General features: G+C 40.0%; 1 protein-coding gene across 1 annotated transcript; it reads right to left on the bottom strand.

Annotated features, from left to right (window-relative positions):
• Positions 1 to 5,211: 5,211 nt before the first annotated feature.
• On the bottom strand, positions 5,212 to 56,370 carry LOC142664181 (alpha-2-macroglobulin-like protein 1). The gene is made up of 36 exons (XM_075843206.1): positions 56,303 to 56,370; positions 54,202 to 54,385; positions 52,611 to 52,773; positions 52,142 to 52,194; positions 51,602 to 51,622; positions 49,663 to 49,816; positions 48,905 to 48,989; positions 47,591 to 47,711; positions 46,035 to 46,149; positions 45,041 to 45,159; positions 41,330 to 41,497; positions 39,548 to 39,778; positions 38,339 to 38,402; positions 37,243 to 37,388; positions 34,725 to 34,874; positions 33,581 to 33,754; positions 32,886 to 32,997; positions 30,656 to 30,803; positions 30,353 to 30,578; positions 29,467 to 29,593; positions 28,208 to 28,329; positions 24,239 to 24,290; positions 21,243 to 21,326; positions 20,161 to 20,337; positions 19,887 to 19,968; positions 19,643 to 19,799; positions 18,474 to 18,548; positions 16,184 to 16,346; positions 14,940 to 15,154; positions 14,616 to 14,834; positions 14,349 to 14,473; positions 13,019 to 13,109; positions 8,655 to 8,723; positions 8,458 to 8,560; positions 7,476 to 7,517; positions 5,212 to 5,429 (listed from the first exon to the last, which is right to left on the bottom strand). The coding sequence occupies exons 1-35, from the start codon at positions 56,368 to 56,370 to the stop codon at positions 7,477 to 7,479; spliced, it is 4,404 nt and encodes a 1,467-aa protein (XP_075699321.1). The 3' UTR covers positions 5,212 to 5,429; position 7,476.
• Between the last annotated feature and the right edge of the window lie 3,414 nt (positions 56,371 to 59,784).

Raw genomic sequence — 59,784 nt, 5'->3', positions numbered from 1 at the left:
TGCTGTCCCAAAATGGCTGCAGCGCTTCTTAGACTACGAGTCTGACACACTCGCACTGTTCTCGGATTGGCCAGAGCTGCTCACATGAGCAGTTCCGTCCAATCCGGGAACAGAGGGATTGTGTCAGACACTTTATATTTGGTGGGTTTGTTTTGTATTTGTGTTACAGGGTAAATATGTAGAGTAAAAATAACTATAACATAATACGTATTTGTTTCCCAAACAAAAAGATAAAAATATAAAGCAAAGAGTAATAATAATTAAATAAAAATACATATGAAAAACCCTCCCTCTCCCAACCGATGTTGTAGCCCCGGTATAATTCCCTCGTTCACACAGAGTTCACACAGAGTTTTTTGCAGGAGGAAAATTCTGCCTCAAAATTCCGTTTCGGATTTTGAGGCAGATTTTGTCCTTCCTGCACGTCGTTTGCCGCGATTTTCACCGCGTTTTTCGCTCACGCCCATTGAGTGCTACAGACAAAAAACTCAGCGAAATACGCTTTCTCTGCCTCCCATTTATGTCAATGGGAGGTCAGAGGCGTAAATGCGCGAATATAGGGCATGTCCCTTCTTTCTCCCGCGAGGCGGTTTTACCGCTCACGGGAGAAAACCACCCCCGCCTCCCATTGAAATCAATGGGAGGCATTTTCGGCCGGTTTTTGACGAGTTTTACGGAGCGATTTCCGCTCCAAAAAGCTTGTCAAAATACTCTGTACAGGGCCTAACTATGTTGCGTATATGTTTCTATATATATGAAATGGTAGGTTATAGTGGACATAAACTCTATTTTAAGGTTCCTCTGTATTATAATAAAAAGAAATTAAATTGTACTTAAAAATTAATATTTTTAAAACTATTTTCATGCAATAAAAACTCATAAATCTAAAGAAAAGATATTAAAGTGACACTTTCCTAAGCCAAAGGCTGTACATATACAGTGCCCACCAAAAGTTCCGGAATACCCTCATAACTTTTGAACGGCTCGAGGTAGAGGGTTGAAATTTGGTGGGATTTAATGGGGTCATAAAATCTACCAGTTAACCCCAAAGAAAAAACACCCCCACCGCCTTGGGGGTGGTGGGGTGGGCGGGGGCAGCAAAATCTTAAATGGCATGGGGGTTGAGTGGGGGAAATGTCTACCGAAATGCGTACACATGAAATCATGTTACAATCGTAGACAAGGTCCATTTTGTATCACCGAGGCCGATTGTAATAATACGTACTTTAAAGTCACCTTGATATGACATTCCCAAGCTCACGCACTTGCGCCCACACACATTTAGGATTTTACCCGCGCGGTACATTTTGGGTAATGCTAACACCAGCGGTGAAGATGATAACATTAACGTTAAATATCTCAGCGAAAAAAAATCCTATCTCAAAATCGTTTGCAGCATTGTTTTTGTATTGAAAAGATCTTTCAAATGAGCCCCCTCTCGACACCCCGTGCCATATAAGATTTTGCTGCCCCATCCCACCCCACCGCCCCCAAGCGGGTGGGGGTGTTTTTTTCTGTGTTAACAGGTAGATTTTATGACCCCATTAAATCCCACCAAATTTTAACCCTCTACCTCGAGCCGTTCAAAAGTTATGACGGTGTTCCGGAACTTTTGGTGGGCACTGTATAGAGAAATGCAACCAAAAAAGAAAAAATTTGCAAAAACATGCCATAAAAATATATGTTTATTATGGTCATAAATACATATACCAAAACACACAGGATTAAAAAATGAGACACACGACTACAGTACAAAAAAGAGCAATATCCAGAGGTATACAGAAAGAAATAACAAATGGTAACGGGTAACAGACACAATGGAAGTAAATAGTCTAAAGAAATACATAAACGTACCTCCCAACTTTCAAGTATCACAAAGAGGGACAACCGATGTGGTGCAACAATTTTTTTCCTTTTAAGCAACATCTCCAATACCGCCCAATCCCCGCCCATTCACCCCCGTTTCAGCCCACACAGTATCATGTTTCTATAGTGCCTCCCACACAGTATCATGTTTCTATAGTGCCTCCCACACAGTATAATGCCAAATAGCTGCCCCCAGACAGTATAATGCCCCCATAGCTGCCACCATACAGTATAATGCCACCATAGCTGACACCATACAGTATAATGCACACACAGATGCTCCCATGCAGTATAATGCACACACAGATGCCTGGGGGCTACGCTTAGAGTATAAAATGGCGGTGATTCTGCCAAACCAGGTTCAGTGTTGAGAGGAAGTTGGCATAACCTAAGCTCTACATATAAAAACAAAAAAAAAGAGGTGTTAATGCAGGAGGGAAAATGGTAAAAGCTGCTGAAGGAGTGGAACGAGAGAGACCGACTGTGAAGAGCTGGAACTGAAGATTCTGTGTTGGACTGGTGAGGACCGTACTGCGTTAGTATTTGTCATTGGGCCTGGGGTGGCCACAGATCCTGAAGAGCGAGCAGAGGTGTGGCAGATCAATATTACTGTATAGATGACTGAACAAGTGGCGGTGAAGGGCGCGTGAGAGTAAGACGTGGCCCAAGTCTGTCAAAGAGGTATACCGGTCAGTGGCCAGAAATAGTGAAAGACTAGGGGTTGAGTGTTGGTCCATTTTAAGGCTTACCGAGCCTTTTAGATAGCAGTCACCATCTCGTAGCAGTCACCATCTCGTAGCAGTCACCATCTCGTAGCAGTCACCATCTCGTAGCAGTCACCATCTCGTGGGTCTCTAGGCCTTATGTAACATAGTGAGCAGCTACTATTTTGAGACCTACTGGGCCCAAAGAAGATAGCCCTTGTATCAAGGAGGGATGCCCTTGACTCTGTGTCTGCCGGTCATATAGAACAAGCCAGCTATCTTGTCAGCTTGACCCATAACTTCCTCCCAAAGTGGGAATTGTATATAATTTAAAGTGAAATTAAAGTTTTGTCACCTACACTATAGCTCCTGCTTCATTTAATATTTCTAAGCATTATCCCTGTGGGATGTCCATCATCTTGCCCTACCTTCACTCTATCCATACAGGTATATACAGGTCGAGAAGGCAGAAACCCAACATGCAGCATCACAATTCTCCGTGCAGCCTGTATTCTGCAGCGACATTTATTCATGGTGCTGCAGAATAAAGCCCAAACAACAATACATCTTTCTTATTACACCGGATGATTCATCCAGGTTGCCACCTCCCCGGGTTTACATTCAATCCCGTATAATAGCTACTTCGATCATTTAAAGAAATATCCAGATTTTTGACTTTTGAATATTAAGTGTGCGCATCCTCCAGAGCGGCGATGACGTCATGAAAACACCACGCTGCAGAATAGGGACTTCATGGAGAATCGCGCAGCTGTATGTTGGGTTTCTGCCTGGTCTACTTCTGTATACATACGCTGTACTATTGATTCTGAATGATCGTGTGGATAGCAGTCGTTTTACAGCTGATGGGTCTACGGGTCTATTCACACTGCGTTCGGAGTGTACGTTCAGCTTATGCACTGGGAATGCTCTCGGCATATACACCAAATGTTTCCATAGGTGCCCCATTGCCCTGACATGCCAAAAGAGTGTCCTTTTGGCATACATTGGGGAGGTATGTGTCAGCATACCTTTTTTTTTTAACTGTATGGAAAAACATATTAGACTGCGCTATACCCTACAAAGATATTCAGTAAAAAAGTATGGGTTTTTTAAAACTGGGACCTTATAGGCGAAGTATGTCACTCCCGATGTATACCTCCGATGTATACTCAAACACAGTGTGATTAGAGCCATACTACTGTCAATTATCAGGGCTGTTTTTTTTCACCCCATAATGACCAAACACTATTAATTTGTTTGTGGTGCTAGTTTATCAGATATAACTTTGTGATTAACATAACGATCAAGTAGTTGCATGAAGGACGTTTCTGTATTTTTTTAATATAAAATCAAAATATTAAAATAAAAATCAAAATGTTATTTCTTTATTTAAAAAAACAAACAAATAGTTTGAATTCATCATTCAGTAGTAAGACAAAATGGGTACGACACCAGATATATAATAGTATTATATAAGAATAACCAGACAGGGGGCTTCCAGTCCAACATATGGGTTAAGAGAACAAGTGATGAAGACATCATTGAGCAACCTAAGGGCCAGTTCATGTGAGTGTCCGAGTAACTATAGGCTCAGGTAGTATAGAAGCACATATGCCTATAAATGCAAACAATATGAACGTAAACATTATAAATGTAAATAACTTTAGTGTTTAGGTGTTTCTAATATCTGTTCTAAAAGTTGGTTTTCCATGTTTTTTTTTTTTCTTACCCGGTAGTCACCACCCTCCTTGTTGTAGAACTTTTAGACAGTAGTAAATGTATAATTATTTTATGACAGGGCTTGTTTATATTGGTCATGAAGTGAAATCAGTTCCCTCCTCCAGACTGGATTGGAGTGATATGTATAATGGAAGCCAAGATGCTGTGACTTTAATGGGGACCTTTGGTTTCGCCAGTGTTTGGGTATTTTTTAAATCAAGATTAAAGATGCGGACTACGCTATTCTTGCTGTCAAATGTAATGAAAACGATGATGTAACCACCAATGGTGGCTCTGAACATGTGAACTGAGTTTAAGATTATTGTGTTGATCCAGAGAAAGACAAAAAAAAACTGTGAGTTTATTGCCAATTGCTTCATATTAGGGAAAAATATATATATAGTGGGGAGCTGCATGAACTGGGGACCTAACTACAGGTAAGGTGGTAAGGTGGCCAGTCAGCCCCGTGTTGAGAACTGTACATGTGTGGAGAGGATGGAGGTGAAGTAAAATGGGTGACTATGTCTTATACATAGAAGGGGAATGACATGGGGCAAATAAATTAATGATCATATTAATTCGACAGCTGTCATGTTTAACTTTTGGGATCAAAGGTGGTCTGAAACCGGTGCCTTGGTTGTCATTAGAGCTTATCCTGCCCTTCAGGTTTTCACACTCTCTCTACTTTACTTTCCATTACTCTTTCTTATTGGTTCAAATAGGACCACATAGACACTTTTACTATGTATCGGGAAAGATGGCGGCCACATTGGAAAGATGGCGCCCTGATTAAGTGGTAAGTAATAGGTGTGGAATTGCATGGATTATGTTATTTAGGCCAATAGCGCTTCCTCAATATAAAATTAACAGAAAACATGACATTATGAAAACAAAGAACATGACAATCACATTATGGCTTCTTTATTAGATGGATTATCCATTTTACACATAAATGTTTAATATTGGTTACAAATAATATATGTACAATATGCCACAGAATGCTGTTACATTAGTATAGGGTTAGAGAGCTTTAGGATTTCCTGCCAATGCTCTCCTTGTTTTCTTCATACACTGTATCTCATATAAATATGTACAATGGAGAAAGATCGACTCTTCTTTGTCTTACCATTTATTATCCACCTGCAGAGAGAGAAGTTTTTTTTTATCTAATGAATTTCTACCTGTAACCAGCCAAGTGCCTGGCGGCAGCAATAGACAATCTGGGATTCTATTGTTTCATTTTATGCAAGTACAGCAAAACTTAAGCTAGTTTGGATTTATCAAGAGCTGATAGGTGCCGAATTATCAAATAGATATGAATATCCTTAGGTTCAACCCAAAATAAATAGGTAAGATAAAATATGATACAATATCTAATCAGAGGAACCTCTTTATCTCTGCTCAGTCTTCTGTTTCTGGTTTTGTGAGATTCCTATCTAGAAGTTTCATGCTATAATAAAGCACTGGACTATCAGAGCCTGAATAATCAAATACCAGATTAAAGGATTTATGGTGTACCACTATGGGAATACAGCAGCACTTCCACATCACTGCTTTATTAGGCTACATTCCCATGTAGCGGAATTGCTGCAGCTTTCTGTCTGGATATGCAGTGGGAAAATTCAAAGCAGAATACAGTAGAAGCGAAGTCTTACTCAGGCGCTGCGAATATTGTCCTTCAGTCAGGATCTTTAAATACATTTTTGCTGCAGAATGGTTGCGGATTTTCCCTATTGAGTTCAATGGGGAAGTCAAAATCCGCAAACAAATGCCAGTTTTTACGGATTACCTGCGGATCCACAACAAAGTCCACACGTTAAAACACCCCTAACTGTTTCTGAAGGTTTAAAAGAAAAAAAATACTATACTCACCTTCCCTGGCGCTCCCATAGCAACACGTCCATGTTCCCCCGGCTGTACTACTGCAGCCAATCACAGGCTGCATCGGTCACATCTGACAAAACGTCATTACAGGAGGCCGGCTGTACAGAGATCAGTAGGAACGCGTTGCTATAGGAGCTTCCAGGGGAGGTATACTTTTTGTTTTTGTTCTACTCTTGGCTGTTTTCCGCAGCAGAAAATCCGCACAATTTGGTGCAGATTTTCTGGCAGTTTTTTTTGCAGATTCTGGAAGCGACATGTGTGGACGCACCCTTAGGCCCCATGCACACAGCCGTAAGGATTTTTACTGTCCGCAAATATGGATCCAATGCCTACGGATACACATCCATAGCCGTCCACAATTGCGGAAACGCCCATAGACTTCTATGGCCGGGTCCGTGCTACAATTGCGGACAAGAATAGGTCATGTTCTATATTTTGCAGATTATTTCTACAACACGGACACAGTCCGCAATTTCAGCCATAATTACGGATCTGTAATTATGGATAAAAACGACAGTCGTGTGCATGGGGCTTTAGTGTGTAGTTATCTACATACTTGCCTAGGATATAACCTTAGGAGGGACACAGGTTTATTGCTGGGGCTAATCTGTGTGTGGAAATCTGCAATCTTTTCCAGGCACAATCTGCATCAATAAGTGACGTGTCACTTATTTGTTTTTCATTAAGCAGATTTAGGCGTAGTTCACACAATGTTTTATGCAGGCAAAAAAATCTGCATCAAAAATCCTTCAGGAATTTTAAGGGAAATTTTGAACTGCCAGCGTTGTTCTTAGCCTTTTGTTCCCGCGGTTTTTTTTTGTGGCGTCTTTTGTCCTCTGCTGTTGAATCCAATGCAAGAACCGCAGGCTAAAAAAATCACAAAAAAATGCTCAGAAACTAGCGCCTTCGTTTTTTTATGCCTCCCCTTGATTTCAATGGGAGGTCCAAGGTGGAAATCACTCGAAGAAATGCCGCTTTTTTTTTCTGCGAGCAGACAACAGCCGCCCGGGAAAAAAACACTTCTGCCTCTTATCGCAGTCAATGGGGCGATATGCACAGAAATGCGGATTTCCTACTGAAGTCAGTAGGACACAGATTTCATGTGAATTTCATGCAGATTTCACCACAGAATTCGCATGAAATACATAATGTGTGAGGACTTGTGGGACTTTCAAATGTATCTTTATTCTAAATTGTATAAAAATCCTCTACTGTTTGGGATGGGGACAAAAGATACAACAAAGTTATTAAATGATATTCAATCACATTACAAAGATACATTTTAGCCTCATATCTACCCACCTTATGAATTGGGTATATCATATATCAAATAGTTTTCTTCTCCTGTGCAAAAAAAACCACAAAGTAACACATAAAAAGTTGCAGAATGTCATCACTTTGTTTTAATGTTACAGAGGCATATGTAAAATGTCCATTCCCGATTTGGGCCTCCACAAATCAGATATTGAAGACATATTGATATAACATCAATGTTAGTTGTCAATGTACCCCTTTAATATTCATCCATTATCACACAAGTATGATCCGTGATTAATTTGTAACAGAAATATGAGAAAGTCTGAAATCCTTTCCAGGTCTCAGTGTGACAGTGGCCCGAACTACTGCAGGGCTGGTTTTATATAAATGTGGCCCTGGGCAACAAGAAAAGTAGGCACTCCTGCTCGCCATTTGTAGGCCATGATCACACACAGTTTTGATGCAGTTTTTGCCTTTTTTTAATCAAACACAGAAGTGGACACAAAAGAAAAGAGATGCAACAGTCTTTTCTTTATACCCTTCCTTCCTGTTGGATACACTTTTGGCCTTAGCTAAAAAGTCTGACCCAAAAACTGCATCAAAACTGTGTGTAATTCTGGCCAACAGATTTGTTATAAATGTCAGGCTACATAATATTGCTATATAGTGCCAAGATAATACTTGCATATACAGCCCGTGATATGGCTACCAAATAGTTGCATTATTCAAATAATACTCCCGTAAAGAGCCCACATAATACTGCCATTTAGTACCCACATAATACTACAATTCAATTCCCAAATAGTAGCGCCATACAGTACAAAATATTACTGGGTTGTTTTAATTTAATTTTCTCCTAGGGTTCCCGTCATTGCATTTAAAGTTGCCTAGTTTGCTACATCCTGAAACCGGCCCTGTCATATATATATATATAAATTGATCTCATCCATCCAAGTCTTTGGGTTATTTAAGGAATCAATTCGATATGGCAGATTTATTAGGCTACAGCAAACCATATTGAAATTACCTGTCTCATAATAGTCATACACCTTTATGGAGCACGGCTTCAGATCCTTCACTATAAATTGTCGTTCAACGGAAAACATGAACGTCTCTGTGGTTTTACGCAACTGACAAAAAACACAAAAGTGTAAAACTTTAGGTGAATTACAAATAAATGATTACAAAAAACAAGACAAAGAAACAAAACCGGTTATATCTTACCTCCTGGATATACAGAATAATTTTTTGGTCTGGTGTTTCAGTTCTTTTCACCAACTTGTTTGTCTTCAACTGATGAAAGGATAAAATATGTAAGTGATTATAATAAGAGTTCTGTTTAGCTTTACTACATTATTGTGCACTTATCATGATATTACACATGTGAAAAGCTACGGTACACTACTGACCCACATGCAGAATGTGCACCCAGCAATGCCACCCTATGGGGGCCTGAACTTGAATGGAGATAAGCTGCAGTACCAGGCATAGCGGCATGTATGGAGGTGCCACTTTGCCTGGAAAAGCTTTGCTGGGGCTGCAGAGCACCAGCTTAACAGGCACTTTATTTCTGCTGATCCTGTGGTCCTGGTGTCCTGAGGGAGCTGCAATGAGCGTGGTATTATTTCTGCTGATCCTGTGGTCCTGGTGTCCTGAGGGAGCTGCAATACGCGTGGTATTATTTCTGCAGTGCTATCGGTTGACCAGGTTGTCTAACATTTTCTCTATCTATTACATTGAGATTTTTTTTACGATTACTCTAGCTGGTTGCACATTTTTTGCATTCCACTTTGTTTATTCATCTATTGCACTATGAACTTTAGTCTCCCTTCCTGGAGTCTAGAGGCTACTGTGTGGTGAAAGACTTTTTGTTGGTATTATATATGGCTATGCCTTCTTTGTGATGTGTTGTATATAGGATCATTATTTTCTACTTGATGTGTTATGTATGGGATCATTATTTTCTACTTGATGTGTTGTGTATAGGATCATTATTTTCTACTTGTGTTATATATGGGATCATTATTTTTTACTTGTGTTATATGTGGGATCATTATTTTTTACTTGTGTTGTATATGGGATCATTATTTTCTACTTGATGTATTGTGTATGGGATCATTATTTTCTACTTGATGTATTGTGTATGGGATCATTATTTTCTACTTGATGTATTGTGTATGGAATCATTATTTTCTACATGTGTTATATATGGGATCATTATTTTCTACTTGATGTGTTGTATATGGGATCATTATTTTCTACTATATGGGATCATTATTTTCTACTTGATGTGTTGTATATGGAATCATTATTTTCTACTATATAGGATCATTATTTTCTACTTGATGTATTGTATATAGGATCATTATTTTTTACTTGATGTATTGTATATGGGATCATTATTTTCTACTTACTTCTTCATTTCTTGTCTTCTCTGCCTTATTTTGTGAATGTACTGTGTGGCTGCCTCTAGATTAGAGAGGGCCCAAGATTATAGTCTGTTCTAATCAATAAAGGTTTCTTTCTTAACACGTTGGGAGTTCACAATTAGTTTTATGCGTCATCTCTTTCTTCTCTAAGTGATACTTATTGTTGGACTCGACAGCAAAAAATTACAATAAGTAAAATGTTGCGACTGCCTTTGTGATTAAATGACATTGTAAGACTGTTCACACCTGCATCTTTTTTTCTATTTACTGTAAAACATGTCAGATCCGTTGTAAGGCAGATACCACCGGTGCCGCATAATTTTGATTGGAAGAATAACACTGCACGCATATATGACGGAATCTGTGACAGAGCGTCTAACGTGGATATAAACAGAGTCCAAATGTGACACCATGAAGATCAATAGGACACTACAATACAAACCATTGTCTCATCCCATAGCACAGGCCATCCTATAAATCATATTTTACAATATACTTGTTCCTTCCGGGCTGGCTCTGATATTCCCATTACATAAAAGTAGGTTAGCGGACTTCCTCGTGGCAACCATCAGGAGACACTTGTTTGTTGTGTCTATATGTAAATTACATCAGCAATAAAAGTTTACTTTTTCATTTCAGTTCTGATAAATAATCTTCTAGATAATGAATCCTATACCATGCCTGTGCGTGACACAATCTCCATGACTATCTACTGTTATACTTGGTCAGTAATGAGATGAATTATGTCCTGGGGTTGTTATTTGACACCTGTAAAATATATTTGTTTAATTGCCAATGAATCGAACGCACACTTTGTTATCACTTAATGTAGAATAGATTAGTTGTAACATATGAGGAGTAAAGCGGGAGTTGTGTATTTTTTTTGTGTCATTTGCCTTTGTGGGATTGTATCTTGGTTATAAGTAAAAGTGCAATTAAACTGTTAGGCACTTGTACAGTGGTAAATCCGGAAACTGTCTTTACAATGAGGGAAGAAGATATGCAAAGAGCGAGGAGAAGAGTGTGGTTAATCTGGCCACCGAAGACATTGTGTACATATTGCGTCCTGTTGCATTGACTGTTTCGAGCAGGTAAGGCAAAGGTGCTTGGCTTGTTGCGTGATCTAAATTGAGGGCGATGGGATGTACGGCCAGGACACTATTTTAGGGATGAGTGCTCTTGGCCTTCTATCTGCTTGACATTATAGAAACAAGCCAGTCATTTTACCTGCCTGAACCATACCTAATCTCTTATCCCATTGGGAAGATTGTAGATGTTAATTTTAGCTGTGTTCCTTGGTAGTTATTCGCTTGTGATTAAACAAACAGTTCAAGTTTTGCCACTCTAACTCCAGTTTCCATTAGATCTGCCACATCTCTACAGGGTATCCACCATCTTGCCCCACCCTCCCCCACTTTACACCCTTAACATGGAAAAAAGTATATTTCCCTGCCGCGCCACCACAAGGGAAATGGAGCATTACATGGTGTTTATTGAAATCAATGGGGTGGCTGTGTACAGCACACATTTTTTGGGTCTTCCAGGGAGAGAGATGCCTTTTGTAGGTGCTTTACATTCACGCTAAACGATAGATATTTCTAAATGAGGACTCAGGATTCTCAAATAGAGTACTTGAGAATGGATTTTCTAATCCACACAACACCTATAAAGGGATTGTCCCACAAAACATATGTATCCACTATCCACTGGTTAAGGGATACATGTGGGATCGCTGGGTGTCCGACTGCTGAGACCACCAGCAATAAGGAGAACGGGGGACCGAAAGTCCCCCATGAGAAGCCGGACACAGACCCCGGAAGTTCCATGCTTCTTATGGAGCACTTCGGGGGACATTCAGTCCCCCATTTTCCTTATCGATGAAGGTCCCAGCGGTCAGACCCCCAGCGATCACACATATATCCCCTGTCCTGTGTATAGCGGATACAAGTGTTTTGTGTAACAACCCCTTTAAGACTAATTTTTAGGCTCATATGTACTAACAATTACTCTCACTAGACCTGTTCTGCTAGGTGTTAATATGCATATCCTGTCCTTCCTCCTGCACTGTATCCACAAATTCCCAGTAAATCAAATATTTAATGTAATCCAGTAAAATTAAGCTGACTATTAAGCTGCTATTTACAACGTCCCTCCAGGCGCTGAGAACTGATGAGTCAGTTTTGGCTTGAGAAGTGAGAAAAACTCATTACAATAAACCCTAATATATCACTTTCCCTGCTCCATGTCACACATACAGAAGTGGGGATATCGGGATGTGTTGCGCAGGGTCCTCACACTGGAGAGCTAGTGCCCACCAATGATTTTTTTTCCTCCTGACCAACAAAGTCATGCATGTTTTTAGTTAACCAGTCACTATCAGCTCTCCAGTATGAGGAACCTATGAATGGGAGGAAGAGGACGCGGGGATATTCCTTTTCCGACGTTTGTCGTTCATGTACGTCATAGTCGGGAGGGGTGGAGCACGGAGTGGGCTCATGAGCAGAGCCTGCTCCATACAGAGCGCTTGTTGGCTGTATATTATAGCTGACACCTCGCCTTATGGCCGGGATTGAAGATAACTCTGATCCCGTCCATTTAAGTGGCTAAATGCAGTGGTTAATAGTGACCACGACAACTAAGCTGCTGGACAGGGGGTCCATTCTGTCACCCATTAGCCGCTCACGACGCGATCTCGGGGTGTCGATGGGTTGTCATGGCAGCTGGGGCCCTAATGAAGACCCCAAAGTTTGCCATGTTGGTCCTACTATTAAGCCTTACCAGAGGTAGGAGGACAGAAAATGCACAATACGCTGCAATACATAACTACATGAGCAGTGAAGACACGTACTGAATTATTGTATTTAGCTTCCCTGGGAACAACCTGGCAGCAAGGTATTCTGGGCAATATAGTTGAGTGATAACATCATCCAGGAAAGACGTTTTTACATGTACGAGTCTCCGCATTTCACATAAAATCAATGGCGTGTGCAGTAAGTGTCCAGTGCATTAGAAGAAAGTGGTGGGACAAAGGGATAACTATAGCACATATATAACATGTATTTTATTGTAGAGCCTATGACAAAACCCAGAAAGTGTTTCTGTGGAAGTCTACTAATACAAATGATGTCAATACATATGTGTCAGTTATACTTCACTTACCGTTTTCAGAGAGTCTAGGTTTGCTCTGAAGCCAGAAGGCAGCTCTGTCTCTATGAGCACCATGTTTGTTTCACTACGTGGTCCTATGTACCTGCAATATGCAACCGATACAAATATCTAGTCACCCATAGTTTGTAGATAAAAGTGCTATATCATGTTAAAGGGAATGTAAAATCAGAAAATGACATTTATATCAGATTTTTATTTTAACCATTTGTTTTTATTTGTTGTGGTGTTTTGTTTTGTTTTTATGTTATTATCAATATAAAAAAAATCCTGAAATATTCCAGGTTTCACGCCATTAACCCCAAAGGGTGATATTTTTTGTTTTCTCACTTGACAACTTTGCTGTTTAGATTGGGGTATGTCCGCAAAGTCATCTCATTATTATTACAGGGAGGGAATTGAATTACAACTCTTTTGTACTACTGGAGTCCTATATAAGGCAGGATAGTAACACTATATACATAGATAAGGCTCTGTATACAACGTTCCCCCACTACCTGGTCTCTGGGGGATGGGCTGTAGTCCATCACTTCCTGAAGATTTCTATTTCCTCCTATTAGTCTTACACTTACACTTTTTAATCCATTAACTCCCATTCATTGCAGCAGCCATAAAGCGCACACCCTGCTGTACTGTCTATACAGACAATACAGAAAGGATGTGTGTGACTCCAATATGGCAGCCTCCATAACATTTTTTAAAAACAAATACCTACAACATAAATTTACTTTTTTAAAGTAATGAAATTAAAGCTGTGTCATTTCAATATGCTGCCCTAGTTAAGGTATTTTCTCCTATTAGCCAAAATTGGGTAATAGGAGTAATTAAAGAATACATCGAACTCATATTTATGAGTCTGGTATATTCTTGAGAAGAGCCCTCCCCCGGCCCCTCTCAGCTACTGTGTGGAGAGTGAGGGGAGCACTCTCCTTATGAATACACTGAACTTATAACTATGAGTCCGGTGTATTCTTTGCTCCCTCCTTTTAGCCAAACGGCACAACATTATTTGTCCCATTGTGGCTAATAGGAAAACGGACCTGTTCCTGTAATATACTGGAAAAAGTATTCTCCAGCACATAGGATAAAAAAATACATCTTTATTGGATTCCTTTAAAATTTGATTCTAAAGTTAAGTTGCAAGAAAATAGAGACACCCCCTAAACCTTACCTAGGGCAGCATATTCAGCTGACGGATCCGCTTTAAGCATTAAATTGGCCCAAACCACAAAACTCAGGATCTGAGAAGTCACAACTAAATTTTGGCTGAAATTCTGGAGATCATGCTACTGTATATTAATGATACGGCATCAGTTCAACTCACCGCACAGAAATAGCATAGTGCAAAGTAAATTTTGATGTTTCCATGCTATCTCCTGCAGTCATGTTCATTTGGATTTGGAAGAATGTACTGACTTTATTAGGATATATGTTGTACTTCAGTGTTGTCTGTTGAGAGAATTAAGAAATAATTGGCGAGTAACATATTTACAATTACATACAAAATATTGGATAACCATAAATAGAATATATAAAGTAGACTATAGTAAATTTAAAAGCACATCTAAACCTGAAATGACATTGTCCTTACCTTCAAGAAGACACATCCTTCACCCTCGACCTGCACATTGTAATCTCCGGGCAACTTTTGAAGTTGTTTCTTCTGAAGAAGGAACCGAGTTTTTTCATCTACATGGAAACGGTACAAAGTTTTCTCTCCATCCGGACTGAACATAACCTCCAATCCTCCATGCTTGCTATATGTTATCTTGGAAAACAGAGAGAGAGCCTGGAGACCTACCACAGTATCCTGCCCAATTTAAGAAAAGCAAGTTAGGGAATTCTGTTGAAATAGCAAAAAAACATATACCGTTTATTACTCTATTGTCCAAGGCCAAACATATAAATTCACTACCTGTGTACTTGCAAAACCTCCATATGGATTCTGTTGTTTTACTATCCATTGAGCAATACTAGAAGCCTTGTTAATGTCTGTCTTTGTTGGGTTATCCAAAGAAAGATGAGCTAGAAGTACATAGGATGCCAACTCCACCTCATCTGAATTGGGTTGAGACCAAGAAAGGTCTTTGGCAAGATTATTTGGGTTTGTTGGCCAGTAGGTATCGCCACCTATAAGAAACATCAACGTAACTGTCCACATATATTGAGATATAATAATTTTTATGTGGCCAATTAATAGCCCATTTCTTGATAATGATCCAAATAGTTAAGAAAAATAATAATTGACAATGAGGCAGTTGGTGTAAGAAGATGAGCAATGACAGTCCCTACCTGCGTCTGTATGGACTAGAGTGGTGGAATTAGCTGTACCGGGGTGCAGATGATTCAGGCTGGTGCATGATTTGTATAGTATCTGTGAAGGTCTACATTGATCCAGGTCATGGTAGATCTAGACATTTATCTTGTAGCAGTAAGTCAAAATTTAAACTGCGTAAAGTTAAACTCAGGACACCACCTGGATAAGTTTAACATTTCTCTAAAAGCTAAAATGTGGTCTTAAATAAGGAACGGTTAAGGAAACCCCGTGTCATCAGCACGTCTCAGGCAATAGACTTCAGACTACCCTTGACGACTTTATGAACTAAAGATTTAGTGCTGGTTTTGGCTTCAGTCTTTCGGTCTTAATCATCACCACTCACATCATTGTCCAAATCTAAGTTCACTTGAAAAGCAGCTGTGAGTATGTGGACATTGATGTGAACTGAGATTTGTAAACCAAATAGTGCACAGATGAGAGCCCTGAACCAATTGGTATCACAAGCAGAAGCCTTATCACAACCCCTTCTCTAAATGGGGACATGCTGGTGCAGGTGTAATACATGATGGTGCTGAGTCCTCCAGAACGTGACCCACTCTTTTCTCCACTCTGGATAACATAGGGGGTTCCAAGTAGGGACAAGCTTTGTCCATATTTTGCTCGAGCGAAGCAGCCCCCTATTTTGGCTGATCGGCCTGGATGTCGGAACTCGGATTCCACTGATCAAATATTAATATTAAAGTTCCAGAGAATCCCTGTTAGACTTTCTGATAACGGGATGTCTACAACGTCTATACTAATGGAAAGTATTAAAGAAGTCTTAACACAGTCTTATTTTGCTTTTTTCCCCTGTTTCAGTATCAGCAGCATTATATGCTTACCTGCATTTACAGCCTTGTCATGCAGTTCATACAAGAGGGAGTCCCTTAGTTCAGTGTCTCTGGATAATGCGAAGGCATAAGCAAGGATAGCCTTTGTATAGAGGCTGTCTACTTGGATGACACTGTCACGTAGAGACGTAAGGGCACGTTGTACCATTTCATCCTATAAGAGATAACACAAAATTTCAACATTTACTAAAAGAAGATACAGAAAGCCTATTAAGGACAAACATGACCTTTTAGCATGAAACTTACAAAATAATTTTATTGAACAACATAATTTAAAATATACAAGCATGTATAGAAATGCAACAAAAAGTACAACCATAACAACAAGATAGAGAATTGTTCATGCTAAAAAGTTGTGTTTGTCCATAATAGGCCTTCTAAATTCATTTTACACAAACCACTTATATAGGGGTTACACTATTAGGATATCTAGCTGAAGATACGAGCAATCCAGTATCTTTCCCTTCAACTCCAGTGTGTGACAGCTCATACCATTGTGCCACATTTCACATAAGGGTATGGATTTCCATTTCGTGGACATCAAAGTTATTTTCCTTGAGACAGGAAATATCATTTATTGGGCTGTATCTTGCTAAGGATGGCCACGTTTTATGGACCTCCAATGGAACTTAGATCACCACAGAACTCTATGAAACCTAAAGTGTAACTAAACTTTTGAAAAACTTTTGACATGTCATAGTGACATGTCAGAAGCTTTGATTAGTGGGGTCCGAGCACTGAGACCCTCACCTATCTCTAAAGCAAAGTGGCAGAAGCGATCAGGTGAGCGCTGTACTGCTTAGTTTCTTATTGGCTTTACGGGGAAAGCTGAGCTAGTGGTGTACGGACTCAGACTTTCTATTGAGCTCGGACACCGCTCCGAGAAAAGCAGAAAAAAGCCAATCAGAAACAAAGGGGCACAACACTCACCCGAGCGATTCTGCCGCTTAGTTTTAGTGATTGGTGGTGGTCTACGTGCTCGGACAGCCACCAATCAAAACTTCGGACATGTTACTTTGACATGTCAGAAGTTTTTAAAAAAAAGTTTAGTTACCCTTGCATGTGAGCAGTACTGCATTGAACATTGCTATCAAATGTAAAAATTAGATTTTAAGAGATGAGATTTCTATACTAGATTCAATCAATGCAGCTTGAAGCTGTAAATGCCCCCCCTCCCAAATATCTCTGCCCATTTATAGTACTGATGTCCTTTTATGTGGTAGGGGGATAATTGGGAACTCTCATGCAAGAGGGCATGGGTGCAAATGCAACCTCTGCACCAGCTAAAGCTATACTATTAGCTCTATGCAGATATAGGTGTGCAAATAGAAGTAGATAACTGAAAAAATTATGGAGAATGTACAATTATTCATGTATACCCGTACGCAATGACGTACTGTTTGATTTTGACCATTTTGCCCATTGTGGCCAGGTGTTACATTATAACAAATAGAGTTAAAGATGTGCTGCACCTTTATATTATGGGTTTTGTGTTGCCTCCTTCCCCCCCACCCAAAAATTCTTATGTAGTACCACAATGCAATTCTCTACAAAAGCTTGGTACAGATATAGAACAACCTTTTATGGATATATAATAAAATAAAGTATAGAAGCTGATATCTGTGGTTGACTGTAGAGTTCCTTCAAAAAGAGACAAGATGTAGGCATTAAAGGGGTTGTCCGGTTAAAGCAAATTAATGTTATTTTTTTGAATAAAAAGTTCTACAATTTTTCCACTACCCTTTCTGTATTAATTCTTCATGGTTTTCAGGATCTCTGCTTGCTGTCATTCTGTAGGAACATTCATTGTTTACTTCGAGCGGATAAAATTCTGTCCATGGTCATGTGATGGACACACAGGTGCACGGCTCATTAGAAGACACAGCTCTGATACACATAGTATAACGAGCCGTGCACCTGTGTCCATCACATGACCATGGGCAGAATTGCATCCACTGGAAGTAAACAATGAGTGTTCCTATAGAATAACAACAAGCAGAGATCCTGAAAACTATGGGGATTTTTTACAGAAATTATATTGGAAAACTGTATAACTTTAATTTATACAAAAAATAACATTCACTTGATAAAACTGCAAAACCCTTGTAAGGAAAAAGGAAAAAATGTAAATATGCTGCAGAAACATATAAAGCAGAAGAAAGTTAACAACTAAGAAGACAGTGATCGAATTACAGATCGTAGACAGCAGAATGAGAAAATTCTTTGAAAGTTACATTTAATATTCAGTCAAACTATTTGGAAGAGCTGCTTTACTACATACCTCCAGAGGCTGCTTAGTCTCAAGTAGAGCCGCAGTAACATATGCACTTAAAGAAATATCATCATTTACATCTCCCTGGTGAACAGAGAAAGACTTCATGTTATTTCATCATTTACTATTAATGTTCTAGATAATATCCCGGGTACAATGGCCCAAGATTTGGCAGCTACTTCGTCATATTGTAGTCTGTGTATTCTCCAAATAATTGATGTTTCATCCACCTGGATAGGCTATATGGCAATAGTATGTGGACCCCCCACTCCTAATTATTGAGTTCAGGTGGTTCAGCCACACCCATTGCAAACAGGTGCATAAAATCAAGCACACAGCCATGCAATCTCCATAGACAATCATGGGTAGTAGTATCGGTCATACTAAAGAGCTCAATAATTGTAAACATGGCACTGTCATAGGATGCCACCTTTGTCACGAGTCAGTTTGTAAAATGTCTAATCTGCAAGATCCGCCCCGGTCACCTGTAAGTGCTATTATTGTGAACTAGAAGCACCGAGAAGTAACAAAAGCGGTAGACCGGTAGACCATGTATACTAGGAGGGCCGTCGAGTGCTATAGAGCTAGTACAATGAGCCTATTCTTTGTAGTATCACTCACTATAGAGCTCTACACTGCCTCTGTAAGTGACGTCAGCGCAAGAACCGTGCATCCAAAGCTTCATGAAATGGGCTTCCATGGTCGAGTTTCTGCACACAAGTCCAAGATCACCATACACAATGCCAAGTGGCGGATGGAAGTGGTGAAAAGCCCATTGTCACTATAATCTGGAGCAGTGGAAATGTGTTCTATGGTGTGATAAATGACAAACGTCTCACTATCTCGCAGACTGATGGACAATTCTGGGTTTGGTGGAATTGTGGTTAGGAACTATTGGAGGTCCAAATGTACAGGTGAGTACTGTTTTAAGTAAGAAGCCCCAAGGAGACAGCAGGACCTATAGTAACGTGTAGTGTTTTCAGCTTTTGCATATACATCAGAAACGTTGAGAAGCCATTATAAGGGCAGGGTGGTCTTCAGTAACCTACGTCAAAATGTTGCAGTAAAACATAACAAAATTAATGGTCGTTCTGTGTGGTCCTTCACCTCGTATCTCACTTACATTCACCTATTGACAAGGTTGCGTCTGTTATGAGGTTACAATAGTGATATTTTACCTTTAATGATGCCTTCAAAATTTTCCCCCTGTTTTGGAAGCCACCATTGGGCAGTTGATTAGCTTTTAGCCATTTAGTAATATCCTGAATGTATTTCTTATCCAGAAAGATATAATGAGAAGCTGCATGGAAAGATTTCATAACAAACGCTGACAACCTGGTAAAAGGAGAAATTGAGCAAGTTGAATATTGGGGCAGAAGAAGTGATGAGATCCTGATGATGATTTACAGTTTAGGTACTCACCAGGTGTTACCCACTTCATCTCTTTCTCCAAACGCACTAAAAGATCCATCTTCTCTGCGGTAATTCAGTTCCCTTTGATAACCTGGTAGAATTTGGTGAAGTCAAGCATGTACTTTCTCAATTTGGCTTCATGTATGGAAACAGTGGTCATCCACATAGTTATTGATATTCCAAGTCATTCCTCTGGTGCATTGACACCTCATACTTTTCTACTCGTTTATCTCCTTACACCTGAACCTGTGGTCCATTTTGACATTTTTTTTTTCCAACTTACCATGTAAAATGTACTCAATTCCTTTTTTCTTAACCTCTTCTGAGAGCTGGTTGGCACTTGCCAGGTAGTCCAAGAGATAGATGTTAGGAACAAACCTGACCATATTCTGCTCTCCGCAGCCACTTGGAAGTCGAAGCAGATGCTCAATGTCTTGAAGTGCCGAGCCCATCAGATCACCTGTGAGAAACATTAAGTCATAGGATACATTTAGGATATAAATAAGGGCATTTGAGCAGTGGAGGGCATCCACATGATGACACACAGAAGACAGAGTCTTATGGTAGTGGTAGACTGACTCTACATGCAAAACTAAAGGGACTCGTTCACACACGGACCAGCTAGGATGATAGCGCTACAATTCAAAGCACGTCACTAAAACCCTTAAAATGCCTTAACAAGTATGCAAATAGTATTGCGATGGGTGCAGCCCCTCCCCCAAATATACAATTATAACCCTTTAAATTACGGTACCCAAAGCTCAAAATTACCACCCCTACTGAAGGTTGTGATATAAAAAATGAATCTATAGATTTCAATCAAACTTATGGTTTCCCATTCACTAATGGTCACTAACTACGCACTTGGATTTGTACCATGAAAAATGCACATAAAAATGTCCTGTGCGAGCCTGACCTTGAGGGTAAAGCCGGCCATAGATGTAACAATTACTAATAATGTACTGAATGTTTTTAAAGTCATTCATAATAATGATATGTTATAAGAGGGTTATAGCTGGAAAATGCCATGGGGCCTTCGCCAACCTCCTTAGGACAGTAGGTGCTAACTACAATTGAAAAGCTATATAGAGCCTTCAACCCCCATTGGCATTGCTCAGAGATTTCTAAGTAAACCATCCTTGATGTAAATGAGTCTGTGCTTACAAGGTTGTGTCATATTTCGAGTATCATAAATCTCTGAGCAGTGCGAAAGGGGTTTAGGAATGGTATGGAGTTCTTTCATTCTAGAAACCAGTGGTGGTCATAGGGCACCGATCTCCCTAAAATTATCATGGCGTATCAGAAGACAATCTTGAGTGGATTTCCCCCTTCAGATATCAATTACATGTTATTTATTTGCCTTACCCACTACAGAAAACGCGGCGACTGCAGAGTCTGGCACCATTGCGGGTGGCAACCTGATGGAAAAGGTCTCACTGGAAAGGTTTGCTGAAAGAAAAAACAGATAGCGGGTTAAATTTAGCAACTGATTTTTTTTTAATCAACTAGATATATTGATGATTTTGATATTATATTTGATGAATGTGGTATAAATAGAGGTTCACATCAAATAGACATCTTACTATTGTGTTTCTCTTAAAATGAAGATCCATTTTTTTTTATTAACACTAGCCCTATATTCAGTAAATGTAAAATCTATTTGTCACTGCATGTTTACTCTAGGCAATTTATAAAATAACCTGTTGATGGACCTTATAAACAGCTGCTGTTGATGGATCTTATAGCTTTATTTTTATTTTTTTCTAATCATGGCTTGTGTATTTATCCAGGTTATGATTATCATTACCATATGAACTTCCAAATAGTCGAATGAAATTGTTTAATTAACATAATAAAACATATGAAAGTATACTTTGAACGTATAGAGGTCATAGAGGTGTTTACTGCCAGAGTGGAGAGTTCCTGCCATCAGTGGGTTCCACTCTGGAGAACTTTTCACGACTAAGTATCATCCTTTACATGATTAAATTGCATATGCACCATGTATTACCAAATTAACCGGGCTCAGCTGCTGGACCATGGCTGATCACCAGTGGGTTCTCATCTAGTTAATATGGGACAACTTTTTTTTAAAGGCTACGGTAAACCTTTGAATGCATTTTTTTTTTTAAATAAATAAATCAATGTTTGATTTTATTTTAAACAACTTTTGAATTGGGTTTTATTAAAAAATGTTTTTACTTTTTGAGATACAGCTCCTATGTATCCTGTATACATAAAAGCTGTATCTTGCGGTCAAAGCCGAATCCGTATCCATCCGGCCTGCAGGACTGGCGGCTTTGGTGAACGCTGGTCTTACGTGTCTCTGACATGCAGGATCCAGCTATTATAGATCCCATCTAAATTCATGAACTTAGATGTGATTGATACTAGCTGGATCCTCTGTGTCAGAGACGCGTAACACCAGCGCTTACCAAAGCCGTCAGTCCTGCAGGCATGACAGATCCGGCTTTGACAGCAAGATACAGCTTTTATGCATACAGGATACATAGAAGCTATATCTCAAAAAGTTTTTTTGTTTTTTTTAAAATAAAAGCCAATTCAATTTTTTTTAATTTTTTTTAAAAATTGCCTTCAAAAGGTTCACAGAGCCTGTTACAGAGGAAGATGGAACTATGTTTTGCTAACAGCAGCCCTACCTATTCATCTAAGTGTAAATGAAGAGAGAAGTTATTTTAAAATATTTAACATTAATAATATGGAGTAGAAGTGACCAGCAAATTATAGACTTATTTGCCTTAAAGAGGACCAGTCACCTCTCCTTCCTGACATGTCTGTTTTATTAAGTAGTTGCATTCACTATAAAATAACAATTCTGGATCATCTTTTGGTAGAACTCTGCGTTGTGCCATTCCCCTGTTATTCCTCCTAGAAATGTATAAATAAATTGACAATTGGGTGTTATCATTCCCTTGTCAAAGGCGCGTGTCCCTACCCAGTCTCACTCTGTCAGCACTGATTGGACATTGTCAGCCTGTTAAGGGACAAAACCCCAACTGGTAACACCCAGTAGTCAATTTATTCATACATTTTTATGACTAATAACAGAGGAACAGCACAACGTAGCTTTCTAAGAAAAGATGCTACAGAATTTTTATTTCATGCACAATTCAATTATTTACTAAAACAGACATGTCAGATGAGGTGACAGCTCTTCTTTAAAGAACCTTTCACCTGCCCATACATGTGCAGCTGAGTGCAGCATGTGATAGGCAATGCTGCACAATCCCTGGGGCACTTTACATTATTTTCCTATCTTCCTCCGTTATTTAGATATCGGTGCCGTTATATTTGGCGCCCGATTTAAATAACCTCCTGAACTGTCAATGGGGTGTGTAATTGGAAAGGGGGCATGTAACATCGCTGTGACACTGTCCAATCTGCTACGGAAAGTGTCGAAGCAAGAGCTGGAGAGAGGAAAGCATTTGCACGCGCAGCTCGGAGCTGTATGAGCATGCGCACGCGCGCACGCTCTCACTCTTCAGCACTCGGCAGACGAGCTGAACAAGACTGTGTGATCTCTCGCGAGAGATCACACGGTCTTGTCCTTGTCTGCTGAGAGCTGAAGAGTGAGTAAGAGCGCGCGCTCGCACGCACGCATGCGTGCACAGCTCCAATGCCGCTGCCGAAGATACTCCCGCCGCCATGGAACAGAAGAAGAAGAATTCACATTCTTCTTCACCTCTTCTGTTCCGTGGTGGCAGCGGAGCTGCGCGTGCGCCCGCACCCACGCTCTCGTTCTGCTCTCTCCAGCTCTTACTGTGACACTGTCCATAGCTGATTGAACAGTGTCACAACGATGTTACATGCCCCCTTGACAATTACACGCCCCATTGAGAGTTCAGGTTTTTTTTTTAAATATCGGGCGCCAAATATAACAGCACCGATATCTAAATAACGGAGAAAGATAAGAAAAAAATGTATAGTGAGAAAGAGTTTGTACTGCCCTCAGCTGCACATGTATGGGAAGGGTGAAAGGTTCCCTTTAACATCACATTGTCCCTGTAGTGCACTGTCCATGGTGCTGAACTGTCCAATTATCCTGCAAAAGGAAGAGCTATAAAGCAATTCATTCACACTACAAATAACAATACCACAGTGTAAACGCCTGCAGTTGTAGCACCACAGGACTCAGTGATACGGCTGGGTTTGCAATGAAATAATTGTGTACCATTTTTGGTGCACAGAAGAAGGACAATATTGGACATTGAGGATGCAGATGTTGTGCAGTAAGATTAACCTTTTTCATATCATATTGACTTTTATGTCAAGCTGTGAGACTCATTTGCTCCATATTGGTTGCAATGCTGTAAAAATTATTATTGAGAAAAATACTGTACCTCCACCACAGAGAATGGAATTATGCGACATCTCCACTGGTACGCCCTCTGCCTGCACAAAGATGTAGAAGTTGAAAATGAAAGAAGTAAGTACATAAAATGAAATGCAAAGTGGCCTAAGTGGCCTCTATGATTTTCTACTGTTGAAATTTTGTTTTAAAAGATTAGAATTTTCATCTTGTGATAGCACCATAATTCCCTACAAAGGGGGTGTCCATAAGTCTACACCACATGTTAAAATGTTTCACCAGAAGGTAACAAAAGAGCACAAAGGTGAGATACAAAAAGAACAAAGAAGGATTGAAATATAACATAGAAACATGTGCAGGTACACACTTAGGGTCAGGTTGCAGGTACAACTATAATATGTGAGCAATGAAGCATTCAAATCAATATGTAATTCCAATTTATGATTATTTATCACCTATCAACAGGATAGGTGATAAATATCTGATCGGTGGGGATCCGCGACCCTAAATCCAGAGAACAGGCTTACCATGTCATTCCTGGGAGCCACATAGGAATGGAGCGGTCGTGCGCATGCTCGACCAAGCGCCATTCATTTCCATGGAGCTGCCGAGCGCTATCTTCGGCATCCCCATAGAAATTAATGGAACAGTGGCCGAGCATGTGCACGACCGCTCCATTCCTATGGGGCTACCAGGAATGGCAAGTTAAGCAAGTTCTCGAGATCGGTAGGGGTCGCGGGCATGGTAAGCCCATTTTCAGGATCGGTGGGGGTTCTAGCGGTCAGATCGCCACTGATCAGATATTTATCACCTATCCTGTGTATAGGTGATAAATATTGATTATCAAGAAAACCCCTTTAAGCATGGGACAACAGATTAATTTGAGATAAGGGGTTGTATACCAGGTATTTCTAAATATGTTATCCGCCACATCTTTAAAATGTCTTCCATGGTATATGTATGCATTGCATGGATATTTTCATAGAGCATCGTCTGTGATACTCTAGACTTCTACTGTGTAGCTATGTGGATCCTAGCTGCCATACACATGAATTAAGATCATTTATGCAAAAAATGTAGGGTTGATTGGGGAAGTTGGTTGATAATACTGGGGAAATTGTAAGCAAATTTTGGCTACTAGGAGTACGGACCTGCTGATCTGTAAGCAAAATATGTTGCCTTATGTAAGGACAGCATATTACAGATACACTACCATACTTCTTGTAGCCAAAATGGCACAAAACAAATATTATGCTGTTTGGCTAATAGGAGTGATGAAAGAATACACCAGACTCATAGTTATGAGTCCACCGTATTCATGAGAGGAGCGCTTTCCCTGCCACTCACATTGACAGACTGCTGTGTATACATGTTAACACTGCAACGTGTCTGATGCCACGGACAGGGACAGGGTTTTGGCTAGTAGATTTTATAAATGTCAGATAGTTGCGGGTCCGACCTCTGGGACCCGTGCCTATCTATAGAACGGGGCCCCCTAAACTCTGTTCTACTGCTTTATGTTGCAGCTGAGGCATGTGATCTCCGACCATGAAGAAGAAAACAGCATAGCTCACTCCGTAGAACTGAATGGTAGTTATGGAAACAGCATAGCTCGCATGATACGCTGCTTCCGTAACTGCCATTCACTACTATGGGAGTTACGGAAACAGTGTAGCTCAACAAGCTACGCTGTTTTCTTCTTCATGGTCGCATATCAGCCAAAGCACAGAGGTAGAACAAGGTTTAGGGGGCCCTGTTCTAGAGATAGGCGCGGGTCCAGAGGTGGGACCCGCATCTATCTTGCATTTATGACATATCCAGTGGATATGTCATAAATGTCCCTGATGGGAAAACCCCTTTGAATATATTTTGCATGAGTTGAAAAATAAAAATAATTATTACAATAATAATTATTATGTATAGTAAATATAACTGGTTTATTTTACAACTCTTAGGGTGAATTCAGGTGTTGTCAAAAAAATCAGCTGTGGATTTTCCTGCGAATCTGTGATGAATCTGCGTCAAAATCTACAACAAATCTGAATGTGTACTTATTTTGCATGGCTAAGGGCCTGTTCACATCAGTGTTGAAAGCTCCATTAGGGGCCTCTGTCGCATATTCCGCCCAAAAATATGCTGCGCTATTGTTTCCGGTAAATCGACGGACACCCCGATGGAAACCCATTAAAGTCAATGGGTTCCGACGGGTGCCAGTTATCTCAGTTGTCCAACGGAGCCTGCGCTTCCGGCATTTTTGTTGTTCTGCTCCTCTGATGGAGCAGAAGAACGAAACCCGATCGCAGATGTGAACAGGGCCTTATTATGCAAAAAAACAAAAACCCTTTGCTATAAAAGTTATCTATGTTTTGGTTGAAGATTTATTTCAAGTTGCAGTACATATTGTTTATATTGTTTTAGTCTATATTTTGTGTATTTTGTATACTTTTGATTAAGTTTCATGTTTTACTCTATTTTGATATCAGTTTCTCCGTGTCCCTATATGCAATGGATGCTCGGTCAGGGACATTATTTAGCATCCAGTCAACCAGGTGCTATTTGGTATCTTATCACAAAACTGGTTATATACACAGGTTTATCTGCAGATTTTAATGCACCTCTATGGTAACGAAGAGTGAGATGAAGATAGCGTAGTGTGTAATAACGACACTGTAAGCCTGGATTAAGCCTTAACCTTGTAACTACTAGGGCACAGTCATAATCCCATTCACAAATTATGGGCAGATTTTGGGAAGTTTTTCTGTTTCCCTTTCTTGTGTATTCACAAAGTACAAAACCCTGGTGCATTCTTTAGACCTCTCTAATTTGTTAAATGGCATCCGATTTGACAATAAGGTAATAAATGGTAAGAGCATTCAAAAAAAATTATTTGTATAAATAATTTACTATTAGAAAAAGTGAAATCCACTCCCATGATGCCTTGGAATGGTTCCAATAGTTAATTATTTTAACTTTTTGCCAGTGATTTTTTGCCAATTTAGTGGGTGGCCAATAGGCAACTATGTAATAAATGGTCGCGCTGAGTCCTCCAGAGCAGTAGCTCCTCTTTGCATTGGCTTTCTGCTCTGGCCAATAGAGGGGTCTTGAACAGGGACCCCCTCTATTAGCTCTAATAGGGAATATAGACAGGGCTTGTACAGTAGGGAAACCACTTTAATGTTGGAAGGTGTTTGCTCCTGTGCCCTGTCCCCTTCTGACTAATTCACTAGGTTTCACATGCCAAAAGAAGAGGAGGGAGGAAAGGCACAACTACTTGGAGCACATTTCTGGCACTGTAGACTAGTTGTCATAAGTCACACGCATACAGCCATTGTTCTAATATACTTAAGTCGGTCATGCACATGACAGATGTAAGCAGAACACATTTTTGGCCGGAAGCTATGTCTACTAACCTCCCAATAAACATGCAAGCCCAGATCGGCTAATAATGCATGTTTATTCTATAGGGTAGAGGAAGATACGTCGCTGCCACACACTTCAGACAGCAGCTTATCTTCCAGTGTAACAAAGGATCAGGCAGGTTTAAAACGAACTTGGGCAATCGAGTTGCCGCTCACACAATAGACTGTTGGCCAATTACTCACATTAATCTAAAGGTCCTTTTACACCGGCCAATATGGGTCACGAAAACGAGTGCCGATCAACGAGACAGCACTCATTTCCATTATGACAGCAGCACATGTCCCTGTTCACACAGGGGAATGTGCTGCCAACAACGATAATATTTATTTCTGCATAAACTATACGATTGCTCGTTCATCGGCTGATCGTTGCCCTGTTTGCCCAATGATTGGCCCATGTAGAAGGGCCTTTCTGTGTATAGGCAGCTAAAGATGAATACCTTTACAACACCAGCACTTCTTTAACATCAGGACAATGGAGTTAATTACAATATCTTATTAAACATCTGCATTGTTTTACATTTATAAGTCGTCCTTTCTATATAAATCATTCGTATGAATTCACATCCCGACTTACCAACCTTAACAAGTACGGTCTTCATGAGGCTGTCCGAAGCTCCAGTGTAGGGTAGGATTGGTCGCTGTCCTTCACATAGCTCCTGTGTATCAATGGCTTCTGTGCCCAGCTGAATTTCTGCAGAACCTTTAGAGAACAATTTTATGTATGTGTATATTACAAGGAACATATACATCGGAAAAGCTCTCCTGACTTGTGTGTTTTAGTGAATACTTGTATCACCCATGAAAAAACATTCATTTTCTTAAGACTATGTATTGTGCCGTCCCACTGTTATTCCTCCTGGATATGTATGAATAAATTGACAACTGGGCGTTACTAATCGTCATGTTAATTGGGCATAACCCGACACACTCTGTCATTGCCCAATCAGTGCTGACAGTGTCAGACTGTGTAGAGATACACCCTATTGAAAACGGGAATAGTAACACCCAGTGGTAAATATATTCATGCATTTCCAGGAGAAATAACAGAGGAACGACTCAACTCATAGCTCTATGAAAAGCTGCTCCAGCATAGTTTTTTCATGGAGAATGCAAGTATTTACACAGACATGCCAGAAGAGCTGACCGGTCCTCTTTAAGTTTGAGTATACAGTCTGATCAAGGAACAAAATTGCAAGCTCATAATAATAATGCTAGAGGATTAAGGCTATGTTCACACAGAGTTTTTGGACGAGTTTTTTTACGCGGAAACCGCGCCACAAAACTCGTCAAAAACGGCCCGAAAATGCCTCCCATTGATTTCAATGGGAGGTGGAGGCGTCTTTTTCCCCCGAGCGGTAAAACCGTCTCGCGGGAGAAAGAAGGGACATGCCCTATCTTCGGGCGTTTACGCCTCTGACCTCCCTTTGACATCAATGGGAGGCAGAGAAAGCGTATTTCGCAGCATTTTATGCCCACAACGCTCAATGGCTGTGGGCGAAAAACGCAGTGAAAATCGGCGTGCAGGGAGAGGAAAATCTGCCTCAAACATCAAAACGGAATTTTGAGGCTGAATTTCTGCCTACAAAAAACTCTGTGTGAACATAGCCTAAGATTGATTTTAAAGAAAATTTCAATGTAACGTATTTTTCATGGACCAGTAATTTGGCTTTAAGATGCAATGTGGCCAAAATGGCAAATTTTTCAACTTGAAGTGGCACCATGGAAAATAGAGACCTCTGTAGTTGTCCGAACTGCGACGTGGAGGAACCTATGTAGCCGTTTCCTAAGATTCACATTGTACAATCTGAAACATTTTTGCAGTTTGAAAGATAGTTACCTATGTGTAGAGCTTTAGCGTCCCAAGAGTACACTAAATTCTGCTGCGGTGAGAGACACTGAGGGATGTTGCATTTGGGACAGTCATACATTTGCAGATCTCGAGATGCCTCAATGTAGAGTTTTACCTGTGCATTGACAGAGAGTGTAAATAGGTTTGAGATATTGAACAGCAGGAGCCATGAGCAATCATCCCTATCATTCCAGCCAGTGTCCTACCCTAATATAGTCCGGTGATATATCTGTGATCATTATGAATAGTCCTGACTCCCAGTATAAATTAGCCACTGCATCCCAGCCTACATGGGTGACTTAAACATGGTCATCATGTGGTCAGTTCAAGGTGTATGTACCATCTAAGCTTACTGTAATGTAGTTTCAGATACTCAACATATCTCTTTAACGAATGATGAAACAAGCCTAGAAGAATTAAAGTCTTGAAGATTTGTAGGATGTATTCGGTTTGATGTGATGTCTCAGGATTGCTTAAGATCTGATAACATCTTATATTAGGACATGTTGCGACGTCTAAGGTCCTCACCATTTCAGCCCCATACAAAACATGTTCCACAACTACTCTATGTAATATATTATATGTTTCCTGCATAAAGCAATTTTCAGATGGCAGTAATATGGGTGCATTTTTGCGTTCTGTATTACAGCCACAAGACCCTGACCCCCTGTGGCTCTACTGAATTGGACATAGACCACCATGGGATACTATGGTGACCCAAGCTGTGTTCAGTAGAACTGTGGGATTTTAGGGTATTGTGTGTGTAATATGAATGTTAGAAGGTGCATGTTTTATGGCTTTATTATGAAAGTAGACCTATATACTGTAGTTTGCATATGAGTATTAATACTGCAGAATTGTGTGCGGCACTTACCATTATTGGACTGGGCAGGTAGTTAAAGACAGTAGCGGAAAGGGTGAATGTCTCTCCTTTGACGACAGAATATGGATGTGTCAAATCCACAAAGAAGGGCTGGAATGCTTGTATGGAGGTAGAGGGGGCAATACCCAGACCTGTGTCTCCCATACAGAAGGCTGTGGTTTTCCACTCAGTAATGGAATCAGGTAAATGCACTTGTAGTTCTGTCTGTCCGGAAGAGCTGGAATTGTATAAGAAACATTACACAAACGTCACAAGATCTGTCACAACTATCAACATGACAAAACAAGGCCTTACCCTACTGTCACCAATTCCCAGATCCAGTTCACAGGAAACATTGTCCGAATTTTATTTGTAAGCTCAGCGATAGTCAGAGTTACAGGTAACAAGGTGTCGTCATATTCATCCACATATATTGTGCTTGGTAAATTAGCAATCTCCCCACCTAAAAAAGAGAAATATGTTGGGGATTCATGATATATTTTCTACTTTACTTAAAGGCAGTGGCGGACACAGACAGCTGAGGGCCCCTGTGCAAGAACCGTATATGGGCCCTTTGATCTACAATATCTCATCACATATCGTCCCCTTACGTCTCTCTAACAATCTATCAGTAATTTTTAGCCATAAAATTCATAATCTCAGGCATTTACATGGAAACTAACAGACAAAAGAAGGTTAATATAAGGTAACAGTAAGCCCCTTTCTTTCTGGGCCCCTGTGCAGCTGCACAGGCTGCACCAATGCCATGCCCGCCCGCGCTTAAATGGGTATTACCGTCAATGAATGTTTTGGCATATCGCGAGAATATGGCATTAAATTATGATCGGTGGCGGTCTGATCTCTGGGACCCCTTCCGATCCTGAAAAGGAAAGGTCAGAGGTCCCTTTAGCCCTTCTTTTGCACAACAGAGCTTCCGACCACCAACTGTGCAGGGGACAGCAACACAGCTCTATTCAAGTGAATAGGGCTCTGGACTAGATCCCTGCAAAGCAGGTGTCCATGTGCAGCTCGGAGGAGGGAAAATATCTTACATGGCCGCAGCCGTGTGCACGGTCCGCGATTATGGCACAGACGGGCCGTGGAGTGTCATCCGCGGGCCGTCTGTAATCAAGGACCGTGCACACAGAACATGTGCATTGACTTCAATGAGCCCGGACAGCAAATGCGGACTGTATAATGACATCCCCTATTTTTTTTGTGTCCGGTCTACGGGAAATGCACGGACATGGAAACCACGGTCGTGTGCGTTGTCCCATAGGTAATCATGCACTCAATACTATCCGCAATTGTAGATAGTATACGGCTGCAAAACTGAGGTTGTGTGCATGACGCCTTAGTCTTTTCCTTTATACTGTAATTCTCTTTTCATGACTTCGTTATGGCTTCTGTTTATTACAGAAGCCACAATGTTTTGATGGATCCATTGTACGTCAAATATCAGCAGCGCCCGATGACCCCATTGACTTACAATGGTGTCCGTTGTGATGTCCACCGCTTTGATGCCTACAATAGTACTGCATGTTGCATCAAATCTGACAGATTCGGCAACACAAACTAGAACAGAACCTAAAAGGGAGAATTCTGGTAATAGAGAAGAGCGTATTCAATGAGTATCTAATTTCCATGGCTGATCTTGACGCTGTCAGCAAAACGTTTGGTTTCCAACAGTAATTCTTCGCTATTACCCTATTTATTCCTGCTTGTAAAACATGTTGTCCGCATGGTAAATGTAAGTGAACTGAAATATATAAATTCACACTCACCTAATGCATTTTTGTTGGTGTTTTTTTGGTGGTGCTTTAAGCCTTTGATACATTTTTGTGTTTTGGTTAATTTTTCAACATGGTCTATTTTTCTAATACAGAGTTCCAAATCCCCTACATAACCATACAGTTAAAGGTGTATTCCGGGTATAACACATTATCACCTATGCACTGTATAGGTGATAACAGTTAGATTGGTAGGGGTCCAAACACCAGGACCCCCACCGATCTGCAGAACCAGGGTCCCCTATCCCCGGTTCCCCCCAACTGCAAGACGCCTTTTCCGTCATTCCGTAGTGTTCAAATGGAGCGGCAGAGTGCAACTCCTCTCAGAAAGCGGACATTTGAATTGGCCCAATGATTTTCATGTGTCAGTGTTAGTCTATGTGCTGTCCAATCTACACTAGGACAGCTCGTGGACATTTACAGTCCGAATAGGCCCTTAAGCTCCCTCTCGTGAGATTTGCAGGCAGCTATACTTTTATCATTTATAGCTATGCAGGGATTTGGAGATCTGCATCAAATAAATAGAGCTTTAACTGCTGTATAGTTATATTAAGAAATTAATCAGCACAAAATGTTAAAATGTGGACATTCATTTTAAAGTGGTTGTCTGATTTGACAACCTATTCTCGCATTTTGAGTTCCCCTCTTAAAATATGATTGTGTCAAAACCCATTATTGGGACCCTCCACTTTACCGATCAGTGTCATAAGAGGCACTTTTGTAAAGCAGGCAAATTTTAGTAAAGTTCGTCTTACCATAAATAGGTATTCCATGACCAAAACCGTTCAATGCTGCAGCCGATGGTAATTCCAGACACGTATTTGGCTTTTTCACCTGGGTATTTGTGATGACTTTTAATCCAAGTTGCTACAAGAGATAGATGAATCTGCATTACTTTTATTACTGGTAATTACAGTATATTGCTGACTTTATTGTCTATATATATATATATATATATACTAGTATATATACATGTATCTACTGCTTTTCTTTTATTACCTGCAGTACAATAATCACAGCTGCTTATAGGATTAGCCATTTGCTGCATGCTGTTGTTTTTGCAGCAATGTATCACTGTAGCCAACGCTTGTAACTCTCATTTATCCAGATTGCTTAATGCTGAGGGGGTAAGGATCTGTTCACACTACTATGATATGTTCAATTCCTAGCCAAGCCGTGACCAGTATGTTGATCCATTTTCAAATGGATCTCAACCAATCCTGGTGGATCCCATTGACTTATAATTGGGTCTGTCAGTATTCAGTTTATGCTATTCTTGCAATCAAAAACACTGGAACCCCCGAGTGTGGACAGAGCCTAATACTTATTTTCCACTTTCAACTATTAGATGTGATGGATTTTAATGTATTTTTTCAACATTGTAAACGATCAATTATATAAGTGCATAGCACATAAATTGACTTTAGTATAGTAGAATCTTCCTTTGTACCTTTAATAGAGTGAACACATCAGGCGAGGATGGTGCTTGCCAGTTATAGGATCGCTTTCTGCGCTTAAAGGGACTGAATGAATAACTCATTCGTGGCTTCCAGCATATAGGGTCTTCTTCATGTACCCGATATGGGAATCCATATTGATTTCTTCTTGAAACAAAACGGTAGACCTAGAGAGAAGTTACAAAAGAACACAATGGGCATGGATTCTTGACTTCACAACTGAGAAGTTCAGAAAAATTTCAAGACATACACACATTTATTACCTCATACCATAATAGAATACACAACTATGTTATAAAATCATATAAATAAATACATTCTTATTCATTTTACTTTTCACTCATGTCAATTCTTGCCCCCAGTGGGGAAGAGTCTAAATCCTCAGACTTGCACACTCATACACAAGAGTAACGTAAGCCAATTTTGTCGTATAGAAGATAACAAAAACATTAGGAAACACATTAAAAAATAAAAAAGACCCCAATATGTGACAATCAGAGAGCAAGTATGATTTATAAGGGGGGCAAAAGTGCATGTTACCCCTCCTCCTGGAATCATTTGACGTCATACACTGGCGGAAGAAGGAGAACAGATCATAGATCCTCCTCCTCTCCCTGCTGGTTACCAGCCTGCAGGCTGAAGTGAGAGCTGCAAGTACAGTATATGCAGCTCCCACTTCAACCTGCTCTAGCTAGGGCTGGATCGCGGCTAGAGGTCTTAAAACAAGACCAAAATCATGGCTCTAGTATCTTAAATGATGAATGAGCTCAGGATATTCATATTTACAGCCTGGGCTTCATAAGGAATAAAGCATACAGGCTCACTTCATAGGATACCAGAGCAGTAAACAATTCAACAAAAATTGACCCCATTTGCATCCTTTCGGATCATCCTTACCAATTTCTTATTAAAATGAATTACCAAATGCACTTACAGTAAATGGCTATCTTCGTGAGAAAGTACTACTAGAAACCCATTGTAATATCCTCCTTCATGTAAACATGAGTAATAATCAAAGTAGGGATCTGATTTCTAATCAATAGTGGTCCCTCATCCTACAATATCAGAACCATGTGAGACAGTAAATATTATATGTGGAATTACATCATGGTGGACGTGGCTTGGAGCCATACTTACAGCATCACGGGAGATATCTGCGTCTGGTCTCAGGAATAGAACGCCCTCATCCACTGCTCTCACTGAACACAAAGATCCGGGATCTGCATTTACAAGTAAGGTGACAGCTGACCCCGGGGAAGCTTCTTTCTTAGAAAAGTCCACAGTCACCTGGAATGAGTAGAGAATATCACTGGTTTCAGTTATCCCAGTATGTCCGCGCAGCTGGTGTAGATATTGATGGGCACTGGTACAAAGGAAGAAGGTCATTTGCCCATTGAAAACAATGTAGGTTCGAAATATGTGGCAGGATTTTTCTGTTATTTGCCTTAGGTCCTTTCTTATAGAGTCATCCTTTAATTAGATGATAAATAACAATGCCATGACACATGTATGATCAGATCATGAAGTATGTGAGCTGGCACACGTCAGTTCAGGGGTCGATTGAGAGTGATGTGGTTCCTGCTTATTAAAGGGACCCTTGCCAACCTCTACTGTATTGGTGCACTGGATTTGCTTTAAAAAAAAATGCATTTAAGAAGCACATATCGCATTTATTCTAATTTCAAGGAGTGCTCTAATTGACCAAGTGGCTGTGGGATTCTACTGGCCATGAACCATCAGTCCGTGTGCCCTAATACTCAATGGTTAGTCCCACCTGCCTCACTGCAACATGGGCTACCTCGGTGATTGCCACGAGCCCTAACCACCCTTCTCAGAGCCATAGTAGTTGTCAGTTTTCTTCTCCCCCACATGGAGTAAAATTTCCCTAGGCTGGGAGGTTGAAACTCCAAGGTTAAGCAGCGTTGAAATGTAGCCCCTATTGTCCTGTATTTGAGGACCATAAAGATGGCAGGAGCAGTACTATAAAGACAATATATAATATCACTGGTTCTTTAACTAACATGGATACTGATTGTACCCATGTTCTGTGTTAAATTGTTCCTAAAAGGGAATTGTCCAGGATTAATAAAAAAATCTTCAGGGTTTTTTCCCCCAGAAACAGCGTCACTCTTGATTTGTTTTTATGAAGAGGTGAGCAGAAGCCTAGACAGAGGGGCCACTGTGGATATGGTGTTTTTGGACTTTGCAAAGGCATTTGACACTGTCCCTCATAGACGTCTAATGGGTAAATTAAGAACTATAGGTTTAGAAAGTATCAGTTGTAATTATATTGAGAATTGGCTCAAGGACCGTATCCAGAGAGTTGTGGTCAATGATTCCTACTCTGAATGGTCCCCGGTTATAAGTGGTGACCCCAGAGTTCAGTGCTGGGACCACTATTATTCAACTTATTTATTAATGATATAGAGGATAGGATTAATAGCACTATTTCTATTTTTGCAGATGACACCAGGGTATGTAATATAGTTCAGACTATGGAAGATGTTCGTAAATTGGAAGCTGATTTGGACACACTAAGTGTTTCGGCATCCACTTGGCAAATGAAGTTTAATGTAGATAAATGTAAAGTTGTGGATCTGGGTACCAACAATCTGCATGCATCATATGTCCTAGAGGGAGCTACACTGGGGGATTCACTTGTTGAGAAGGATCTGGGTGTAATAATCTGCATGCATCATATTTCCTAGGGGGAGCTATACTGGGGGAGTCACTTGTTGAGAAAGATCTGAGTGTACTTGTACATCATAAACTAAATAACAGCATGCAATGTCAATCAGCTGCTTCAAAGGCCTGCAAGATATTGTCGTGTATTAAAAGAGGCATGGACTCGCGGGACAGGGATGTAATATTACCACTTTACAAAGCATTAGTGAGGCCTCATCTAGAATATGCCGTTCAGTTCTGGGCTCCAGTTCATAGAAAGGATGCCCTGGAGTTGGAAAAAATACAAAGAGCAACAAAGCTAATAAGGGGCATGTAGAATCTAAGTTATGAGGAAAGATTAAAAGAATTAAACCTATTTAGCCTTGAAAAAAGGCGACTAAGGAGGGGCATAATTAACTTATATAAATATATTAATGACACATACAAAAAATATGATGAAATCCTGTTCCATGTAAAACCCCCTCAAAAAACAATGGGACACTCCCTCCGCCTGGTGAAAAAAAGGTTCAACCTGCAGAGACGACAAGCCTTCTTTACAGTGAGAACTGTGAATCTATGGAATAGTCACCGCAGGAGCCGTCACAGCAGGGACAGTAGATGACATTAAAAAAGGCTTAGATAATATCCTAGAACGAAAAAATATCAGCTCCTATGTCAATGTGTAGAAATGTTTCCCTTCCCTTTTCCCAACCCTTGGTTGAACTCGATGGACATGTGTCTTTTTTGAACCGTACTAACTATGTAACATTTGTTGGAATGCCGTAATGTAATGGGGTAATGTGTGGCGTGATGAAACTTTCTGCGACAATATCAGCTAGGGGATTCCGAAGCCAAACCCATAGAAATTTGCTGATTGGAAGGGTCCCCCTTTATGTTTTTTTTTTAAAGGGAGGTGGGGGGGGGGGTCAGACCACTCCTGTAATTTAATTTTAGAAAAAAAATCTGTTACTACAGAGATCCATCAATTCACCTTGTTATTGAAGCACTTCACAACAGGAAACTTTTCTGTGTCGGCTGCTATTCTGCCATTGCTGAGTATTGCGTAAACATAAATGCTGGCTAATGGAGAAATATCAGCAGTAACATTGAGTGGGAGAATTGTGGTGCCCATCATCACTGAAAATAGAGAACAAAGCAAGTTATAATAGAGTATAGTAAAGTCACCTGCCAAATATAAACCTGGACGATATAAAACTGTACTAGAATCACTAAAGATCTGTTTTCCTGTCTGTATACCTGAAGAGCAAGTCCTACATATCAATAGAACTGCCCAATAATCTGGGATCACCGAAAAAGAAAATAACCTACCCCACATGGCAGCAGCTCATCTCCTGTAGGAACAAAGGATCGAGCATGTTGAAATCCATCGAAGCAGAGCCTAGAGGCCCTCATACACATAAAATTGTGGGTCTTTACTGCTAAAATCTGTGGGTTTGCTCAACGTTTCTCTTAAGTGTTTGTCCAGCTTAAAGGGGTTTTTCCACTATAGAAAGTGATGGCGTATTGCTAGGATATGGCATCCATTACTGCAGTGTTTCCCTGCACAGTAACCCTCTCAGCCACCAGCTCTGCAGGTAAACGCAACACAGTCCCATTTATGACCTGACATGCCATGATTAAAACGAGTGATTATTTCGAAACGCGTAGGCTCATTGCATCCACCCGTCTGTACATGTTGCAATTTTAAGCGAATTAACAATTAAGTGGAAATGATTCCTTTTAAAAAAGAGCGCTGGATCAAAAGTTTTCTCTTTATCTTGTTATTCAATAGTGAGCCACAACGAGGTTCCGTGTGCAGCTCAGGATCGAACGTCGAGGCCGGTGAGCTGGAAGATCCCTCCGTTTTCTTGGACAGTCCCATTTACTTGACACATTCTGTGTTGGGAAATTCCCACTAGTTGAATAGTTTTCGCCATCTACCTCACTGTATGAATGTGAGGAATATGCGGCAGCGTAGAGCACATAAAAATAAAATATTATGCATTCTTGTATATTTCAAACAAAAATAATTCATTAAAGTAATACTTTTCTGTTTCACTTTTACTGAACGAAGCACACATATTTACCAGAGTTTTTATCCATTTTGACATTTAGTTTTCCATTCAAGACAAGATTTCCCCTAGCCACAACCTGAGAAAAGGTAAAAAAACATAAAGTTTAAGGGAATGTAATTACTAATTAAAACCAGATAGTGAAACTTTTTTTTTTCTAATCTGTTTTTATGTTTTCATGGTACATATTTTTATTCTATTTTGTGTACATTATTATATGACAGCCATCTTGCCTCAGCTTCTGTTAACAGCATTTAGAGATATGCTTTACAGCAGCCACATGGACCATAGGGACCTGTAAACAGGAGCTGACCCATTGACTTCTATGGGAGAGTGTTGTGGGCATGCTTCTTGACCTGTACAGAGAGGGGGAGGAGGGGAGCTGTGTCCAACACCTATTGTCAATGGTGGATCTTGTGTTATCTGTATAGAGATGCTAAAGCCCTATTAAACCGGCCGATTTTGACTAGCGCAGCGAGCGCCGATCAATGAGCCATCAATGAGCACGATCGGTGCTCGTTTGCTCCTGTCACAAGGAGCTATGGATGGGGATGATCCCTCGTTCCACTGATCACTCGTCCCCATACATTATTATCATGTCGGTAGCGAGCCTCACTGTTTACGCAAGGAGATGTGCTGCCGAAAATGCTAATATATTACTTTTTTAAAACGATACGATCAGCAGATGATCGAGCGTTTGCTCATTCATCTGCTAATCGCTGCTTTGTTTACACAGGGCAATTATCGCCAACTAGCGTTCTATGAACTATCTTTTCCCTGATAATTGCCCAGTGTAAAACCCCCATTAGTGTAATCCTACCTCATGATAATTAGATGACTGCTGAGAAGTCTCATCTAAAGTGTCATCAAAAAACGGAACCAAAAACAGCAGCAAAACTCTGTGTGTGATCCCGACCTAAGCCTTCAACACTTCAATAAGCAGCGATGAAGTAGAATGTGAACTTTGCTTTTGTCATATATCAGCTCAGAAAATCGTTTAGGAGGGTAGAGCAAGGGGATAAAAAAACGAGCTGTCAGAAAACCAGTCTGACGGATTTGCTAGTGGACGGCGTTCTGCATCATATACATATCAGGTGCAAAAGCCAAACAAATCCCCCTTCAAACTGCTAATTGAAGAAATGAAGCAAGTCCCATATACCAATGCGCTCTCTATCTGTATGAATAACATCTGAACCATGAGACAAATGTGTTGTTTTTTTTTACCACATAATGGAGCTCCAGACTGTCTTCTTCCGATAGCACTTCACTGCTCCTTATGATGTAGTCGATCTCGATCTGATACACCTTCTCACACGATAGGGGGTGGTCAAGTGGTTGGACCTTAAGGAAGCTGTTTGCTATGGTGGTGAATGGCTGAAGAGTTCGATGTGCATCAACGTAGTAAGGATTGAGTTCTCCATAAGTTCTTTCCGGCTTTTTTTTTTGATATTTCGCCTTCAAAAGGATATTATGCATGCAGTAGATTTAGAAATTGATTGAAAATACATATTCCAAAACTTCCAATTATCAGACAGTGCCACGGATAACTAAGATATCTTTACCTCTAACACATCTGATCATCTCAATGTCATAATATGCTAACTTTTATCATTTAACGTTGATCTTGAAGACAGTGATTTTAATAAAAGGTGGGGTCATCTTCATATACAAAGAATTTGTCCATAGGAATCTGTATTTGTATCCTGTTCATATGCAAAAGTGGGAACATTCTGATGATAATGCAACAGAAAATGTAAATTTCTCCATTGTTGCCCATTCAAATCGTCAGCAGCCTATAGGCCTTTTGTAGTCTGTATCCTGTAGATGGTCAATGGTCTCCAGATTATAGGCTATGTTATCTACAGTATCCAATGGACATTACGTGAATTTTTATTGGTCTCAAGGAGACTTTGATGGGCTGATCTTGCTTGGATAGTTAAAGACGCTGTCTGGTTTAGACAGGTAATTAGGGAATAAATTGAGGGTGGCTCCCCATAGCTAGAGCAGAGAGCAGCTAAGAGGGCGTCTCTCACTTTGCAGGATTCAGCAAAATAATGCATTACACGGACAGCCAATCGATTTCAATATGAACTGTGTAATGCTTAATTTTTCCTGTGGTGGCGCTGCATGGAAATTGAGCACTTGCTGACAAGTTTCTTCACAGAATACAGCTAAACGATGGGGGTCCCAGCAGCGGAACATTCTGTGATAAGCCTATTGTTACAATATTGTAACAGGTATTATTTGTTTATACTGCATATTGTTAACATTGTTACTAAAATTAGATTAACCCCCCTACTGATTATGCCAAGCTGTGCTCGTTCAGCAGGAAAATAACAATATTGTTTCCCGTCTGTCTCAGTTGTGCAAGGGTTCCGTCGCTTCGACGGAATCAATAGCGTAGTTGACTACGCTATTGATTCCATCAAAACGACAGAACCCTTGCACAAGTGAGACAAACGGAAACCATTAGCACCGGATCCGTCACCATTGAAATGAATGATGATGAAACAGAAATCTTTGGTTTCCGTTTGTGTCAGTCAGGGTCCCGTTCTGATGGAAAGCTCTGACAGAATGTCGGGAAGGGACCCTGGCGCAGATGTGAATGAAGCCTAATATGGACTTTTGTCCATGTTTTCAATCCCTTTATCAATCTGAGAGCATAGTTTCTCTCTGATTTTTACATGTTATATATATTTTTTAATCACTCCCGTGTGTCTGAATTTGGCTGTTAACCCAACAACCCTGCCGAATAAGTCAAATAAAATATTTAGAAAAAACGAAAAAAATTCTAATTGAAAACCTAAAAAAGCTTTTTTTCCCTAATGCAAAGTATTATAATTGAAAAAAAAAAACAAAAAAAACCCCACATAATTGGTATTGCCACATGAGGAATGACCTGTATTATAACATTGAACACTTTCTCTTTATCTCATCTCCCAAAACAGGGATTAAAAATTATGAATATCTCCCTTTCCTATGTACAGTATAAAAAATGTCACACACCGTCAGATACACTGTATGTCCATTCCACGGCCTGGTGTTTAAGGTAAAGAAGGCTTCTCCATCCTCATTTGTCTCATACACATGCTCCTTTACTGTCTTGTCATACTGTTCTGTCAGGTATAATGTTTCGGATTTCATTGGAGATCCATCGGCACTTTCCAATACCATCTAGAAAAAAATCAAATGATTTCTCTATTTAGTTGTTATTTTTTTTTCTAGGAAAACTGATATTGCATGTAAAAAGATAGTAGACAATAATATAATCATTTGAGCAATCTAACCATGGTAATAATAGTGAGACTTCATGAACGGACAACATTATCGAGGAAATATACACTCAAAAAGAAACTTCGTTCTTGACAACGTTTAGATTTTTGACTTTGAATATATTTAACTTTTTAAAATATTAATGGAGAAGATTCAGCTACAGATTGAACTGTATAACTCACATTTTTTATATCATCTTTTATCTTTTTATATATTAAAAAAACAAAATAATAAGGGGGAGTTCACACAGAATTTTTTCACAAGTTTTTTTGACACGGAAACCACGTCGGAAAATGCGCCAAGAAAGTCTGAAAACGCCTCCGATTGATTTTAAAAAAATCGCTCATGGGAGAAATAAGCGACATGCCCTATCATTGGGCGTTTACGTCTCTGACCTACCATTGACATCAATGGGAGGCAGAGAAAGCGTTTTTCTGTTTTTTGCGGTGCTGCGAAAAACGCGGCAAACGCTGTGCAGTCAAAATCTGCTTCAAAATTCCAGACAGAATTTTGAGGCAGATTTTTCTGCCTGCAAAATACTCTGTTTAAACAGGGCCTTAGGGAACAGTTATCAACACTTAACACTTAGGGAGGCACATAGACTGTGAAATGGTGAGTCGTAGCTGGAAGAAGTCATCATTGCAGTCTGGGCCAGATGGAGAAGATGGGGAAAACAAACTAATTAAATCAGAGAAAACGTCACCTGTGAGCCACTGGATTTACTTATTCTGCCTTTGACTGCGTTTGATGAGTATTTTATTAATTTGTCTGGTCTGCAGTGTGGTGATACTCTGCAGACCGCCTGTGTGATATCTGAACACTATATGATCACTGTATTCAGTCTCAGGATGGTGGTAATATTCACATAAAGTATGGTGGTAATGTTGGTGTTATCCAGTCAAGGTCTGGTGGAATTATTCAGTCACGATATGGTGGTGTTATCCAGTCACTGTATGGTGGTATTATCCAGCCACAATGTTGTGGTGTTATCCATTCACAATATGGGGCGCTACCCAGTCACTGTATGGTGGTGTTGTCCAGTTACAGTATGCTGGTGTTATCCAGTCATGTTATGTGGTATTATTCAGCCACGGTATGGTGGTGTTACTCAGTCACGGTATTGTGGTGTTATTCAGTCACTGTATGGTGGTGTTATTCAGTCATGATATGGTGGTGTTATTGAGTCACGGTATGGTGATGTTATTCAGTCACGGTATGGTGATGTTATTCAGTCATGGTATGGTGGTGTTATTCAGTCACTGTATGGTGGTGTTATTCAGTCATGGTATGGTGGTGTTATTGAGTCACGATATGGTGATGTTATTCAGTCACGGTATGATGGTATTATTTGGTAACAGTATGATGGTAATATTTAGTCACTGTATTTATTATTACTTGGGGTAGGGATAATCTATGCATACAGAGTCCAGATTCAAGCACTGCATAGTTTGCCCTGTATTTCAAAATAGAGCACACGAGTCTTGGGGGACACAGTCCACATCATTGTACACCAGGACCTGGCTGTGCGCTAGGCAGCAATGCCTTGTGTAATTGTCACTAGTAGCGACATTTTCATTTTTGTCAATAATGCCATCGATAGCAATTATTTTTACAGCATCTCAATTGATGGTCAATACTAAACTATAGTTTTATAGCTCATCTCCTCCTTTATTAACACTGACCAATTATTGAATCATGACAATAATTATGGAGTGTAAGGGGACGTATTTAAGCTTACTGCCTAGGGCTGTGTGAGCTGTAAATTTGGCCCTTCATATAATTCTGCATTATGAAACCTGTATTGCAGTCCATGAGGCCTCTGTGCACCTCCACATGCCCCGGTATTCTCTCCTAAAATACTTCTAGGACAGATTAATGTCAGATTTTTTTTTTCAGTATGTCACAACATGGAACACTAAAAGTGAAAATGTCCAAGTTTATTTTTTCTGTGCGATTTGTATTTACCGAGAAACCTCCTGCGTATGAAATTGGAGACATACAAAGGTACAGACAGTAGGGGACCCATGCACCATTATAGCGACTCCATTACAGCAATGTACAAAAGGGAGCCGTAATACAGCCTTGTGCATGAACCCTAACACTGAAATTATCATTCAAAATCTTAGCACAAAATTAATTATGAAAATACAAGACATCACAATATATTACAATTTGAAAAAATAAACAAAATGGGCATATATTTAGAATTACACATCAGTAGTCAAACGTTCCTTCATTATTGATGATTTATGAATCAAACTCAATGTAGGGATATTTTGGGAGAAGTGAGAGAGTGACATTTTTCAGAAGACAACAAGAAAAACAGCATAAAAAATAAATAAGTATAGTATAAGAAATAAAAATAGTAAAATAACAAACTTTTTAAAATACGTTCTTGATCAATTCTCCACCATTCATACACCTTACATTAACCATTTACATTAGATAATTGTCTGATGTTAACTGGGCCTGATGATGATCTAATGTATATGAAGCAGTCCCACTGTCCCCGATGTCTGCTATTATTGGTCTTTAACATGCCCCATCCCTTTTTCAACCAGGAGATAAAAGTTGTCAGACATATCTTGCAGCTGCTTATCCCCCCTCTCCCTATGCAATAAACATGCATGCCTGCCCAATGGATTTCTAGTAATTAACAAGAAGGTCAATGGGGGCTCGACCTGTAATAATAAATATTAGTATATGCTGCAACACTTCTTCTGTCTGATATTAATATTTTTTTTTATTGTTGGAGGTGCCCTTTACTCTTTTTAGATCCCATGCCTTGCTGAAAGGAAGGGCTGGAATGGAATTGGGTGGTGGACTCCGATGTTAAAGATTGCCCTTTTTGTCCTTTCTCTAATCTAGCCCTGTATATTGATATACAGTCACAATAGCTGCTTTGGGGCCCAGCAACCAAGGTGTTCAACATCTACTTAGAGTTAAAGTGGACCACAGTGGATGATGGAAGGGGCTGATTCGGATAAAGAAAGACTAGAAGATACTGGAGACAGGCTGAACCCAAATAATCACAAGTTCTTTTTTTATTCTGAGCTTAAATTACAAATGTTTCTATGGGGCCCCATTGTTACTAGTTACACCCCAGCATGCATACCCAAATGACTCCTTTTTTTGGGGTATTTATATGTCTATTCTACCCTTTGACTTCAATGGAAGAAGACAATTTTAATTTAAAAAAAATAGAACTGCACAATTATTTTAGTTTTCACAAGAAACATATCTAGGAAAGTTTCCGAGAATTTCTTCTTTAAAAACACCAAAACTACTATAGCACATCCATGGAAAAAAAGTGGGGTATCAAGGTATTTTTGCTGCCTTTGTGTGGAGTGGTAGTAGTGCGTCTTGTGGCGTTCAGTTACACATAATTCCCGTAAGGGACAATGACAAAAATGCACATGATAATTGACATCTGTAAATTCTAACCTTTGCCTTGTATCTCAAGCCTGTCTTGTAATAAGAATCTGACATCTCTGTGTCATCAAAGGTCACTTTGGCAATCCTAGCTGCAATACGACAGCTGCTGGTACCATTTATTTCAACTCCTACAAAAAAAAGCAAGATAATTATTTTATATGTTCTGTGCATAACGGTGAATGTCCTCCGTTTAAAGGGGTTTTCCCCATCAGGGACATTTATGACATATCCACAGCACCTATTTTAAACCCCGTTCTACCGCTCTGTGCTCCGGCTGACTCGTGTGATTTCCGACCATGAAGAAGGAAACAGAGTAGCTCGTTGAGCTACGCTGTTTCCGTAAGTCCCATAGAACTGAATGGTAGTTACGGAAACAGCGTTGCATGCTACACTGCTTCCGTAAACTGCCATTCACTGCTATGGGAGTTACCATATAGTCAGGAAGTGGCCGGGAGGAAGCGGGAGCAGAAAGATAGAACAGGTTTTAGGGGACTCTGTTCTAGAGGTAGGTGCGTGTCCCAGAGGTGGGACCCACATCTATCTATCATTTCCTGTCCCTGATGGGAAAACCCCTGTAACACCAATGTGTGTTTTTTTTTTACCTAAATAGGTTGAAAGTTCTGTGGTTGATAATTTCTATACATCTTTATAGTGATCAGGGACCTTTTTTTCTGATACTGATCTACCGGATATAGGGCCCTGTGCCTGATAAATAAATAGACCATCAGGATATGCCATCAATATTATAATTCTGTCTTGAACTAGATTTATTTTCCGCAACTGATAGTTTAGTCATCTGTAAGACTGGTGGATGGGGCACAGGGAACCAATGGAAGTGCGGAGGCTGTGGTAGGCATGCTAGTCTTTGGGGCAGTGGACCTCTGTAACAGTAGGCTGTGGAAATACCACCTTGTTGTCAGATAGGCACCAAAAGTGAAGAATCATTGGAAGATTACTTTATATAGATTCTCTACAATTACTTGTATAAATTCAGTAACCTTACCAGTTCCATTTTCTATAAGACAAGCCGTAGCATCAAAGGTCAACTGGTAGTCGTATGACCGGAGATTATATGGTTCGGTAGATACTTCAACTTCTAGGCAGCCATTCTTATCAGTCTGGTTGAGAAAGAAAATATATTATTACATACATAACATTTGTGTGCAGCATACCCTTATGGTCAATACAAAGTCATCTTATAGGTGTATTAGTTTTGACTATTGTATGTATCTAAAACATTCATTAAGAATATGGAAACATTGTGGTCTTATTGACAAGATTAATTCATTTTGGGTATTATTTATGAATCTGGCAGAGACAGACATTTTTTAAAATGGTGCTACAAACCCTGCCGATGCCATTCTTAACCCCCTCTCAGCCCAAGACATAATAGTAAGTTTGTGGTAAACGCGTAATTTCCGTGAACTGCCACAGTCTCACTTCTTGGTGACTATGTGTGCACAGATGCTGTGCCATCAACAGCTGGTGCTGGTTGTAACTAAACACTCCCGATCCTAACCATTAACCCCCTTAGATGCCACAGTCAATATTGATGCCGCCATCTAAGTGGTTAGACAGAAGGAGGGTGCTCCCTCTGTCACTCCATGAGCATCGCTGGGGTGGTGATGCATTGCCATGGCAGAAGGGGGCCTTACATGGGCCCCCAGGTCTGTTATATGTATGTGTCTATTAGGCCCTGCCTTTTGCATGGCCTAACAGTTTGACACTGACAAGCATAATACATTGCAGTACATTAGTATTGCAATGTATTATAGAAGCGATCATAGGATTTCCTCTAGTAGGAAAAAAAGTTAAAGTATGTTAAAAAAAAGTGTTCATAGTAAAAATAAAACAAAAAACCGAAACCACTTCTTTTCAGTGAAAAATACACATATGCTATGCTAGTATAATGTAAAAAAAAACACAAAAAAAACCCTGCATATTTGGTATCGCCATAATGTTGACAACCCATATAATAAAGTTAATATGTTAATTATACAGCACGGTGAAGAACGCAAATAAAAACAAAAAAATCACATAAAACAAAGAGGGAATTGTTGTTTACTCTACCACCCAAAAAATTTATAGAAGTTAATTAATAGGTTATATGTACCCCAAAATGGTGCCGTTGCAAAAATACAACCAATCCTGAAAAAGACAAGCCAGCATGCAGCTACGTAGACGAAAAAAAGTTGTAGCTCTCAGAATGCGGCGATGTGTACCCGAAGGTCCAAAATAAGTTGGGCCCTTATGTTCTTGTAAAAGTCAATGAAGTTTAGCAGAGCTGGTCATGTTTGAGGTCATTGTCCTGCATATGAAAGGCTTCTTGTGGGTATTTTTGGCCAATCAGGTGAGCACAGATATTTATGAGATTTACCAAAAATAGCGCAAAGCAAAAGAGCAGCAGTAGCAACTTGATTGTATACTATGAGCAACTTCTTGACTAACACATTTTTGGTAAAATTGTCTTATAGTATTTCTTTTAGCCAAGGGAGAAGGGTAATAAAGAGGTGCCTTGTGTAGTTCAATATTTCCGAACGGCTTCTCATCCTTTCATACCTGCCCTTTGTATTCAGTGCATATATCCTTCGGGCAGAATTGTGCCATCCAGTAATAACAAATGGCTTTTCGGCATAACTTTGCCATGATCTGTCCTTGGACCGGTTTTCCAAATGTGTATCTGAAGAATAAAGAATAAAGTTCATCACTAAATAAGTGTGGAGTTTTTCTAAAGCCTGTCATCAAACCGTTACACCAAGAATAAACAAGATGGAGACGCCTAATTTCTATGCCATATCGGCATTTGTTGATGAATTACAGTGCTATAAGGGAAGTATAATATGAATTTTAAAGAATGGACCAAATGCTTATGAAAAAGCACTGGTAAGATTTCAGTTTATGCCCCTGCCAACAGCGTTGTGGGATTAGAGAGTATGATCAACCAGCTGAAGGCTAAAACGGCTACCCTGGCTGGTGGTATTTTACGTCAGGTTATTCCCATCTTAAAAATGATTGCATCTGACCTCTGGGACCCCCACTGACCCTTAGAATGAAGGGGCTGTAGTGCTGATTTAGCGCTGTGCACTGGGATCAGACCTCCACCAATTATAAAGTGATGGCATATCCTAGCAAAATGCGAACACTTTATAAGATCGGAATAACTCATCATTAGATAAGATAATGAGATAAAAAGTAAATTAAGATTTTTGCACAAAAAGTAGAAACCAATAAAATACTAATTTAGAAAATTAAATAAGTGTTTATTGTGGGGAAAAGCGTTTTATTCATGAGACCCTGTGTCTAACCAAGCTAAGTTATAATAAGCAATCAGAGGTACGTGCTAATTACCTGGATCATCCCAAAAAATGAGATAACCTTGTTTTGGACTGTAGGAATAGTGTATTTCATAATCCCATGATATCAGTATTTTAGAGATCTCAGTGATAAGATACAGCCGGAAAGAGCATTCCCCATAAAACCCTGTTCACACAGAGTTTTTTGGCGCGTTTTTTGATGCGGAAACATCGTCGGAAAAGGCACTAAAGAACAGCTGAAAACACCTCCTGTTGATTTCAATAAGAGGCAGAGACGTTTTTTTCCCGCAAGCAGAAAAAAACGCTCATGGGAAAAAGAAGCGCCATGCTCTTTCTTGGGGCGCTTCCGTCTCTGACCTCCCATTGACATCAATTGGAGGCAGAGGAAGTTATTTTCACTGTGTTTTTTGCTCGATTCTGAAGGAATTTTGAGGCAGATTTTTCCGCCTGCAAAAACTCAGTGTGAACAAGGGCCTAAAAGTTTACAATCTAAAGAGACATAGGGGTGTTGAGTATAAAGGGGTGAGGGTATATATGGCATCTATATAACTCAACTTACCTGCCACATATTTTCAGAGGAAAGGTTTCCTCCAAGATAGTGACGACAAGAGGAAGATGAACAACGACTTCAAAGGTTGGTATCACTGGAAGACACAATGGAACCCAAAGTCATTGTTATATTAAAATACATGTATCTGGAAATATTGTTATATTGCTTCAACTGGTCAGAAGGTTTTCCCCACATTTATAAGATCTTTATTCAATGGTTTGTAAATTTTTGTATAGAAGAACAAACAGGTTGATTGTGTCGCTAGCAAGTATCTCTTGTACTTGTGATAGATTAACATAGGAGACAATCGCAGGAGACGGGCCACATCACTGTGTTGGGTCAACGCTGCTGTCTATGAAAGTTTAGTATTTTTCAAAATTACAACCAAGTTGTATATATAGAGGGCGTTGAGGTAAGAGAGCCACCTGGGACCTGTTGCCTAGGAGGGCCAAAAGCCCCCCTGCCGCGTAAAAAGACACCAGTATTATAAATGTTTCATGTTAGGTGGGGGCCCTGTTACAGATGTTGCACTGATGCCCAGGTGCTAGAAGTTAAGTTCCTGACTAAATCTATAGTTTGAGAACATAAGCTTATATTTTATAGGGTACATCATATAAAGTAATTTTTATGGCATAATATACCAATATAACGTCTTTATTAATTGAGGATCAAGGATTGTGATATTTACTCAAAATCAACTTACATGTCAATGTATCTTTGGCATATAAAACAAAAATAACATAAAGAAATAAAAACTACGCCCTCACCATATTCAGCCACATGGAAATCCTGGCGAGCGTGGGAAGAAATGATGGTATAAGCTCCTAGTTGTGCCTCAGAATCAAGGGAGTAGGAAAGGTCTATGATGCCTTTCTGAGGTTTAAGATTTAGCCATTGGCCAATACGATTCTTATTAGGATCCTTGTGAGTAAAAAAAAAAAGGCTAAAATATTTAAGGGCATATAAGGAAAGTAACATTACAGAAAATCTGAACACAGTAATATGTAAATGTAAACCTAGACAAGTAGCCTTTGATCTCATGTTAGACACACTTGATCCTATGAAAAGTATTGTTTTTAGACATATGGTTACTATTTTATTCTAGATGCAAACTTTAGCCGAAGAAAATATAGCTGTAACATACTTATCCTGCCACAATCCAACATGGTCTCGCCCTGCTCGCCTCTCCCGCAATGAGTTTTGAGGAGGGGCTGGCAGGGATGCTGGGTGGCACATGCACAGAGCGCATGGCTGCCCATTTTCTGAGCCAGTTATATGTGTACTTTCTCTAGTTTGACTGTATATCCTTGCTATTTGCATATTGACTTGAGATTTTACCCAGATCGTTTGACATCTCTTCTACCTCACTCCCTACTGTACTACGTACCTGGCTCTACACCGCTACTGAATCCTTGCCTCGTCTGACTACTCTCCTAAACCACCTTCCATTTCCTCGTTATACCTTACCCGGTATGTTTAAAGAGACTTTTATGGTCATTATGGTCCATAGCAACCACATCTCCAACTACACTCATTTGGTCTGATGTCCTGCTTCTCCATCAGGAAACACTTCACCAACCAGTGGGAAAGTGGACAGATGCAGGAAGCCTGTTGGAGATGGCACATGCTAGTTCTACACAACTACTACTTTGTGACGTGTGGGCCATGGATAGGGTGTCGGTGTGTCACATGCTGGTGAAATTCTGACATGTGTTTTTTGGGTCCACCAGCTATGATTTAGACCAGTGCTTCCCAAACTGTGTGGTGGGCCTCAGGAACATAATTGACTCATTTTGTGCTTTTTTTTAAATATTATACTGGGTTCAGGAGACAAATAAAAGGTAAATTCAGCATAATATTTTATTTTGGCATGGACTTTGGCCAGGTGAGGCCCAGGCATGTCCTGGATAGTGATGCCCTAGTAGAAAAAGTTTGAGAACCCCTTCTTTAGACTATGTCTATCCCTGTTCTTCTAACTCAATCGCAGTGGTGCACCTCTGACGGTGATCCACTCCCCTGAGAAAAGTGATGTATCTACAAATGCAAAAATTTTTTTTTTTTTGATTGATATATGATTGATATACATCTACACATTGAAGTGTATGACTTCAGTATGGCCAAGTTTCCTCCTACCTTGTCTTTCCCCAGCCCAAATGGAAAAAACAAATTATTCCCAATCTCAGCCTATTGTTATTTTCTTGAAAGTAAACTTACTGGGGGAACCCTATAGAGAAAATAAGATGTGGTTGAGGAAGCAGAGATGGTCAATGATCATAAGCTTATTTCACATGATGACTTCACAGGTGTTTTGCCAAGTGTAGTTAGGACCACAGTAGACAACTGAAAAAGTCGAGGCTATGACATCACATGAAAGACTTAAATCAGAAATGACAGTAATACAAGTAGGATGAAGCAGCGCTGATGCAGAAGCAGTGTAATCCATGACACTTAAGGTGGTTTAATACAGGGGTAGGAAAGTGACACTGCAACTTAGGACTTCATTACATCATGAACTTGGTACATCATTATGTGGTCCTCATGACGACACAATGACCTACTCTTAAATTAGTTTCTCTCTAAATTACCTCTTCAACAAGCTCATACCCTATGTGTAAATTAAGATGGTGGTATTATGGGCCACTTAAAATACACTTATGACATTTATCTGTTTGAGACCCACTGCATTGTTAACACATAATCACTCACCTGTAACTCCACCATAGGACACTAATAAAAAAAGAAAAGATAATTAATTTAATGATGTATGAAAGGGTTCAAGGAATTTGCCTTTGTATTAAACTTGGCAATCTGATATGTAAAATATCCATAATCTCTGTAAGATACATTTTTAGGCACCTACCAATTTCTCCTCATGTGGTAAAAGGTTAGACCTTATCTGATTACATAGACCAATTGGGAAAAGATCTGGCACCAGCGCTTTATAATAAAAAGAAGAAGTCTTCCAACTTTGTTTCATTTCTTTAAAAAAATTCCAGCTGCAAATGGGGTTGGTCGCAAAACAGTTAGCTTACGCGTTTCAGATGTATTCCACGTCCTTACATAGACCAATGGTGGCAATGATGAAGGGGCAGAATTCTGCTCACATAAAGCTATATTTATGGTGGCAATTTTGAGTAGTTTGGCTTTGCAGGGCTAAGGTGACTGAAGGAACTATCTGGTCGCCTGGAATAAATAAGTGAGGAACGTTCTTCTCATAGGATAATAGTATAAAAAGATTTTACTTACAATGTCTTCAACAGCCAAGAAATCTCTATTAAAAATCAGGATTCGGAACTTCACTAAAACAAAAAAGGTGTACATGAAGAAATTCAGTGTGTGAAACAAATTCCACATTTTACAGGCCTCTAACACCAGAGCAGAATATATATGGAGAGAATCAGCATTTAAAAAATTTGGATGGGGTGCTGAGGTAGCAGTTGCACCCGGTCCTGGCGCCTAAGGAGGCCTAAAGCTCCTCTTCCACATAAGAAGACACTAACGTAAATAGTCCTGTTACAGATTGTGAATTGGGGTCCAGGAGCTTCAGGTTTTACCTCTGTGTCCACTAAACATGTCATGGTTTTAAAACGCTCGACCATGACCTTTGTGGGCAGTGCTGAACTTTGCATAGGGTAGAAGAACTCAAGGCTGGAGTAAAAGAAGTGACAACTGCTTTGTGTATTGTGTAGCAACATAAAACTAGTCCACTACTCACCCGTCTGTCCCGGCTTGTACATGGGCTTGTCGGTTTGAATGAGCGTTGCAGGGCCTACACCACGTGCCAGAATTTTTTTACTGTCTGACATCTGTGTACTTGGCCCAACAAGAGAAATGTAAACTGTCATGACTTCTTCTCTGCCTCCTTCTGGAGGAGGTGTCTGCTCAAGAGAAAACATTGGAAATATATATGAGAGAAATACAAACCCATGATAATTAGTATTATTAGGAAGGGAAGTCAACCATTAACATATACAACTGATAATAGTAGAAGCAAAATGTGTCATCTTATTGTTTCTCAATAATAACGGGTTGGGAAAAAGCGGAAATACGAAATATTCAATATGTGGGACTGTTAACTGGAAGATGACTCAACAACGTCTATGACCTGTGAGAACAACTTCGGCCTGAAAGCTATCCAGCCATGTTTGGACTCCATAGGTCTTTCAAAGACTGTGTTGGATCAGGGATGCTCCTCACTGCCACAAGTGCTAGCTATCTTCCCCATATATGAGGGTAAGTAAATGGGTGTTAAAGATGGGAAGATTATAATATATTCACCACTGGGAATTAACAAAGACTTTTAATGTAAAGCACGAAGACTTTGTGAGAGCTCTATTTAAAATATATCTCCTAGAACACATATATAGATTACATATAGATTATATAGATTATATTATATAGATTACATATAGTCAAATAGCTAATTTTCCAAAGGTGGAAACCCACTGTGGTTCTTGTTGTTCAGCATCCATTAGAAAGCATAGGAGAATTACAACAAAGCTCTCACCCTAGATACTAGAGTCCTGGAGAGGGAGTATGGCTTTATCCAGATCTTTTATGAAGGCCATGCAACACAAGGACTTAGTGGCATAACTACTGCATTAGCAGCCATAGCGGCTGGCACTCAGCATCAGGGGGCCCGTGCCGCCTGCCGGGAAGCCCGCCATGCCCGGTGGCACCGCTAGCAGCCACTATGGCTGCTACAGCGGCAGCAGCGCCACATTCAATAGTATTTGCGTCTTTAGGATGCAGATACTATTGAACACTATAACAGAGCAGGGAGGTATCTCATTGCTGATCTCTCCATTGTAGTTTATAGGAGTTGCGAAGTGCCCCCAAAAGTCGAGCTCCATCTGCCAGACATATATAGGACTCACTCTGTCCTACATGTTTGTTCTGATAATGTAAGCATACCTGAAAAAAAGATGTTTTATTCATGCCCACGCTGTATGTTAATAAAGCCTAAAGTATCCGGCAGTCGTTCATCCTTCAATGCAGTGCCCTGGCTTATTGGCAGCAACACCTCCCATACCCCTACTCTACCCTTTTGATTGATCTCTCCAACATCGTTTCGTGGAGACGTCAATCAAGAGCAAAGTGAAGGGGTTTGGGAAGTGTTTCTGCCAAAAAGCCACGGCACTACACTGAAGAATAAATGGCTGCCGGACTATTTAGGCTTCCTTAGCATATGGTGCGTGCATGAATACATCATTTTTTCAGGTATGCCTATATTATCAAAGCAAACAATTTATGGGGGATCAAATCTGCGGACAGACTTCCTTCAATAACAAGTATGAAATAAATACCTGAAATTTAATACACTTGAATAATTGGGATTCTGTCATCATCTCCTGGAATAGGATATTGTCCTCTACACCATACTGTAAGGTGACAGTGACCCTAAGAGTCTCTCGAGCTCCACGGACATCCACACAAAGTGTTTCATTGGAGGGAGAGTGAACCTCAGCTGGAACCAGTAGCAAGTAACGTCTGTGGAACACATTGACTTTTTATTTTATTTACTTAATCCCCTCGTGTCTTTCTGTACTATTAATACTTTCATTCATCCTTCCAGTTATTTTTCCGGTTTGGCTCAATGTCCTCATGTTATAGCTGGTGCCACCCTGTCTCTTGCTTTCGCTGCCAGAATTTAATTAAATAACCTAGTTTTGTACTGTAGCCATAGACTTTCTTAACCTCTCTGGTTCTGCCTTGCATACATGCACCTGTCAGACTTTAGGCAGTACAAAAAATAAAGCTTAAAGAGTACAAGACACAATGTAGCGCTGGTGTGTAGGACTGCAGCTGAAACGGATATGGACATTGCATGTAATCTTACATAATGTCCATATCTATCGGATTTATGTAAGTAAAAGAACTGCCCCCCTTATAGTGCAGCCGTGACTCTCTGAGATTAGACCTCATGGATCATTTGTAATGATGCTACACTTGGAAATTAGAGCATCTGTTAATTGAGCTACGCAAAAATACTCCTGGAGGGACCCTTAAAGGGGTTGTCCAGGATTAGAAAAGAGTGTTCACTTTTTTTTTTAAAGAAATCGTGCCACGTCTGTTCTAGGGCTGTGTCTGGTGTTGCCGATAAAGGGGTTTTGTAGGATTAAAAAAAACATATCTACTTTCTTTTAAAAAGAGTGCGACACCTGTCCACAGGTTGGGCTGAGCTGCAATACCAGACACAACCCATGGACACGTGTGGCGCTGTTACTAAAAGAAAGCAGCCATTTTTTAAAATTTTATACAACCCCTTTAATTCCTATTAACTTGCAAGAGGCTGAGCTGCAGCAAAACACGCAGCCCATGATCAAATGTGGAGCTGTTTCTGGAAGAAAAAAAACAATCCTTTTTTCTAATCATTGTCAACTTCTTTAACTTGGGTTCATGAATAATCTAGAGCCTGCTTGACTGGAAGTAACTTTTGGCCCTTCTGAAGGATATGTTGGCCATTGCCTAAGTATATAACAATGGTTTTATTTCAGATCCTCAATAATCTTTCCTAGGTTGTGTTTACACATTTTAATCTTCGCTGCAATCCAATCGAAAAATTAGAAACTGTATCATTAATCGCAATGTGTGAATGGGTCAAATGTTTTGATTCACTGGATCAAAATCGATCCAAACTGCTAAAAAAAAAATATTCAGATTCAATATTTATAATTTGCTTTGAAATGAAAGGAAAAGCTCAGTAGAGGGAATATTAGTGTTTCGAAGAAAAAATATTCTGAGACAAATATCCTGATAATGAATTATTAAGACATTGGTTTCATTGGGGCCAAAACCTTAGTTCTCAACGTCCAATAAAATACAATTTGGTCTATATACATCTTGGAGGAGTTTGTATATTGTAAACTAGTGCTCCCCAACCTAGGCTTTGAAACCTCATGGGGACCTCAGGGCTATGCTTGTGGCACCTTAGCTGTTGGTAATTGCAGATACTATTGTGAAACCCATGAGTACGGAAGTATTACTGGAACATAGTATTAATGGAACATGGCACCAGGGTCACCAACCATTACCGATAACAAGGGTCCCCAAGTCCCTGTTTCCAGTAAGAGAGTTGGCCACATTCGCACAGCTACTCTCCATAGAAATGAATGCCCACATATTGATCACGTTTGACCCAAATAACATGGCTAATTGACAGTCATAAACTTAAAAAAACTTGGCGAGTGAAAAATTCTTAAGGAAATTATTTCACAATATCGTCTGTCGATTTTTCTTTAATATGTCATCTGAGTCGATGTTAACTGCTATATTTGAAAAAGTTGGGAACCTCCGGCATGAACCTCTTATTATGAAGGTTTATGGAAAGTCTTCCTACTATATTTTTTGTTCCTTAATGTTTCTACAATATTTTGAAAAAACAATGAAATAAAAAGTTTTACTTACATGGATGAACTCTGTCCGATGGTTGAGGGGATCAAGCAGCAAGTCAATAGTAGAAGTTGGTGCCACATCTTCTGGGAAGTGGGGGAAGATGAATTATTCTGGACAAGTGCAGTTCTTAAATACAGCAGGTCATACCCACGTCACGTTGTAGCGGTGGCTCTTGCCTTTATTTGTAGCTTGTGGACTATCTACTGAAGATTTCGAGCATGTTCCTAGAGCATCCGTGTCCCAGTCTGCTTCCTTTTAATCTGTCTTTACGGCTTTGTATAAATGATTCTATGTCTATCTTGGCTGCTCAACTTGACTGGAGTTTATGTATTTAGTAACTTTATGACTCCACCTACACTTGTATGCCTTAGATGAAGTGAAAGGGTTACTGTCTAACTAAAACCTTTATACTAATGATGCCAAAAGTAATATGTTCTTCTTGAAAAAAATATTTAGTAACAAAATATATTCTGCAAGTCTCGCGGTGTATACATACACCTAGAATAATGAAGAAATTCATAGTAAAATTATATATTAGGGTTATTATAATTTTTAGAAGAGCGGTCCCTCAGGGTGCACTATTAAAAAACTATGGGGAAGATTTATTAAAGGGGTTGTCTCATCAACACAATTACTTTGTAAGTTGAAGCCGGCTTCAGAAACCCACAGTGATAACAACTGCAGCTGGCCTTATATTTTAAATGAATGGCCGACCATGTAATACAAGTTCAGTCACAGTAAGAGCCGCACTGTTAGCAGCTCATCCACCCTAATAGAGGGGGATCAATGCAGAGTCAACGCAGCGTCTTCCAGGACATTTTACAGCACTTCATGCTTCCCTCTGCTGAAAAGCTTTATGGAGACGCTGATTTTATTTTCCGGCAGGACTTGGCACCTGCCCACACTGCCAAAAATACCAATACCTGGTGTAATAACCACAGTATCACTGTGCTTGATGGACCAGCAAACTCGCCTGACCTAAACCCCATAGAGAATCTATAGGATATTGTGAGGAGGAAGATGAGACACCAGACCCAACAATGCAGACGAGCTGAATGCCGCTATCAAAGCATCCTGGGCTTCCATAACACCTCAGCAGTGCCACAGGCTGATCGCCTCCATGCCACGCCGCATTGATAACACCTCAGCAGTGCCACAGGCTGATCACCTCCATGTCACGCCGCATTGATAACACCTCAGCAGTGCCACAGGCTGATCGCCTCCATGCTACGCCGCATTGATAACACCTCAGCAGTGCCACAGGCTGATCGCCTCCATGCCACGCCGCATTGATAACACCTCAGCAGTGCCACAGGCTGATCGTCTCCATGCTACGCCGCATTGATAACACCTCAGCAGTGCCACAGGCTGATCACCTCCATGCCACGCCGCATTGATAACACCTCAGCAGTGCCACAGGCTGATCACCTCCATGCCACGCCGCATTGATAACACCTCAGCAGTGCCACAGGCTGATCGTCTCCATGCTACGCCGCATTGATAACACCTCAGCAGTGCCACAGGCTGATCGCCTCCATGCCACGCCGCGTTGATAACACCTGAGCAGTGCCACAGGCTGATCACCTCCATGCCACGCCGCATTGATAACACCTCAGCAGTGCCACAGGCTGATCGCCTCCATGCCACGCCGCGTTGATGCAGTAATTCATGCAAAAGGATCCCGGACCAAGTATTGAGGGCATATACTGTACATACTTTTCAGTAGGCCAACATTTCGGTATTAAAAATCATTTTTGAAATTGGGCTAATATAATATTCTAATTTTCTGAGATACTAGATTTTGGGTTTTCATCAACAGTTACCATAATCATCAACATTGAAAGAAAAAAATGCTGGGAATAAATCACTCTGTGTGTAATGAATCTACAGTATATAATATATGAGTTTCACTTTTTGAATTGAATTAATCAAATAAATTAACTTTTTGATGATATTCTAATTCATTGAGAAGGACTAGTATATGGTGGAGGTTGGGTGGGGGAGTATGAAGCGGGCTCACAGTCTGAGTCCGTTACATAGAATGAGCGTGTCTGCAGCATCTTACAGCTGACACCTCAGTATAACGAGCGGAATCCTGCTCTAGCGAGATCTGGCTCGTTTAAGCCCTAAGATGCCACAGACAATAGTGCCCACGGCATCTAAGCCGTTGGAATGAAGGATGCAGTCCCCTATGATGTGCTATTGCGGGGTGCTGATGGTCATCAAGGCAATGATTGCTGGTTATATATATATATACTTTAACTGTTTTTTAACTTTTTTTACAAGTATATATATATATATATATATATATATATATATAGAGAGAGATATATATACCCCTCTTTCTAACAGCAATGTTAGAAAAAAATAAAAATTCAAATAACGTGTATCACTACATCCGTAAAAGTCGAAAATGTCACAATATAACATTACTTAACCCGCATGGTGAACGCCATAAAAAAAACTTTAAACGCCAGAATCACAGTTTTTTGGTCACCTCATTTCCCACAAAACTTCTATAAATAGTTATCAAAAAATCTTATGTATCCCAAAATGGCACCAATAGAAACTACAGTTTGCCCGACTAAAAATAGGCCCTCATACCGCTCAATAGACAGATGGCTCTCAGAATATGGCGACACAAACCAATTTTATTTTTAACAATTAGCTTTCTTTGTAAAAGTAGTAAAACATAAAAAAAACATATAAATTTGGTATTGCCGTAATTGTATTGACCTGCAAAATAAAGTTAACATGTACGGTGAACACTGTAAAATTTAAACCCCCCGCCCCAAAGAATTTTTTCCAGTTTCCTAGTATATTATATGGTACATTATATGGTAAAATAAATCAAAAACTACAACTCATCCCACAAAAATCCAGCCCTCTTACTGCTTTGTCAATGGAAAAATAAAAAACAAATAAGTTACCACTTTTGGAAGGTGGGGAGGAAAAAACGAAAATGAAAAGTTACATCATGTTGTGTATTTTTTTTTTAACAACTTAGAAAATTATTTCATGAAAAGAAAGGCACGACATGAGTTTGTAGACACACTGAGACACGTTTAGACAACACCGAGACAAGTACAAGTTTAAATGATACTGCATTGTTTCTAGATAATACATTTCAGTCTATCCAGAGGCCAGAAATGTCCATTGGGATACAATCAGTTCGCGTTAGGACATAATGAGTTCTCTATCTTTGTTAAGCGAGGGCATTTGGCAAAGTGATACCATGGACATCACAGGACAGATGGGACTGGCCTTGCTGGTGATATTCATGTATGATGATGACCATCAAGGCTCGTCCCATCTGTCCAGTGACGTCCATGGTATCACTTTCCCAATTGCCTTCCAGTTATTGCTTGCTCACAGACAGGCGGCAGTGTAGTTTGGTAGAGTTGGGATGTAGTGCAAGACACTGCGTCAATCAACCAAGACAGCTATTGTTATAAAGATTTTCTAGTAGCATTGCTGGTAATTTATTTGTGTTT

The sequence above is a fragment of the Rhinoderma darwinii genome, chromosome 11 (assembly GCF_050947455.1).
Source record: "Rhinoderma darwinii isolate aRhiDar2 chromosome 11, aRhiDar2.hap1, whole genome shotgun sequence".
In the NCBI taxonomy this organism is placed as follows: Eukaryota; Metazoa; Chordata; class Amphibia; order Anura; family Rhinodermatidae; genus Rhinoderma; species Rhinoderma darwinii.
The sequence above is the reverse complement of the archived record's forward strand: the minus strand, read 5'-3'. Positions and strand labels throughout refer to the sequence as shown.

Excerpts from the sequence above, each read along its gene's own strand:
- LOC142664181 (XM_075843206.1), bottom strand. The coding sequence starts at position 56,370 with ATGTGGCACCAACTTCTACTATTGACTTGCTGCTTGATCCCCTCAACC. Across the intron at positions 48,990-49,662 it reads TTTCCATGTGGCTGAATATG|TGATACCAACCTTTGAAGTC; the intron begins GTGAGGGCGTAG and ends TGTGTCTTCCAG. Across the intron at positions 33,755-34,724 it reads CAGATATCTCCCGTGATGCT|GTCTACCGTTTTGTTTCAAG; the intron begins GTAAGTATGGCT and ends ACTTCTCTCTAG.